The sequence below is a fragment of the Puntigrus tetrazona genome, chromosome 22 (assembly GCF_018831695.1).
Source record: "Puntigrus tetrazona isolate hp1 chromosome 22, ASM1883169v1, whole genome shotgun sequence".
NCBI lineage: Eukaryota > Metazoa > Chordata > Actinopteri > Cypriniformes > Cyprinidae > Puntigrus > Puntigrus tetrazona.
The window spans coordinates 3,870,494-3,934,559 of NC_056720.1; the positions used below are offsets into that span (position 1 = coordinate 3,870,494).

Below are 64,066 nucleotides of genomic sequence, written 5' to 3' on the forward strand. Positions count from 1 at the left end.
AACTGTGATAAATAAAACCTCACTCACGACCACACAGCAGAATAGCAGCAGAAACCAGACAGACAACGGACACCTCGTCCGTAAAGAATCGGCTATATCTAGAAAAAAATACAAAAATTAAGCTGATAATAACGTCACATCATGGCTTCAGTTTAAACTCCATGAAAGTCATCATGGAAGACCAGTCGCGCGATCCTATTCACTTTAACACACACATTCACACACACACACACCGCGCGCGTAGCGCAACATAAACCTATACGCTTATTCTTCTCGTCATCGCCGTCCTCCGGTGTTGTTGCGTCTAATCGATTAACGTTCACTCATCGTCAAAGTTCTGCTGGAGCAGGAAGTTTGGCGGTTTTTCGTTCTTCTACTTGAGCTGGTAGGCTTTGGATGACGAAGTCCTCTGGAAACCCCAGAGCTTTTAACTGAAAACAAAGAAACGCAATGTTAAAACACGCAGTGTTTCTATTTTACCCTTTAAGTCAAATAAAATTGATAGCAAATGTCATTCCATGCTGACTTTGAAACGTCTATTTTTGTAGTCGTGTAACCAGTTGGTATCAAAGTAAAACTAAATTTCACATTGAGACACTACGTCTTTAAGTCAAACTTTACGCAGTTGTTCGCGCACCCTCTCGATGGCCTCCTTCTCCTGCGGTACGTGACCTGGATGTAGTTGGTATGTGGTGCGCTGGGAGCTTCAGCGGCTCCGGCCACACCGCCTCGCATGCGGCTTCGTTCAACATCTGCACGAATCGCTCCTGATGCTGGCGTGATTTGCTGCACGGAAAAGAAAATAAAACAAGCGCGAGATTGAGCGTTGGCGCCCACCGCAGCGGCTCGGCGCTAAGCTCCACCCACCTGCAGGAGCTGGGGGTTGTCTCGGCCGAGCTGCTGCAGGAGCGCCGGGAGCAGAGCCGGGTTCTGCTGGATGATCTGACGCATCTGCTGGAACTGAGGCTGGTTCCTCAGGAACTCCAGCGGGTTCGCCGAGGCCTGCGCCGCTCCCGACTCCGCACCTGTTACCGCACGACAGAAAGAGCTGTATGAGTCTGGAAAAGTGAAAAGATTTTTCCATTTTCTTTTTTTCTTACTGCGCTGTATTATGCAACACTGTCCTTTCTGACTACTTCTGAAAGTAAACCAAGTCATCCAATTCAAAGTGTCTGTGGACCCTCACAATTAGGCCAAAAATCGACATTATAAATATATACATTTTGCCAAAGAATTGTATTTAAATTTTTTGTATGTTAAGTTAAATAATTGTATTAAAATAATTATGCGCATCACCGTTAACGTAGTTTGGGGGCAGGTTTTATCGAGATATTAAGCTTTATATGCTTCCTTGCCTAATGAGCGTCAGCGTGCCCACGGCGTAAATAAAGACTTCTTCATCAGCTGTGCTACCGAAATAACGCAAGGCGTCAGCTGCAGGGCAAGCAGGCGTCTATTTCCACACGTGCTGAACACATGTCCACTCACCGGCTGCGGCGGGGCGGCGGCTGAGGTCTCTGTGGTGCTGGAGGGGTGGGGTTGGACACCGGCGTGGGCACACTACTTCCCTCACGGCGGCTGCTCCGATTCTGTGGGAATACCTGAGGAGCGGACAGTAGCTTGGCTCAGTGGCTTTGTGTGAATCGGGCAGGGTTGACGCGCATTGTCTTTATTAATATTAATTACATGCACAATTTATTGGTGATATTCTAAGAGACATTAAAATAAAGAAATAAGCGTGGCTTAATAGATTGCTATACAAAGTTGGTTTGATGATCAAAATGGTTGCAGTCTTCCGGTTTTTGTTTTTCTTGTCTTAGCGATTTTAAAGCGATTTTAAAAAGTTGAGCAATAACCTAAACAACATATTAAGCACGCTGCAACACAAAAGGAAGTCGCAGCGCAACAGCTTTACTATAGTAAGTCACTTGTATCTCACACATAAGCAGGTACTCCACGGCTCTGTCGGATTGTTATAACTCGCAGTAGCGGCGATCACCTGCTCTCTCATAACCCATTGACATGATTTCCGTAAGCCAAATTCTCATACGCTTGACCTGTAACTAAAGAGACGAAAGGCGACAGGCGTTAAAGTCGAGTTCTTTTCTCGAAAACCGAAAAAACCAAACGCGTACCTAGTATGGGCGGCTGCTTCTAAAGACCCAAATCATCTGTAATGCTGAACAAACAGATGACGCAATTGAAAATCGTTATTCTTTGAACGTAGTTTGGTATTTTTGCGGGTGTGAGTCGTACCTGGCCTCTGATTGAGCGTGGCCTGCTCCTCTTGAGCTTCCTGGTTCTCCTCCTCTGAGATCGGAGCGGGAGTCGCGCTAACAGGCTCAGGTTTGTCCTCAGCGGGCTCCGACGCAGCAGGGGCGCTGTGGGGGTGGTGCGGGCTCGCTGATGCCGCCCGGTTCTGGGGAGCGGAGCGGGGCCGATACAGGCACTGTAGATGCAGCAGGAGGCGCAGCGGGAGTTGAGGGCGTGTGTTCAGGGTCTCGTCGACAGTTGTTAGCTAACTTGATGGCGGCAGCTGCCGGGCGCGAGGAAGGAGCTTGTGAAGGTGCTGCAGGTTTGGACTGTGGAGAAGAAACACAACTGCACAGAGAACTATAGAAACCTGCTAATGAACTTTAACAAAAAGCTTCTATCCAACGTTGCGATTAACTTATAATAAAATTTGGGAGAAATGTGGGAAGGCGTGCAAATAACAAATTGGTTTTTCTTCCAAAATAAACTTGTCCGCAAATGAAACGCATAATAAGAATCGCGATCACGTTATCTTACGTTTGTATGGCGTTTGTATGGCGTTTGAACGCAATCGTGACCATGTTCTGGGAAGTAATCATGCCAAATTTATTTAGTAAGGGTACAATTTTTACAAAAACATTCGCAGTAAAAATTTTTATGTTTTTTTACAAAATTTATTGTTGTAAAAATGATCCTCGTTAACACAGATCCACCAAAATGACTTAAGTGTGCATACCAGGCCACAAATTCAGATTATTTTGAAAATTTCATTATGAAGGATCTATCAAAGAAACCACATCTCGCTTATATGCAACATCCCAAATGTAAAAAATTTCAAAAACGTTTTTGAGGCTATGATTTAAATGAAACTTGAATATACATGTAAAAAAATGCAATGAGCTTATGAAGAACTGAGAAATAAAACAGGTTTACCTTTTTGTAACCATCACCACGACGTAGTTCTTCTCATCTATCTTATATTCTTTTAGAGGTATATCGTCATTCAAAATTTTGCCTGCGTTTTATAGAGAAAAACACAAAATACGACTTAAATATCGAAGAGGATCTTATTAAGATTGGAGAAGGATGAAGACAAATTTGGCAGTAATTATATAAGCTTTGCGATGGCAGAAATAACCAATGTAAAAAAAAAAAACAGACCTGCATAGATTAGTTTTTGACCGACAGCTGGAAAAAGCATCTTGCCCCTTTTCTTCCTCTATCTTCTCTTTAAGAGCTTTTTACCTGTATTTTCAAAATACAACAACAGAATTTAATCAGAAACCACTTCAAGAAAAAAAAGAGACTCAAGAACGGCATGATTACGAAACTATCCTCAGGAATCAAAGCAATGAATTCATATGAGCATATGCTGAATTATGAAGTCATTTGATCTTATTGCTTTATGCAAACACAGTCAAAATGATACTGCATTATCTAGGCGCATAAAGAATTTTCACACCTAAATTACTTTAAATACTCATTGCAAAAAGAACCCATTAAGAAAAACCAGCCATTTAAATGTTTAAGATACATTTATTAGACTTATTAAACATAAACCCATCATAACGTAAATACAATCCATACCAGTAATGCATTGTCATTCTAGGAAAACAAGAAGGATGGCAAGCTGTTTTAATATTCATTTATAAAAACTAACTAACGCGCACCACTGCGTATTCTGGTTATTAGTAGCATTTTTAGTAGCTTTTTAACCGTTCTAGTAACATTTGCCAAACTATACGGTACCCATTCATTACTAGACTTAGAAAAAATTTATTCTGCTAGCCACAGATAGCATACGTAACACATTTTTGATTTAGAAATATTACAATCTACTAAATGCAGATTAGTAAGCTGAGGCTGGCGAGGTATTGATAGAAATAAAGGTAACATACATATTTGCCTCTAATAAATAGTAAAACTACAAGAAGTACAGACCATGAGTTTGTAATTAACAAGAGTTTAGTGGCAAAAATTAGCATTTTTAACTCAATGCAATAGTCAGTAGATTAGTCCTAGTGTCTAATGAGTAAGCATTATTCACTATTGGAGTGACTAGCCTTCTAGAATAAGTCATGAATAGTTATCAGTGAAATAGACAGTATGTACTTATCACTATTAGACTCCTTGCTGACGTTTAAGATAAGTAGTAAGTAACATTAACAAGACTAGTTAGTTTGATCGAATAGGTGTTTAAACGGCTTGCCACAAGGCGAGAGTGTAAACAGACCGTTAAAGTGAACAAAGCGACCGTTATTTTCAAATTAGCAGCCGTTAGAACGTGCGGCTCCGTGACGTCACCTGCTATAATGTAATATTGTACAATGACAGCGAGCGCCGCGCGCGCGGCAGCCGCCGGAGGCCGCGGCGTTTCCCAGCGCGTCATGCCCGCTCGCTGGCATGTTTACGCGGGCGCAGACGCGCACACTCACCGTCAGCTCCTCGTCTATCTGCACTTTGAACGTCTGCTGCTGGAGGTCTTCAGGTGATCGTCAGCATTGTTGTTCGAGCGCGAGACCCCACGAAATACACGAAGTGCCTTCGATGAGCGCGCGTGGAGTGTGACTCAGCTATCTTCAGGAGGGATGAGGCGCCTGTGTTACAGGGAAGACGCCATCTACTTGCTGAATTGGACAAGACACATGGAGACGTGGACCTACGGACGTATAGTGACCCTAAGAGTCTTATGAACGTCTGACTGGTATTATTTGAGATAAAACACCGAAGCAGCACAGGTTTTCTAGAGCTTTCCTCAGAACTTCCTTCAAAGTCCGTCAGTGACAAACATGCGTTTTCAACAATAGGCTTTATTTAATTGACTAGAGCCACATTGTTGATTGTGAATCAAGATATAATGCATATTGGACATAACAATGGGCTTTTTTGGTTCTATCATTTACTTCCTTCAAATAACTTGGTATTGGCATGAAAAAGTAACATTTTCTGATAAGACCTAATTATATTTTAGCTAAAAGGGGCCTGTTTCTTGTCACTACCGCAACAAATTGAGCCCTAAAAATTCTTACATGACAATTAAATATAAACTATTAAAAAAATATACTATTAATATATTTGAAACTTATTTAACCATTTAATTAAATATATTATAGTTAACCAATACAAAAAACCATGACATTTTTAAACAAATTAAAACAAAACTTCTGAAACCAAATTCTGATTTATCTTATAGTATTAAAATAGCTATAACTGGAAAAAAAAAACACACACAAAAAAAAAAAAAAAACTAATGAACTTTAAATGACAAACACAAAAAAAAAAAAAAAAAAAATCACTAAAACTTTAAAACCAGAATATATTATAAAAACAAATTAGGACAATTTAATACCCACAAAATACGAGCCAGCATTTAAAAATAAATCATTTATTTTAAAAAGAAAGTGCAAATCCAACAAATGATACATTAGAATTTCACCTTCTTGCCTTTCGAGACAGAACAGAAACCAAACATTAATTAATCTAAAGTTATCAGGTCGTACTATAAATGTGTTGGGTGGGTGGGGGCTTCTAGCAGCAAAACCAAAAGAAATCAGAGTTACAAGATGCGACATGTTTCTAGAAAAGGGCAGGGCCAAAAATTCACACCACATATATAAAGAAAAAGACATCAGAAACACATCAGATCTGCTCATTCAGAAGGAAACTACTCTTCACAACTTCGTCTTTAGGGAGCGTATCGTCCTCATCCTCCTCTTCCTCCTCAGGAGGTTCTTCTGTGTGCTCATCCTCTTCTGGCTCATCCTCATCTTCACCGTCCTCGTCCTCATTATCGTCATCCTTCTTGCTCTTTTCCTCCTCTTCACGCTTCTTCCGTTCTTCCTCTTCCTGCAGGTCCTTCATTTTCTTTTCTGGTCCCTGATACATTAAAATAAATTCATGCCATCAGTATTTATGGAAAATTACTTCAAGTTTTTAAATTGTATGCGTTGTCAGAAGACATAATTACCTTTGTTGCACCCCGTTTCTGTACCAAATTTTTCAGCCTCCTCAACATCATCGGTGATCAGGAAGTTATCAAAGATCGTTCCAGTTTTTACCTGTAGAAAGGTGATAAGATCACCAAAGCAATGGATAAAATCATTTTGTAATCTTGCATTTAACCACAAAATGGTTGCAATAAAATAAGAAAATTATGGACTGGTCAATGTTACCAGAGATAACCAAACCAAAATGGTTTAAAACCTACAAGTGACCTTTAATTACAATGCTGGTTTAACGGTATGCCAATCTAAACCATACCTGCCAAAGATCCAGTCCTAGAATGCCGATGTTCTCAAATTTGTAAATGGAGTCGTCTGGAGTGTATTCAGGGTTGTCGATTTCGGGGTGAATCCAGGTGCCTTTGTAGTTGGGGTTATCGATCTGTTTTGGTTTCCACTCACCCTACATAAACATAGCTTTGTTAGCCGGTTGGTAAAACTGGTTCCTGCATAAATGCAGTATCACTCTGATTGAGAAGATCAATTGGGTCTTGAAAACACAGTAGAAATGTGAAACAACCTGAACGCTATAAAAGACACAATATTGTGAATAAATCGTGCTAAGAGACTTCTTGGAAAGTCTAAGCCAACCTAAAGTGCTTTTTACTAGTCTCCCAAGTGCTTAAACGATCAAATTGACCGCTTTATGTTTGGTTGATCATACAATATTCGGATCTTCTATGTGAAAACATCTCCGATTATGACATTTTAACGGTAATCACTCTCAAAAATTCTAGAAAACTCCAAACCTACTTGGTTTTAAACCTGTAAGCCTCTTCTGGCAGCTTAATCTGCAGAAAAGACTAATCTAAAGTGGTCTAAAGTCTAAAACCGTCAAACTAGACCAATCTGACCACTTTGAAGAGCTTTAGGTTTGGTAGATCTTGAAATATCAGGATCTTCTACATAAGAACATATCCTACAATGGGATGACAACATTAACCCAAACCAAAACCTTCTTCTTGAAGCCCACCCTGCAGAACAGACTACTCTTAAGTGGTCTTAAGTCTAAAACCTTCAAACCAGACCAATCCGACCACTTCAAAGCCCCTTATAGCTTCATGTTCGGTAGATTTTGAAATATCAAGCTCGTCTATGTGGGGACTGTCGTTGTGTACCTTGTACTCTGGGTTGGGATCATGGCGGGTTCCCATTCTCCATCCATGTCTTCATCCCAATCGCCTGGTTTCTTGGCATCAGGGTCGGGAATGTTCTCGGGGTTTGTCCCAATCCTAAATATAAAAAAAAAAGTTAAAAACATTGGATTAAAGTCTAAAAACAGCTTGTAAAAAATACTGACACTACAGCTTTGTCAGCTGATAATGCACCTCAGGTTTTGTGTCTTCGGGATCGTCGATTTTCGCCCGGTCGTCCCAATCCTCTGGCTTCTTGGCCTCGGGATCCTTGATCTTTTTGATGGAAGGAAATCCCAGTCTTCCTCCAGAGAACCGATTCTACCTTCTCGTTGTCGATTTTGACTTCGTGACGTCTGGTCTGGCCGCAGGATCAGCGTATACAGGTGCGTGAGTTCATCGTCCTGATGGGTGCGAGCGGAAGAATTAAATGTTATCAGCTGCGATTAAATCTTGAGGTATTTCAATTACAGTAATAACACGTACTTTGCATTTGATGTCCTTCTTGATTAAGTGGTTCTGGCCCTTGTAGTTGAAAATGACGTGAACTTTCTTGGTGCTGTAGCCACAGATGTCGGGTCCTAGAGGAAGATCAAAGTGAAAATGATAAGAACAGTGAAAGTGAAAGTAAACGCTAAGAGTTTGGATGTCAATGCTGTTGACGTTTTGCTGGCTCTCTTGGAAGAAAGCGACATTTTATTCCACCGATCACGACTTACCGAACATGACGTAGTACTGCGCGATTCGCCGTGCATATCATTCTGGTCCAGGTCGGCGGGAAAAATCTTCGCACTCCACCACCGCAGTCGATCTTCTGCTCATGTTTCACAGTGAACTGGGCGACAAGCGGTTTACCCTCATTACTGAACGAAATCAAGCGACTGGATAGAGCGTAAAACCGGGCGTCCTGACTCGCGTCTGCAGACCTTTAAATGGAAAAAAAACACAGCATTATTTTAAGCCGTCTCACACCGACTTCTCATTTGCATTTTCTTTTAAGATGAATACATTTGCATGAGCAATTGAGCGCTGGCGAAAGAAGCCGTGACCTCTGACCTTTATCGAGCTCAGCATCGCCGTAGAATTTCCCTGAGGTCAGTTTCCACTGGCCGTAGTCGGATTTGTGTTTGGATTCCACCCATCGACTTTTCCAACCATCTGGAGAGACGGCGAAGATATAAGATCAATGTTACTTTTTGCAGCTTATTTGAAAAAGTTCTTTCGCTGTCATCCAGCAATAATGTTAGGTTACAGTAACAAGAGCACTATTTTTTGAGATACTTCTACCTCTGTCGTAAGACTTTCCCACTCATTTTTGTCTAGAGAAGTCACAATATATATATATATATATATATATATATATATATATATATATATATATATATATATATATATATATATATATATATAGTATAAAACACGTAAATCATTTAAATTTTGCAAATAAATAAAGATATGGAACATATTTGTTTGCACAACAACACTTTAATAGTCTAATAATAGTGAACTGAAACCAAAACCTCACACTTTGATTTATAACAGATATTTCTCGTTTGTCATAATTCATAAGCAACCTTGAGCATTTAATCAAAATTTCACAAACCGTGGACTTTCAGCACGACCCGTTAAGTGTTAAAACACAAATACAGTAAGTGAAAGCGACACTGGCGGAACGACACAAACAGGCTTTTCTCGCAGAAATGCACGAAAGTAAAGTTGCTCGACACCTCACAAAAAGTCGATGAAAAAGCGTTTCCCAAATAAAAGAAGCTTACACTTCACTTTCATCTCAATAAAGCGGCGACAACGTAACTGATGTCATGCACGACCGAAGAAGCGACATTTACCTCCGTCCTGAAATTGCTCTTTGAAATACACGTCTGCATACGCGACAAACGCCAGCGCGGATAGAAAGCACACTGCAGCAGCGACCCGCATCTCGGCACCGTCCAACGACCCGAAGTAGAAGAAGATCCCGGTGTGATAATGAATGGCGCTCGGGCTAAAGATCAGTGAAATATGGCTCGGTTGTGTTCCTGCACAGATGGCTGAGAACCATTGGCCCGACGCGCAGCCAATCAGAGGAGACCACGAGTGAGGAGTCAGAGCCGAGGGCGGGGCCTCGGGGAAGTCAGTGACGTGAACGCCAAGGAAGTGTGTAGAAATAAAAACAAGTATAGTGAGATTCTTCTTGTGATCGTAAACTGATCGGCGTGCATGGCTATATTTTATGTAAGCAAACTGAATAATTGCAAACATGTTATTTAAAATCGTCGTCGTTTTTTTTTATTTTTAAAGAATCGCCGTAGTATAAAAATAACAATTTAATTGTTAATAAAAAAAAAATGAAATGAAAGATGGTCTTACGATAATGTTTTAATAGTGTAAGACTATAATTCACTACATAATAGCTCAAGCACTGCATAATAATGATAAAAAAAGTCAGACTCGAACCTCAGGGTAGGAAAGGATGGACAGATGCAATGTCGCCAAGTTAAGGAAATATCAGCAGTAAAAATGAAAATAAACGAAATATTATCAGTTTTTTTTTTAATTCGATTGTCAGTCTAATAAAGATCGACATATTATAAACTTCATACTTTAGCCGCAGATCACTATATAACGCCTTGGCAAATAAATACAGATTAATAGCCTATATGATAAATAAATAAAAATAAAAACTATAAGCGAAATGGCATTATCTTTCTTATTGTGCGTGTTCTGGATCTGATGTCATAACGCAGAATGACAGCAGCCACGCCCACCAGAGCAGAGTTTACCCTGGTCATTTAGTTTTGAGAAGATAAGGCGTGTTGTTTTCCGAAAATATCATGGGCTAAGACGATGCTAATTATAATATTTTACCTGTAGCCGTTAAACCGATTTAAAACCCGGATAAACCGTCGACTGGGATAACGCGCTAAACTAAACATCATCTACATGTGGCAAAAAAAATTGGAGCTACCTATAACTATAACTTAGTGCTACTACTGCTGTAAGCTAAATTATTTTACTAAAATTAGCGAAACCGCCGCGAAGGTGATTTTGCCGCCATAAAGTTTGAGAATTCTAATAACCGCATTAAGAAAAGGCGGTGAAAAGGCGGTTTAGGAGATTGAAATCTACCAAAAAGATCAACTAAAGTAGTTTGAAGTTTACATTTCAAATTAAAAATATCCTAAAAGAACAGAAATATATGGATTAATAACTGAATCTCTGTATATTCTGTAAAGATCAATCAGAAATGGTTTTCCTCACGAAGGTCATTGGTTTCAACTTGTTTCAATTAATCTGAGGCCATAATAAGACTAATGTTATTAATAATTATATTTTTGAGTCCCCTTTGGCCATTTTGGCCACTAGATGTGAATAAAAATAGGCTTTTATTTCAGTTTTTAATGTTAAACTTAGAAAAGCTTTTCAGTTAGTTTATCAAAAGCGTCTGGCTTCTCTACTGAGACCACAAGAGGGCGCACCGAGCGAAATATTCTTCAAAGCCTAATAAAATAGGACTATATCTTTGAAAGAAAGTGCAAAATTTTAACTAGATCATATCTCGCCATTCGTTTCGCGCCAAAACTAGCAGGAGGCTAAATAAACCGGGAAAAAGTCACGTGACATTCGATCAAGACAAACTTACTACAACGAAAGTAAAATACAACAGACCTATCAAAGTTATGAAATTGACACACATTTCTGCAGTTTTCACATTTGCCTTTGCGTTTCAATATCGTCAGTCTTTCCTCAAAATAAGGAAATCTTTTTTTCATTTAAAATGGGTATAAAACACTTTCCATACCAATAAACTCAAAAGTTGGCAGCCTTGACATGTGTCCAAAAAGGCATATTCTGTGTTCGCAATATAAAATCAATACATGTAAAATAAAGACCTTTTTTTTTGGAACACCGAGAACGAAGAGCGCGGGAAATCAGACAGGACTAATCTCTCCTGATAACAGGCTGATTCAGACTGAACCAGTAGATGATGTTGTTGATCCGCGGACAAACTCAGAGATTTAAAGAGTCATGTGAACGGACTGCTTTGCATTGAAAACACCAATAGTACCCATAACAGCTGAAATAAATAGTTAAAATATCCATATACTTTATAGAGGAGGCTCTCCCCTGTTGAAAAGAAGAAGAAATATAGCTAATAAAAGATGGAAAGGCTCTGATCTTGTGCACCAAAAAAAATGACATTTCATGACACAATAAAAGTAGTATTTTTTAAAATGTGCAAATAAGTGGTGTTTTCCACAGCAGCATGTTTTATTAATGAATTTATTTAGCCTCATAATAGGAAGGTATGTAGACAGCAAGTGAAGAGGGGCATGGGATCAGTAATTAGTAGCCTAGAAAGAGAGAAAGTCACACTTGCATACAATCACTAAAAAGCTGTCACTCACTTACGCTCATGGCAATCCCACAATGTCCAGAATGTCACAGAATACCAACGCGCTGGTCGTTTATGATTGCCTGCGCTTAATCTGTGTGACAAAAACACATTGTAAATAGAAACTTTCAAAAGCGCAAAAACAGATGTACCAAATGCATTTCGCCAGTATGCTATTATTAAAGTTGTAAGAAAATGGAGGCAGTGTCAATCGGCCGTTCGCAGAGAGCTCGATTGATGGATCAGAACGCAAATATTATGCACTGCTGTTTCTATCCGCCATCTTGCCCGAAAAATACTTAGAAATCCATGTTAAAATGGGACTGTATGATGCTTGAGGTAAAACACTGAACGTTAAATATTAAAATAATATGTTAAAATGTGTGTTCTCATCACTCTGTGGACAAAATCCTGTGAACTTCAGCCCGATCGGCGTCTGTTTATGCAGATCTGTTTTCTTTAAAAATGAATTTAAAAGCTGAGAGTCCCGAGACCTTGTTTAACATCAGAAATAACCAGTTCGGTTTCCTCTTTGCGATGTATTTTTCACTGTGTGAGAACGCGTGTTGTGTGAGATGCAGAGATGTTTGAAAGCGACCCTTCTTCAGAAAGCCACATTTTGTACGTTCGTAAAACCACATATTTCCATCTCGAAAACATCTCTAAATTACGACAGACGCTTTCTTCGTCAAAAAGTTCATAATGAGATCTCTGGCTTCTGATCGACTTTGTTACATACTTTCGTTTTCCGTAACTTTATCTAACTTCAAACCTGCAGAGCGGAGTTTATCGAAAATGTAATCTTTAAATCACGTTAAAAAATCGTTTAATGATTTAAACGTTAAGATAATATTCTGGAGATATATATATATTCTATATATATATATATATATAAAAAAATATTTAATATACAACACAAAAACTTTATTGTAGTGGTCCAAAGACGTATATAAAGTATATATAAAAGTTTTCATCTCCAACTTTTATTCAAAACATTTTTCAAATGATATAATTCCTGATGTTTGTCACATATTAAGCTTTACACTTTACACTTTATCTCTCACACGTCTGTCTCTTTATCATCACGAAAATCTGCGCGCTTTTTGCGATCAGACATTTTCAAATGTATTCTGGGCCTGTATGAAAGCTAATATCAGAAGAGTAAAACATTAAAATAGATATCAGTATTTGCTGATGTTATTTATATTTACATGTATTAGCAGAAGAGAAAACAAGAAACAGTTCACACACAAACGTCCAGCAGAAGCTGTTTAACAGATCAGACCACGATGTTGAAACCATGAAACAATAACATTAACTGAAAAAGAAAAAATTATATATTTGATATTTATACCACACCCTGCGCTAAACCTACCCACCCCTGAACAATATAACACACACACACACTGGTAAATATGCGTGAAGTCACAGGTATTTATTGCAAAAACTGACCATAAGCAGTATAAAAGCATTACAAACAAGTCGTGTTGCAAATGTTGAAAACGATCCGCTCTTTTAACGCCCTCACGTCTCATTCAAAAAGATCATATTCATCATATTTGCATATAAATTATGCAAAAAGTGACCGATCAAGCAGCTATATGTGAGATGTTGTGTGCTATATCGTAATTCCACAATAAAAAAATTACGGTAACAAAATACGATAAAATTTAAATTTACAGTTAAATACCGTAATTTCATTAACTAATGTAATGTTAATATACCGACCTATTGAAGGATTGAAATCTGTTTTGTACCATTTTTGATGAGAAAGTCACACGATGAACCAAAACCCATCACAAGCAGCTTTTAAACATGAGCGTATATAGAAGCTCATGTCATTCACGCAAACACTAAACACCATCACGGTGAGCAACTGAAATATGCAATAAATATTCATTTAAAAACATTAGATGTAACATACAACCTTAATAAACATAACTGATAAGAAAAACATAGACAGAAACATAGATTTTAAAGAAAAAACTTGCAATGCAGGGAATCCTGGGAACTTCAGTTTAAGTTTTCCCCTTTTAAATTTTACATTACCATTAAATTTTACATTTACCATTAATCATTTAACAGGTTTTTCCTGTTGCATTTTCACAGTTTTTCTCTGATAAAACCAGTTATTAATACAACTGTAATAATAAATTATTACACAAATGAACAGAGGTCTTCAACCCTGTTCCTGGGGACAAATCCCATACAGTTTAGCTTCAACCTAATCAAATACACCTGATGCAGCTTGATGTTGAAAGAAAGAGTACAAACTCAGTCATTATGACAGAAACACTACAAGAATAAAAAAACACACATGAAGAACCAATAAAGAACGACGTTCTGCTTTAGATTTCAATACTTTCTGAAAAAGACAAACATATAAATTAAATGTCACAATTTATAATGCAAAACAATTGAGAAATGCGATCATCGGTCACGTACATTACCTGTTGTGTGAATATGTGTTTGATGTTGTTTATCTCTTCTGGATCTTATGTCATAAACTAGAAGAAGGACGGTAGCCACGCCCACCAGTGCAGAGAGGGCCAATCGGATCACAGCTTCAGTAGAACCACAGCAGTGTTCAGAAACTGAGGAAAAAATACATCAATCTGAGATTAGCTCAGACAGTAAACACTAATATCAAGAATATTTAAAAAACAGGATAAACCGGGACACAGATTACACAGGGGACGGTATATATCATATAATTTAATACCATGTAAATTCGTCCTCTGCACTTGTTTTTTTAAGAGGACAGTGGCTTTTTGCGCTAAGCGTAAGTAGCATTTAGATGTGTGTAAGGCTAGCCAAGGGCACTTGGGACAAAAATTCCACTTAATTGGACCAAAATGCCCCTTCTCAACATTTTAGGGGAAATTTTAGTGAGGATGGGTAACTATTAATAACACTACTTTGTTTACATTTGCCATATGGTTGATCCTCAAGATAGCACCCACTAGCTTCATATCCTCATTTACTACATCCATATACCTCCTCTTTGCCTCCTGCCTGGCAGCTCCATGAAACGTCCAACATATCACTCTGATGTACTCCTTCCTAATCCTGTCCAACTTTGTCACTCCCAAAGGAAAACCTCAACAATCTTCGGCTCTGCTACCTCCAGCTCTGACTCCTGTCTCTTCCTCAGCGACACTGTCTCTAAACCATACAGCATATGTCCAGTCTTAGCACTTTCCTTTGGTTCTTGCTGATGTTTTCCTATCACACAGAACTCCAGAAACCTTACTCCACCTGCCTCAACTTGCTTCTGTACCTCTATCCCACAGTCTCCATTACTCTGGACTGTTGACCCTAAGTACTTAAACCCCGTACCTTCTTCACCAGTCCATCACCAAAGCAAACAGGAAGGGGCTCAGAGCCGATCCCTTTTGTCTGACCTACAGCAAACCTCCCCACTGTCCTGCTCGTCTCATACATGTCCTGAATCACTCTGACATACTTCTGCTACTCCTGACTTCCTCGAACAGTACCACAGCTCTTGTCTTGGCACCCTGTCACGCGTTTTGTCCAAACACACAGTGCAGCTCTCTCTCACCATCCCTATACTTCTTGATCAAAATTCTCAGAATTGCATCAGTTGTGTTCTTTCTGGGCACGAAGCCATACTGCTGCTCACAAATTTTCACTACCTTCCTTAATCTAGCCTCCACTGCTCTTTCCCATAGCTTCACTGTATGGCTCATCAACTTTATCCCCCTATAGTTGCTGCAACTCTGCCCGTATTCTTTAAGATCGGCACTAATACACTTCTTCTCCATTCCTCAGGCATCTTTTCACTGTCTATAACCCTGTTGAACAAACTAGTTAAAAATTCAGACACTTCCAGACCTCCACCAGAATGTCATCAGGATCTACTGCCTTTATACTTTTCATCCTCTTCAAAGCCTTCTTGACTCATTCTTTCTAATCCATTTTCTGTTCCACAAAGTTCACTCCTTCTACTCCTTTTCTCCCTTTTTTCTTCATTAATCAGCTCTTTAAACTACTTCTTCCAGCTCCTCTGTACACTCTCCTCACTATCCCTATCTTTCTTCACATCCTTCCCATCTTGATCCTTTGCGTGAAAACCTGTATGGATTAGTCTGTCTTTCCCTAGTGTCTAACCTAGTGTACAACTCATTGTATGTCTTCTGCTTGATCTTAGACACCTCCCTCTTTACTTTGCGCTGTAACTCTTTGTAATCCTATCTATTCTACTCAGTCCTGTCCATGTCCCACTTCTTCTTGGCTAACCTCTTCCTCTGGATACTACCCTGAACTTCTTAATTGCATCACCAAGTCTCCTTATCTACTTTCCTCCTTCCAGATGACACACCCGTAGCTTTCTTCCTTTCACCTTGATATCTTCCGCTGTAATTTATCTATAATTTCTATACTGACTGTAAACTTTTTAATTTTATAGTGTATAAAATTACCAAAGCCTTTTATTCCAGATAAATGCTGATCTTTGGATATTTCTATTAATCAAAGAATTCAGAAAAATGTTCTCAACCGTTTTTACCATTAATAACAATTAAAATATATATTTCTTGTGCGACAAATCAGCATTTCAGAAATGTTTCTGAAGGATAATGTGACAAGACTGGAGTATGATCTCTACTCACCATAAACAGAAACTCTGAAATCTTTTAATGACTGTTCTGGTTTAAATATCTGCAGTTTATAATCTCCAGCGTGTTGAGTTGTGGTGTCTGTGATGGTCAGAGATCCAGTTTGATCGTCCAGCTTCAGTCTGTCTCTGAATCTCCCGTCAAGAACTTCATCATATACAGTCAGGATGTCGGTCTGTTTGTTGATTTCAGCGATTATAGTATTTTCATTCCCAAACCTCCACTGAATCTCATCACCATCCTTTATTTCTGTACGACCAGAGTTGAGAGTGACTGAATCTCCCTCCATCACTGATTTTATTTCTGTGTCACCAAACAGAGAGAGAGTCTGTTACAAATTCAGACATTCTTGGAAATAGATAAGGAAATTTCAAATGAATAATTCTATAATAAAAACAGAACAGTCTCGAAAAGCAAAATTATGTATTAATATTGCATCTGGTGATAAAAAAAATAAAACAGGTGGGACAAATATTTAACTCACCATAGACAGTGAGAGAGAAGAACACTTTTATGTAGTCGATCTCTTGTTCATAAGTTCCAGTATGTTTTATTGTGATGTTAGTGATGGTCAGAGATCCAGTTTGATCGTTCATCTTCAGTCTGTCTCTGAATCTCCCGTCAAGAACATCATCATAATATACAGTCATGATGTCAGTCTGTTTACGGATTTCAGCGATTAAAGTGTTTTTATTTCCAAACCTCCACAGAATACGTTGATTATTATAAATTTCAGTTTGCCGAGATTTGAGAATGACTGAATCTCCCTCCATCACTGATATTTTTTCTGTTTAATCAAACACAAAAAACAAACAGTCTGTTTATAAATTCCGACTCTTAAAACTCTTTCATTCTTCTTAAGTACATAGTTCGAAAAAGTAATTTTCAAAAAAATAATAAAACAATAGGACTGTCACAAAAAAGCAAAATATTTGATTAACATTGCATTTTGTGATGAAAAATTAAAACAGGTGGGATGAATATTTAACTGACCATAGACATTGAGATTGAAGAACACATTTATATGGTTGATCCAAAGATTGTAACCTCCAGCTTGTTGAGTTGTGGTGTTCATAATGGTCAGAGATCCAGTTTGATTGTCCATCTTCAGTCTGTCTCTGAATATCCCATCAAGAACATCATCATATATAGTCATGATGTCGGTCTGTTTATTGATTTCAGCGATTAAAGTGGTCTCATATGACTTCCACTGAATCACATCATTATCCGTTACCTTAGTAAGACCAGAGTTGAGAGTGACTGAATCTCCCTCCATCACTGATATTTCATCTGTATTAACAAACACACACACATACGAAGAGAAACAGACAACAGACTGATGTTATTTACCAAAGTACGTAGTTCAAACTTTAATTTTGAAATGAATGATATCATAAAATAACAGAAGTGGTGTCTGGATTTATAACTGTAACTGACCAGCCGTTGACCAAACAACAGAAACCAATGGTCTTTTATACTTTAAATTTGACTACGCCTCACAATTAATGTGAGGCGTATTTCAAATTATTGTAAAATTCAGACTGATATTATTAATTTTAGTTTCGTTTAGTCTCTGTTCATTCATAAAGGATTCGGTCATGAGCAGTTAAATCTGTTTCTGTCACTGCTTCATGATCTCTTCTCCAGATTTGTAGATTTACTGAGTCATCACACATGGTTTCTGCTTTTGTGAACGTTCAGGGATTTCTTAATATTAAAATATAAAACAATTTAAAAAATATTTAACTTACCGTAGACAGCTAAACTAAAAGCCTTGTCCACACGGTTACCCCGCAGTTTATATTTTCCGGTATGTTGAATTGTGATGTTAGTGATGGTCAGAGATCCAGTTTGATCGTCCATCTTCAGTCTGTCTCTAAATCTTCCATCAAGAACTTCATCATATACAGTCAGGATGTCAGCTGTGACATTGATTTCAGCGATTAAAGTGTTTTCAATCCCAAACATCCAACGAATCTCTTCACCATCCTTTATTTCAGTAAGATCAGAGTTCAGAGTGGCTGAAGTTCCTATTTTCCTCAACAAGCTGTTAACATTATTGACATTCTCGTAGTTATAACCTGCAGAAAAGATTTTATATTAAATCTTTAACATCATTTGATGTTGATTTAATGAAACTTCACTGATATACTTTTAATGATTTAAATATGAAATTAATAATCTGGAGATGCACAAAGAGAAAACATGATGTATGAAAAGAAAAATATATCAATATTAGTCATATCATATTATTATATTATTCATGTGTTAAGCTTTAAAATCACTTGATGTTTGTTTAATGAAGCTTTAATCCATTTTGTCATGGATCTGCCAGGTTCTGCCACCACCCAATCTGCTTCCTGCATCTCCCTCGACTCCTCGGATCATTCTATCCCGGAAAAGATAAGAACTGATCACCACCTTGTTGAATCGGTTGAACTGTTATCTTCTATATACTGACCTGTTCATCTGCAAATTTCCCTTTTGCTCTGGTGCAAATAAACATTGTAAACATTTTTACATACCTGCTGTGTGAGTCTGCATCCATTACAGAAGCTCGGACCACACCATTAGCCCAGAATGAGCACCGACGATCCATTTCAGGAACTGGTAGATCACCTCCCATTAACACTCAGACAACCACCACCACCCACAACACCTGTGGTGCTGTTCCATCCAGTCTCATGGCCCGTCCAGTGCCCTACTCTGGCTTGGCAGAGGAGTGCAGTGGATTCCTTTTCCAGTGCTCCCTCGTGTTTGAAATGCAACCTCAGTTATACTGAACAATCAAAAATAGCATTCATTATTTCTCTACTTTCAGGATCTGCTCTTTGATGAGCAGAAATGCTGTGGGGACAAGGAGGTCCCATCATCAGTTCAACTGATTTATTTACAACTCATTTCAGAGAGGTATTTGACCGTACTGATGGAGAAGTGTCTCAGGCGAACAGTTGTATCATCTCACACAAGGTACCAATAGATTCAAGAATACACTTTACAATTTAGCACTCTCGCAGCAGCCAGCAGATGGAACAAGAGGGCATTAACTGGAGCATAAACTATGCCTCCAACTAGCTGCTCAAGATAAATTTTGCAGATTGGAACATTTCATTCAACCTACAATCAGGTGTGCTTCTAGAATGCAATCCGCTTACAGCGTTATGCACAGTACTTCCTCCCTCCGTCAGCCAGAGCTAGGTAACCCTCCAGAAATTCAGGCCGAACCCTGGAAAGATGACACCCACTGAGCGGCAGAGGTAAATCACTTGCGGGCTGTGTCTGTACTATGGTACTTCAGGGCATTATATTCCAGCCGTCCCCCACATCCCATGGTGAGTGTGATAGACAGTTCCTGTCAAAAGATGCAACCACTTACTACATGTGTTATGCTTACTGCCTCCAATATTTCCATTTCAGTCACAGCTCTCCTTGATTCCGGGTCAGCAAGAAATTTAATTGCCGGAACCCTGTGCCGCCAGCTTCAACTACAAACCTTGATCATCGATACGATCTAAGTCTGATCGGTAACTGGGAAACTACTTAATAGGCTTAATAAGTTGGACACATGTCATTGACCATAGGACAACCACACCTGGAGCAAATCAACATGCTGGTTCTGGGGAGTTCCACCGCCGACATCATGTTAAGAAGACCGTGGTTGGTACAGCATAATCCAATCCTTTCTTGGAAAACGGGAGAAGTCCTAAAGTGGCGTAATAATTGCCAATTTTGAATGTTTTCCCAACTTACCTTTAATGATTCCCTGAAGACTACAGTTAAATATTACTTAAATTGAGAGTCTGTTGATATTCCCGCTTTAAGGACATTTTTTGCCCCAAGAGAGCGGCTTAACTACCGCCACACTGGCCATGGGACTGTGCAATCAATCCCATTCCAGGTGAGCCAGTGCCCTGTGGAAGAATTTACCCTCTATCGCTTCCTGAGTGTGCGGCCATGGTGGAGTATGTTAAAGAGGCCTTGGAACTTTCCCTGCTGCTTCAAGCTTCTTTTTTTGTGTCGTCAAGAAAGATGGAGGATTAAGACCCTGTATTGACTACCGTGCACTTGACAAAATCACTGTGAAATTCAGGTACCTGTTACCCTTTAGTTCCTGCAGCTCTTGAACACCTAAAAGCCGCGCCATCTCTACCAAGTTGGATCTCCACAGGTCATATAATCTGATAAGAATCGGAAAAGGAGATGAGTGGAAGATGGCTTCTGTGACCCCTACTATTGGCGTCTTTTGATCTCAGCCGTGTATCCACCACTGCCACGCACAAATCAGGTAATCAGTTGGACCTCATCTACACTCGAAACTGCTCTACTCATCATGCCCAGGTAACACCACTGCACACATCTGACCACTTCCTGATTACATTCAACACCACCCTAACCTCTTCCAACATAACACCAAACCCTCCTCTGGTCACTTTTCGCCGTCACTTACGCACACTCTCGTCAACCTGTCTTTCCTCTGCAGTGTCACTGTCACTCCCTCCTCCTAACCGGTTCTCTTTACTAGATGTTAACACTGCTACCAATACCCTCTGCTCCACGCTAACATCCTGCCTGGACTCTTTCTGTCCTCTAACAACCAAACCTGCCCGGCCAACTCCCTCTGCCCCCTGGTTATCTGAAGTTCTCCGCGAACATCGCTCCAAACTCAGAGCTGCGGAAAGAAAATGGCGCAAAACCAAGGATCCATCGGATCTCTGTTTTATCAGTCTCTTCTCTCCTCATTTTCTAATAATGTCTCCACTGCTAAACGTAACTATTACCAAACAAAGATTAACAACTCCTCTGACTCACGAAGCCTCTTTAAAACATTCTCTGCTCTTCTCTGCCCACCTGTCCCCACCATCGTCATCCTTAACCTCTGATGATTTTGCTTGTTTTTCATTAACAAAACCACTAAGATCAGCAATCAATTTCCTGCTGCTCCTCGCCTTACGCACATCAACCCACAGCACCCCAACACATTCTCCACTTTTTCCTCCTCTCTGAAAGCGGAGGTATCAAAAATCGTCCTTGCCACGAATGCCACAACCTGCCCTTTAGATCCCATCCCTACTAACATCTTTCAGGCTATCGCTCCCTCCGTCCTCCCTGCACTCACCCACATTATCAACAACTCTATCTCCACTGGTACATTTCCCTCAGCTTTTAAGGAGGCTCGTGTTGCCCCTCTCCTTAAAAAAACAACACTTGACCCTGAGCTCATTGAAAATTACAGACCTGTATCTCTCCTCCCATTCATGGCTAAGACACTAGAGCGTGTTGTCTTTAACCAAATCTCCTCCCATCTCTCACAAAACAATCTCCTGGACAGCAACCAATCAGGTTTCAAAACCGCTTTTGAAAGCTTCCTATAGATGCCCGCATCAAATTCAAATCCCTGATGCTGGCCTACAGGACAATCACAGGCTCCGCTCCCTCATACTTACACTCATTAATTGAATCATCCACTCCACAGAAACTGCACTTCTATCGGTCATTGAGGCACTGAGACGGTCAAGAGCACAATCAAAATCTTCAGTGCTCATCCTGTTGGACCTGTCTGCTGCTTTTGACACTGTAAACCATAACATTCTCCTATCAACCCTCAGACAGATGGGTGTCTCTGGAACAGCCCTTGGGTGGTTTGAGTCCTACCTCTCTGGTAGGTCTTTCAGGGTATCATGGAGGGGTGATGTCTCAGAGTCTCATCACCTCAATACTGGAGTGCCTCAGGGCTCAGTACTTGGGCCACTGCTTTTTTCCATCTACATGACATCACTGGGTTCTGTCATTCTGAAGCCTGGCTTCTCTTATCACTGCTATGCTGACGACACTCAACTCCATCTCTCCTTTCAACCAGACGATCCCACTGTTTCTGCACGTATTTCTGCATGCCTAAACGACATCTCAGTCTGGATGAAGGATCATCACCTGCAGTTAAACCTCACAAAAACAGAGCTCCTCGTTTTCCGCCAATCCCAACATACAGCACAAACTATCTTTTCAGCTAGGCTCGGCTACTGTATCCTCGTCTAGGTCAGCTAGGAACCTTGGAGTGATCATTGACGACCAGCTAACTTTCACTGAGCACATTTCAAAAACTGCTCGATCTTGTAGGTTTGTGCTGTACAACATCAGGAAAATCAGACCATACTTATCAGAACACGCTACACAGATCCTCGTCCAGGCACTAGTCCTGAGCAGACTGGATTACTGCAACGCCCTCCTTGCTGGCCTCCCAGCCTCTACAACCAGACCTCTTCAGATGGTCCAGAATGCAGCGGCTAGGGTGGTCTTCAACGAACCAAGGAGGGCCCACGTCACACCCCTCTTCATTAGTTTACACTGGCTTCCTATAGATGCCCGCATCAAATTCAAATCCCTGATGCTGGCCTACAGGACAATCACAGGCTCCGCTCCCTCATACTTACACTCATTAATTGAATCATATGTTCCCTCCAGGTTCCTCGCTCTGCAAGCAGAAAGGCGTCTTGCAGTGCCTTCACAAAAAGGTGCAAAATCACTCTTGCGCACCTTCACCTGGTCTGTTCCTCGCTGGTGGAACGATCTGCCCATTACCACTAGGGCAGCAGAGTCACTAGCAGTCTTCAAAAACCAACTCAAAACTCATCTTTTTCGTTTGCACTTGACCCAACATTGATAGCACTCTCTTCTTCTTCTTCTTCTTCTCCTGCTCCTTCCTATCCTTTTATTGTTTAAAAAAAAAAAAAAAAAAAAAAAAAAAAAAAAAAAAAAGCCTTGTGTCTGCGTTAGGTAAGACAAGACCCCACTCAAGAGCACTTATGCACTACTGCCCTTTTGCTGATATTAATTTGCTTCTATATGCCTACCTCATTTGTACGTCACTTTGGATAAAGGCGTCTGCTAAATGACTAAATGTAAATGTAAATGTAAATGTAGTCACTATGAGTATCTTGTTATGCCGTATGGTCTTGTCAACGCACCATTAATTTTTCAAGATTTCATGCACAAGGTATTCTGGGACTTCCTACACAAGTTTGTTTTAGGATACATTGAGGACGTTCTCATTAATTCCAGTGACTCTAACTGTTTACTATATACTGACTTGATCCCTTTTGCTCTTCCGGTGAAATAAACATTGTAAACCTTTTTACATACCTTCTGTGTGAGTCTGCATCCGTCACAGTTCCATGAACATAATTCCATCTTGTTGACTATTTCTGTTGCTGTACAGACTGGTGTCTTTGTACAGAATTTTGTTGAGTTTTCTGCATTTTTATGAAGATGGAAAGGCCTGGTAGAGTTTAATCCTTTAATATTTAAAGTTATTTTGAACATTTAAAAGTGTATTCAATATAAAATAACATTTGTTAGGTGATTAGGTTGTCAGTAGCTGTCTCGCGCGCACACACACGATTGTTTGTTATAAAGGGTAGAAATGCTGACCATGTAGACTGTCACAAGTCACATACTCAACTGGTTTATTTGGGGTTTTTTTATCTTATGGGAAAATATCAGACATTCTAACACTTGATGACATGCTAAACAATACATCTGCAGTACACATAACAATTAAGTTAAAATGTTCTCAACCCTGGCGTTAGCACATTCACAGCCTAAAGACAAGGTCAACTAATCAACTCTATAACTGAACATCAAACTTTGAAAGGTCTTTCCCTTTACTAAAAACACATTAAATAGCATTTAATTTCAACATTGATTCTACTGAAGTATGCTGGGAACTAGAAATACACTCAATCAGTGCAACGTAAATGATTTATGTAGACCCAACACAAATGAAGTTATCTTAATATTTTACAAATGTGATTGCACTTGTGAGTGCAAGTGAGTAAACAAATGAAAGATTTTTCATTTGTTTTACCTTATTTTATTCAAGTAAACTGAGCAAAATCAATGGTACCAGAACAGGAACAACTGAAAGAATAAAAAAACGCATGTCAAACTCACCGGCCTCCAGACGCCACAAACACAAACAGAAGAACACTAAGTTCAGAAACGTTTTCATTATTTCGCTAAAAAGCTTGAAATGTCTGAAAACACTCAGGACCGAAGTGAGATATTTATCTGCTGAATCCTCCCTCAAGATCAGTTGGTTTCCTCTCACACGTCTGTCTCGTTTATCATCACAAAAATCTGCTAGCTTTTGCTGATCTTACATTTTCAAATGAATTCTGGGCCTGTATGAAAACTAAAATCAGAAGAGTGGGTAACACTTTATTTTAAAGTGTCATAATACAGATTATTTAGGTACTTAGTAGTAGCTATCGGTTAGTAGCTATATATTTGTTGCAATTCGGCAACAAGCTGCGGTTTGCTTTTAATTCATTAGAGTTTTCCCTCTTTTTCTTCGCTTTCCTTTGCTTTTAAATGCGTAGTTTAAAAAAGAACTATGCGTATTTTACTTTTACTTTAGCAGAAATGTGACATCAAATGCTTGAATTCAATTCAAGATACAAAATACAGTGTAGAACACAGAACTTTTATCAACAAAACTAATAATACCCACTGGCAGATCAAACCAGACACACTTATGTTTGCAAGGCAAAAAACCCCCAAAAAACATCACAGGATATATCTTAATTCATAAACCGGTTTTGCCTCTGTGTCGCCATCCATGTTTGAAAACCTGAAACTACAGTCCCTTGTGGAATTATATCCCATATGCCGGGTTGTGCTGAATCTATCAAACATCTTCAATGGTTTCAATCCACAAAGAAGTCAGGACAATCTCTTCAGAACTGGTTCAGTAATAAAATAACAGATCAATAATCTGTAGTGAAGTCAGTCAATCATCTTTAATAGGTTTGATGTGTTTTACATCAGCTCCAGTCAGCCACAACATCCTGATCTGTTCGATAGTGTTATTTTCACAAGGGCCCGTAAATTTCTCACAGACTGGAGATCTTAAATATATCTTAAAGAAGCCATTTCATGTGGCCATGAGATCCGGAGAGTGCTTGTCTGGAATCTCCTGTAACTGTCTGACACTTATGGAGGTTCTTAATTAAAACATCAACAACAGCAAAAAAATTGGAAAACTCCAACCAGTAACATCCAGATGAAGCTGCTTCTGTCTACTGATCCAGCTAGATACATCTACAGATAAAGTGACAAACCATAACAGGTTTTAGTTTCACTCTCAAACCAACCCTAAAACTGAAGATTCAAATTTGTGTCTCGTCGCTGAATGTCATTGAATGTCATCGATGTATACGAGTAACCCTTCTGTCTGGAATTGCCTTCTCCTAAAGGAGAAGTTCAGGTGCAGGGCTGATGACTGTGAAGATGGCAAGCTGAAAACAGGCAATTAAATCATTACTGCTTAGTTTTTTATTCTACCACTGACTGACACTCTACCTCTCAGCAAAACCAGTTTGCTTTTTATTTATTACTAAAATCTTACTATAAGTACTTCTAGCTTAGCTACTGAAGTCAGTTTTACAACAACAACTATTACTGCGCATGCAACAAAGATTACAAGCACAGAAGAACAGTCTACAACATATAATTATAGGCTATATAAAAACGGTAAAAACTCTTCTAGTTAAAACATGACTTTACTTTTCTTCTGGAGAAACCAGATAATTCACCACAAAATGCACATTTGGTGTTATTGTTCTCAGCATAATAAACATAGCAAAACATGCAAAAATTCTTGAAGCTCTTTATTGATAAAGACAAAATACAGAAGACAAATGAACACCAGTATTAAAGAGAGATCTGTGTCTCTTTAGTCATCTGTTTTATGAATCTGAAGGAAATACAAACAATAAGGCCCTGTGATGAAGAGAGAGTGCAATACTCAAGCAGTTATTATGACAAAAACACTACAAGAACAAATAACATCTGAACAACCTATAAAGCTTTAGAGTCCAATACTGTCTGAAAAAGACAAACACATAAAGCCAAAAATTAGATGTCACAATTTAAAAAACAGTTGAGAAATGTCATCTTTCACGTACCCGTTGTGTGAACGTGTGTTTGATCTCGTTGAGCTCTTCTGGATCTGATGTCATAAACCAGAGAGAGAGGACAGTAGCCACGCCCACCAGAGCAGAGAGAACCAATCGGATCACAGCTTCAGTAAAACCACAGCAGTGTTCAGAGTCTGAGAACAAACACATAAATCACACTGAGATCAGATCAGACAATAAACACTAATATCAAGAATACATGAAGAACACAAATGATCTCTACTCACTAGAGACAGAAACTCTGAAAGCTTTTAATGATCCATGTATCAGTAAAGATAACGTCCTTCATGTTTCATTGTGATGTTAGTGATGGTCAGAATCTGGTTTGATTGTCCAGCTTCAGTCTGTCTCTGAATCTCCGTCAAGAACATCATCATATACAGTCATGATGTTGAGCCGTTTATTGATATGAGAAAGTATGGCGGTGTTTTCATTTATATACATCCACACAATCACATCATCATCCATTATTTGAGTAAGATCAGAGTTGAGAGTGACTGAATCTCCCTCCTTCACTGATATATCATCTGTGTCACCAAACACACACAGAACAAACAGAAAAGTGTCTGTCACTCAATAATACTGTTCAAATGCTTCATGTTTTTTATGTAATTACTTTAAAATCTCATTTTAAAATAACAATATAAAACAACAGAAGAAGTGAAAGCAGCAAAACAGTGTGTGTATTAATATTGAATGTGGAGATAAAAAACTATTATTTAACTCACCATAGACAGTGAGGAAGAAAAGCATGCTCATAAGGTTGAACTGCAGTTGATAAGCTCCAGTATGTTTCATTGTGGTGTTCATGATGGTCAGAGATCCAGTTTGATTGTCCATCTTCAGTCTGTCTCTGAATCTCCCGTCAAGAACATCATCATTTTCAGTGAATCTGTCAGCTCTTACATTGATTTCAGCGATTAAAGAGTTTCCAAGTCTCCACTGAATCTGATCATCATCCATTATTTGAGTAAGATGAGTGTTTAGAGTGACTGATTCTCCCTCCTTCAGTGGGATTTCATCTGTATCATCAAACACATGAAAGATGATTCTTCACAGATTGAGTGTTATTTGATGGTTTACAAGTAAATATTTAATAATAACTGCGTCTGATTCTGTAAGAGTCAACCACTCACCCAACAACAGAAACATTTCTAATAACTCTTCAACTGAGACTGATATTATTATTCTTTGCTTTGTTCTGTTCATTAATGGTTCTTCAGTTTGAAGGATTCAGTCGAGAGCAGGTTCATCAAATGACTTTGTGTCGCTGCTTCATGATCTCTTTGTAACTTTATAGTTTGATTGCATGGAATCTGTTTTTGTTGGGTTTGGGTTCGCTCTTGTGTTCAGTTTTATCAGGAACGTCAGTCCCACGATTAAAATATAAAACAGGTGAAAGATATATTTAACTCACCATAGACAGAGAGAAGGAAACTCTTGCTCATATTGTTGGTCTTAATTCCGTAAAATCCATCATGTTTCATTGTGGTGTTCATGATGGTCAGAGATCCGGTTTGATCGTCCATCTTCAGTCTGTCTCTGAATCTCCCGTCAAGAACATCATCAAATACAGTCATGATTGCAGCTGTTGCATTGATTTCAGCGACTGCAATTATTTTAAATTCAAAAATCCACTGAATCTTATCATCATCCATCATTTCAGTAAGATCAGAGTTGAGAGTCACTGATTCTCCAATTTTCACAAACCTTATTTCTTCATCAAACCCACCTGAAGAAGAGTTTTTCACAGATTAATGTTTTAAAATCATGATGTTGAATTTCACCAAAATACTTAAGATAGTGTTCTTCAGCAATAGTGGCCAAAAGCGATGTCAGGTATAAGTATTCAGAATATTTAATAAATGGTTTGTTACCGATTTTGCATATTTTTGTTACAGAAATGCATATGCATATACACGAACAAAACCCCAAGATGTTTGTATGCATATTAAAAATAAATTTGAATATGCACACGAAAAGCCTTTTTAGTAACAGAACAGAATAATTATAGATGATGGTTAAACATGCAAACGTGAAAGAAAACCAAATCAGACACAAGAGCAGCTGTTCTCACACCTCAAGCTGCTTTTGCAGTACACTTCCTGTAGATCAGTGGTGTAGGAATAAATAAACGCATAACATGATCATTGACTGAAGTTAAAAGTGTCTGTGTCTTAAAAGTGAGCAGCGTTTGATCTGCTCATGAGATGCTGAGAATGTTTGAAAAAATACAAAAATATCGTATGTTGGAGAGTTTGTGTATGTGTGAAACACTCAGACATATAGCGGAAATACTGGTGCTGACTCACAAACAGGACATAAATACAGTAGATAACGAGATAACAAGGGGGAGGAGTTAATCGGTTGTCAAGGGAACTAACAAGGGCAAGGAACATGAGGAACAAACACTTTGTCTTAAATTTTTATATAAGTGGTTTTAAAAAGGTCTGCAAAAGGTCTTAAATATATCTTGTACATATCTGTAAGCACCATGATGAAGTCCTTGAATTTGAGGGTACAGGACCTGGAAAGTCCCTGAAAGGCCCTTGAATTTGAAGTTAACTAAAGTGTGTGAACCCTGGTTCAGGCTTGTCAAAGAAACAAGGAACTAAAATCTGCATTCTGAGTCGGTTCTAGATCGTACCGTTTACTTAGGTACCGGTGCCATATTGGTACCGGGTTTCGGTAACCAACTCTACCTGGGACTGATTCTGGGTAACAATCATTAGCCAACAAAATATTAAAATGTTAGTTATTTTGTATTCATATGTCAATATGACGTGAGGTTCAGCTACCAGCGAGACACTAAAACAGGCAGTGATGGGTCTTCTTCTTCTTTTCTACTGCTAATGAGCGTATTGGCTGACTAGAGCTTTCCTTTGAGCGTGATCCAAGGCGAGGACTTCGGATTCATCCCAGACAATTTCAAGAGCTTTCAGGGCCCCTGGGTGGGATCCATCCAAATGCTTTCTTTGGTATATGGGTGTCGTCCTCTGCAGCTATTCAAAGCGACACTTGATGTTGATTTCTGCATCACCAAGAAAACGAAGGGTGAGAGAACACACCCCTGCCTCAATGGTGAAAAAGTCTGAAGGATGCCATACAAATGGAGAACAATCCATAAGGAGTCTTGATGTTTTCTGTCGAAGGCCTTCTTGAAATTGATGAAACTGATAGACCGAGGTCGCTGGTATTCATCTAATTTCTTAATGATATTCTGAAGCACAAAAATTTGATCCACGCACAACCGTCCTCATTGTTTCTCCGACTGATGCTGATCGACAGCTGCTTGTTTAGTAATGGGTACTTTTTAGTTAAGAACATGTCAGAGCTTATCCGTCTTTAACTTAAGTGTAGTCAGTACTTCTGCTTTCACTGCAGCATTTTTAAACACGAGCATCTGTGAATTTAAGATGTGTGTACTTCTTGCCATGTCTGTTACTGTTATAGTCACACGTTAAAGAGATCACTATACATTTAAAAGTTTATTTTAAAATGCAAAGTAGCAGATGATTCAAGGGCCGGTTTGTACAGCTGAACACATATAATGCTTTCTCTTTTGTGCCCTTTCCTCCTTTTTCTTTCTTACAGTTTTTAAAACTAACTGACTTGAAAAATATTCATAAACATTTTCCACTTTTGTCTGGACATTCAACTTTTCTGGGTGTCCTATGCGCCAAATGAAGAGTATATGCAATTTTCTTAAAAATTATTTAAAGTGTATTAATTTAAGGGACATGTTTTTACATTGATCAAGCTAGTTCTCTTACATCGTCAGGTCCGGCAGCTAGTGTTCTGCTGGCTCCAAGCCAGGAAGAGCAGATGTCTTAAGGACGAGGAAGTTGAGACATGTTCCTGCATGGGTTGGCTGACCGGATCCAGAGAGAGATTTTTAACTTGGAGTTACCCAACAGCTTGGATGGACTGATTGATCTTGATCTCCGTGCGGATTCGCGATTACAGCAACGTGACCAGCGAGCATGTCGTCAGCGATCACCACCAGTTACGGAATGTTCTCCTGTTGACTCTGGATGCATGATCAGTCACTCACCTGACACCGAACCCATGCAGGTTGGTAGAGCTCGGCTTTCCCGGGAGGAGAGAGATCGTCGGAGAGCCAAAGGACTTTGCATGTACTGTGGGGCATCAGGCCATTTTTTGGTGGATTGCCTGGTAAAAGCACAAGCCCGGCGGTAGAATTGAGGTTACTGTCGGGTGGAGTATCTGGTCATGCCGTTTGGGCTGTCTAATTGCCCCGCAGTTTTCCAAGCACTCGTCAATGATGTGCTGAGAGACATGGTAGATCAGTTCATATATGTCTACCTGGATGACATATTGATTTTTTTCTTCATCTCTCTAGGAACATGTGCAGCACGTCAGACGAGTGCTCCAGAGGCTGTTGGAGAATGGGCTTTTTGTCAAGGCGGAGAAGTGCGCGTTCCATGCACAGTCAGTTCCCTTTTTGGGGTACATCGTCTCGGCCGAGGGAATTCGCATGGACCCCGACAAGATCAAGGCTGTGGTGAATCGGCCAACCCCTGATTCCCGTAAGGCCCTACAGAAGTTTCTGGGGTTTGCCAATTTCTACCGACGTTTTATTCGTAATTTCGGCCAACTAGCCGCTCCTCTGACGGCCTTGACCTCCACCAAGACGGCGTTCAGGTGGTCCAATGCAGCTGAGGCTGCATTTACCAAATTAAAGCGCCGCTTTGTTTCGGCTCCCATCCTTACGGCCCCACACGTCAGTTTGTGGTGGAGGTCGACGCCTCAGAGGTGGGGGTAGGTGCGGTGCTGTCCCAACGGGCTTCCTCGGATGATGAGATGCACCCTTGCACGTGTTTCTCCCATCGATTATCCCCTGCTGAACACAATTATGACATTGGTAACAGAGAGTTGTTGGCGGTTAAGCTTGCTTTGGAGGAAGGGCGTCATTGGTTAGAAGGGTCGGGGGTACCTTTCATCGTCTGGACCGATCATAAGAACTTAGAGTACATCAGATCGGCTAAACGCCTCAACTCCAGGCAGGCTCGATGGGCACTGTTTTTCGGTCGTTTTGATTTCTCGTTGTCATACCGCCCGGGGTCCAAAAACATCAAACCCGATGCGCTGTCCCGTATCTTTGATTCTTCAGAACGCCTGTCGTCTCCTGAGTGCATACTACCTGAGAAACTCATTGTTTCTACACTCACGTGGGAGATCGAATCGAAGGTTCGCACAGCCTTAGAAGGGGTAACGCCTCCGTCCGGGTGCCCACCGAACCGGTTATTCGTGCCTGAGGGGTTAAGGTCCGACGTTATCCGGTGGGGTCATTGTACCAATGTGGCTTGCCATCCAGGAATTGGACGCACTAGGTTTCTAGTTAACCAACGATTCTGGTGGCCCGCCATGGCTTGGGACATTCGGGATTTAGTTTTGGCCTGTTCAGTCTGCGCTCGTGGTAAGACTTCCAATCGACCCCAGAGGATTACTTCAACCGCTGTCTGTCCCGCCGAGACCCTGGTCCCACATCGCACTAGATTTCGTCACGGCCCTCCCGCCCTCCCTGGGCAATACGGTTGTTTTGACCGTAGTGGACCGGTTCTCGAAAGGCGGCTCATTTCATCCCCTTACCTAAATTACCATCTGCTAAGGAGACAGCGGTCACTGTCGTTGATCACGTCTTTCGCATTCATGGCCTCCCGATGGGCGTGGTTTCCGACAGGGGACCCCAGTTTGTATCCAAATTTTGGAAAGAGTTTTGTCGTTTGCTAGGGCGGCGTTAGTCTGTCTTCTGGTTTCCATCCTCAGAGCAACGGACAGACTGAGCGGGCCAACCAGGATCTGGAAAGGGTGTTGCGATGTTTGGTGGCGCAGAATCCGCTTCCTGGTGTCAACAACTCTCGTGGGTTGAGTCGCACGCACATAACTTCGTTACCAGTGTCATCCACGGGCCTCTCACCATTTGAATGTAGTCTAGGGTACCAGCCACCTATCTTTCCTAGTCTGGAATCCAGTTGCGGTTCCCTCTGCCCACACATTCGTCCAGAGGTGCCGTCGCACTTGGAGAAGGGCCGAGAGACCCTCCTCCGGGTGGTGGGGTGCACTAAGGCTCAGGCCGATCGCCACCGGTCAAAGCCTTCCATTATCGTCGTTGGTCAAAAAAGTGTGGCTTTCAACTAAGAATATTCCTCTCCGCCCGTCTGTAATAAACTTGCTCCCAAATTCATTGGCCCGTTTCCTGTCACCAAAGTTCTTAGTCCGGTGACAGTCCGCCTCAAACTTCCTCCAGCGTACAGGAGAATTCATCCCGTGTTTCATGTTTCTAAATTAAAACCTGTTTTCATTCACCCTTAATCTGCCGGCCCCGGTTCCTCCACCGCCGCATCTCGTAGACGGGGAACCAACATATTCTGTCAATCGCATTCTGGACTCAAGGCGGAGGGGACGTGGATTCCAGTACTTGGTGGACTGGGAAGGTTACGGTCCAGAGGAGAGAGTTGTTGGGTTCCTGCCAGGGACATTCTGGATCACTCTCTTATCGATGATTACAATCAACGGGTAAGGTTGGCTGGGAGCGCCAGGGGGCGCTCTTAGGGAAGGGGGTACTGTCACGGTTCATGGATTCATTGTCTCATCTTGTGTGTCTGTCTGTTATGTGCTGAGTGTGGGTGTGTCTAAGTTCGTGATTGCGATCTGATCAGCCCCAGCTGTGGCTCATTATTAGGGCTATTTAAGACCAGCTAACACCGCTCTCATTGTCAGATCCTCACCGTTGTCCTGAGTTCCTGTTCTGATGTTGCTCTGTCTATCGGTATTCCGGATTGTTCCTGCTTCAGAGGATTACGCTTGGATTGACGGCCCACTGCGTTCCTGCACCCGCTTTCCACCCTTGCGCTGCACGAGCTCCACCGCCATCAGTGACTCTCTCTTTTGTTTATCTTTTAATAAACTGTCATTCACCGCAATTGAATCCTTCTCTTGATTCCCGTGACAGAATGTATCTATAAACTAAATGTAAATCTGCATGAGTAAAAATTGCAAGTCATATTTTATTTAACGTTTTTTATTGGATGTTTATTCATGACACGCAATTTAAAAATGACACAGATTCATGTCATAATTACTTCATTAAATTAATTTCAGACATTTTAAAAGATGAAGCGCAAGAGAGTGATTCTGGTGAAGCAACCTATCATATAGTCTCAGAGAAATATAATGTCTTCATATGAGGTTAAACTTGATCACAATAATAACAATATTAGAAGACATTTACATTGTACTAAATAATAAAATTAAATAATACCGGTAATCTGCATTTAATATAACAAACCACACGTGAAGAAGCTTTAAAGTTCAGCATCTGTTTTATATTTCAATATTTCCTGAAAAGACAAAACATATAAAGTCATAAATTAATAAACTTTAAAATGTTTAGAAATGCAAACATATTTTGTCAGAAATTATATCATCGGTCAGGTACTTGTTGTGTGAACGTGTGTTTGATCTCGTTTAGCTCTTCTGGATCTGATGTCATAAACCAGAAGAAGGACAGTAGCCACGCCCACCAGAGCAGAGAGAACCAATCGGATCACAGCTTCAGTAAAACCACAGCAGTGTTCAGAGTCTGAGTCTGAGAATAAACACATCACACTGAGATCAGATCAGACAATAAACACTAATATCAAGAATATATGAAGAACACAAATGATCTCTACTCACTAGAGACAGAAACTCTGAAAGCTTTTAATGAATGTTTTGGTCCAAACACAATAAGATAATGTCCTTCATGTTTCATTGTGATGTCTGTGATGGTCAGAGATCCATTTTGATCATCCATCTTCAGTCTGTCTCTGAATCTCCCGTCAAGAACATCATCAAATACAGTCATGATGTCGGTCTGTTTACAGATTCCAGCGATTAAAGTGATTTCATTTCCAAACATCCACTGAATCACATCATTATCCATTATTTGAGTAAGATCAGAGTTGAGAGTGACTGAATCTCCCTCCTTCACTGATATATCATCTGTGTCACCAAACACACACAGAACAAACAGAAAGGGTCTGTCACTCAATAATACTGTTCAAATGCTTCATGTTTTTCATGTAATTACTTTAAAATCTCATTTTAAAATAACAATATAAAACAACAGAAGAAGTGAAAGCAGCAAAACAGCGTGTGTATTAATGTTGAATGTGGTGATAAAAAAATATTATTTAACTCACCATAGACAGTGAGGAAGAAAAACATGTGCATGTCGTTAAACCATAGATTATAGTGTCCAACATGTTTCATTGTGACGTTAGTGATGGTCAGAGATCCGGTTTGATTGTTCAGCTTCAGTCTGTCTCTGAATCTCCCGTCAAGAACATCATCATATACAGTCATGGTTCTAGAGCCCTGTCTATAAATGTAAGCTAGTACAGAGTCAAATCCAAAACTCCACTGAATCTCATCATAATCCATTATTTGAGTAAGATGAGTGTTTAGAGTGACTGATTCTCCCTCCTTCAGTGGGATTTCATCTGTATCATCAAACACATGAAAGATGATTCTTCACAGATTGAGTGTTATTTGATGGTTTACAAGTAAATATTTAATAATAACTGCGTCTGATTCTGTAAGAGTCAACCACTCACCCAACAACAGAAACATTTCTAATAACTCTTCAACTGAGACTGATATTATTATTCTTTGCTTTGTTCTGTTCATTAATGGTTCTTCAGTTTGAAGGATTCAGTCGAGAGCAGGTTCATCAAATGACTTTGTGTCGCTGCTTCATGATCTCTTTGTAACTTTATAGTTTGATTGCATGGAATCTGTTTTTGTTGGGTTTGGGTTTAGCTCTTGTGTTCAGTTTTATCAGGAACGTCAGTCCTACGATTAAAATATAAAACAAGTGAAAGATATATTTAACTCACCGTAGACAGAGAGAAAGAAATCCTTGCTCATATTGTTGGTCTTAATTCCGTAAAGTCCAGCATGTTTTATTGTGGTGTTCATGATGGTCAGAGATCCAGTTTGATCGTCCATCTTCAGTCTGTCTCTGAATCTCCCGTCAAGAACATCATCATATACAGTCATGATGTCAGCAGTTGCATTGATTTCAGCGATTATTGCAATTATTTTAAATTCAAAATCCACTGAATCTCATCCTCATCCATCATTTCAGTAAGATCAGAGTTTAGAGTCACTGATTCTCCAGTGTTCACAAACCTTATTTCTTCACCAAACACACCTGAAGAGAATTTTTCACAGAATAATGTTTTGAAATCGTGATGTTGCTTTGATGAAGTTTCATTAAAATACCTTTTGATCGTTTAAATCTGTTAATAATCTTCTTCAGCAGTCGTGGCCAAAAGTGATGTTAGATCTACAAAAATTGATTTAGATTTTAATCTTCAAATTTATTCAGAACATTGAAAAATGTTTATATGTTCCCGTTTATACAAAATAAGCCTGCTTTCGGACCTGTTGCTATGACAACAAGCCTAAGATGAGCTTCGAAGAACCAAATCATCAACAATCAGATTCAAAGTGACAGAGATGTATGAAGTATGGGCCCCAGCACAGAATCTCAGAACATGGCCTAGATACCATCAGACCCGGCTAAACAGCATCTAAACAAGATATATGTTTAATACATCTAAAAGTATTAATCTTAGTACTTATCAGACACGTTCAGAGACCCAAAAGGAGGACACACCTCCTTCTCAACAGAACACAGTTCTACCAAGTTCTTAATCTTCTCCATAATATAAGTGATTACTGTGAAATTGAGACCAATTTGCCAATCGCAGAGACCATTCAAATGAGACCAAACATGAAAGTGAAGAACAATAGGTTCATAAGACATATGACATATAATGCCTTGTTCCTAATGAACTTTAAGCCAAGTCTTTTGGGCAGAAGGAGGGGAAGCAGGAAGAGCAGAAGTGAAGAGGGGTCATAAACACAACAGGTGTTGTTTACTCTCTTTTTGAAGTCCTTTTGTTCCTTTGGATATCCCTTCTCAGATTAGTCCTATTCCATTTACAGGTTTTGATTCAGCTCCTTACAAATGCATTACTGCATTATTTATATTGAAAAGAGAAGTATCTTGTGTTTTGTGTTAATGCCAAATATTGGCGATCTTGTTACTGTGCTAATTAATAGTGCTTTCTCTATAGTTTGGGTTTAAAATATCCATGCAGAGTTGATGTTATACGGCTCGTTCAGTGATTCGCTGGCCGACTCAGTGATTAGCCGTAAAACAGTGATTCTGCTCAAATTCTCTGTAAAAACTGAAAGAATTCCCTTTTGAGGTAATTCGCTACGTATCTGAACAAAAGCAACTGAAGCCATAAAAACAGGTGTCAAACTTACCCTCCAGAAGCCAGAAACGCAAGCAGAACAGAATTAATTTGAGAAACATTTTCTTCACTGATTCACTGAAAAGCTCTCGATAGTGAAGCTTAAAATGTGAGACTGTTCTCACGACTGAACTGTGATATTTATCTGTGGAACCCTCAGTTAGTTTCCGTTCACATGTCTGTCTCTGTTAACATTACGCAATTCTATAAGCGTTTACTGATCTTACATTTTTCAAAGGAATGATGTCCCTATTCAAAAACCAATAGAATAAGAAATTATTTTTGGATATGATATCCATATCTACTGCTGTGTAATTTAAGGTTGTGTAAAAACACAGGAACTAAATGGAGATTCAAATAGTTGTATAGTTTAAGACATACAGCGTTTATAGTGTAGAATGTTTTATGTGTAAAATTGTGAAGTTCGGAGGAGAGAAAAAGAAGAAATGCTTCACACTCAAACTTCTGACACACACAGCGACCACAAACATGAGCTGTTTTATCCACGGACAGATCAAACCAGATATACTGATGTGTGTACAGATAAATCAAAATGAAAAAGTATCAAGGTGTCCATTTTGACTTTAAAAAGTGGGTGAGAATACAGAGTAACCTATCAATACATCGGCCCTCTCACTACAAATACAATACTCTCACTGCGTAAATTCCCATGTCATGTCAAAGTGGAGTAGGTTTCACGGAATTATCAATCTGTTGCAGAAAAGAGAAGAAATAGCAAAGTAAGAGTAAGTGATGGATTATAAAAAACATGATGTTGCTGCATTGTTTCCTTTTCGGGACCTCAAACTGCGTCCAAAACGCTATGGGAATGCCTCCAGCGTGACCATGCTCTGAACCTGCTGTAGAATCTGTCCAGTGGAAGAGCTTGACGTCATGGCGGGTGACGTCAGCGACCAGGAAAGCATAAAGGCATCTCTCTCTCTCTCTCTCTCTCTCTATCTCTCTCGAGCTCATTGCACTACGAGTGTCTCGCTATGCTCTGCTTCCAGAAGGCTTTCTTCTCGAGGAAAGGATCCTTCACCGACGTTCCTTCAACAGCTAGTTCAGCTGGACTCACGGGGATCACAGAGGTATCTGATAGATGAGATTGAGATAGCTGATAGTCCCTTTCTCTCTTTTTTTCTGCCCTCAATAGCACCAGTATAAGGAGAAAGGCAATGCCAAGGTTTAAAGAAACAATTGCGAGCTCACTGTCAGCCAGAGCGGCTCCACCTTTGCATCCCAAGAGGTTATGTGCTAGGCACAGGACTTCTAAGGGCAGGCCCCTCTGGGGTAGAGCGGCATCCACCACAGTCTTCAGTGCCTGTCTTTCCCCAGTGCTTTAAAAGTGTTAATTACGTTTGAAATATGGATATTAATCTTTCAGAATCACATGGGTTCACTACAGGAGACCTTTATTAACCCCCCCAGAGCCATGTGAGGTTTTACTATATTTGCCTGCACTTTATTTTTAAGGGACCCCCTTTCCTGAAGAACAGTATCCAGAGGCCCTTGTTGAAGATTTAATGCGCATTCAGTCTTTTTCTTGTGTGACATTGTGAAAAGAATGACATCTACGCTAATATTAGTCCTGTCTCTTTCTAAATCTGTTTCACAGTTTGTATCCAGACTAGATGGTGGATCAGCACCTAGAGATTATGTTCATCAGAGACCAGAACACCTAGATGCGCCCCGTGGACCGATCACCAGATCCTGATGCACACACACACACACAACTGAGTCTGGTTTCTCCCAAGGTTTTTTTTCTCCATTCTGTATGGATGGGGTTTTGTTTCCTTGCCGCTGTCGCCTCTGGCTTGCTTGGTTGGGGACACTTAACTTCTAGTGACTATCGTTGAATTGACTACAGAGACCGTCTCTGCATTTAATAAGAAATCGGTCACTCTCGTCACTATACATCCCTGTCATTATACTGTACAGTGCTCTGATGCAACCTGTGTTGTTAAAAGCGCTATATAAATAAAATGATTGATTGATTGATTGATTGATATTTAAACTCAGAGTTTAGTTTCAATTTTTACCTAGCTCTGTGCTTAATCTGACTCCAATTTCAAGTGATTTTAGTTATATTAAATTGAAATCTAACTGCTGATCCCTCTAGTTGTGATAAAATTAACTATAATACTTGCTAGTATCGACTTATCGTTCATTAGGAGTCTGGGTCGCTTCTACTAAGTTTTTTATCGTTTTTGGGATTTCTGTAAAAGTACATCATGTATCATATTCTAAAACTAAATTGTGAGATTTTTACAGAGATCTTGTGATAGTGGAAATGTTTCCAATACATAAGTTAAAGCTTAAAAATAATTTGATATTACTTATAATTTGATGATAAAATATAAAGAAAAAATATAAGGTGTAGTGCTAAAAAGTAGTCAGAAAAATAAACAGTAGTAATGTTGAATATTCGTACTTCGTTACTTTCCCAGCTCTGAACAGTAATTGTGGTGCTTCTGATGAAATTAATAAAATGTAGCTGCAAACGTTATACAGTTTAAACACATGCACCTTTAATATGTGCAATTCAGTGACAAATTTCTGAAGGATGCCATACAAATGAAAAATAATCCATAAAGAATTTTGATGTTTAAATGTAAACTACGATATTTTAATGCTTGATGTAAACATTTCAAAATTATTTTGTCATGCTGTATTGTTTTTTACTTCCTCCTTCCTTCCTTCTGCTTTAGATTTCAATGCTTCCTGAAAAAGATGAACATATAAAGCCATAAATTAGTAAACATCGCAAATATTTAGCAATGCAAACTTATTTTTTGAGAAATTGCATCATGAATCATGTGCCTGATTTGTGAATATGATGAGCTCTTCTGGATCTGATGTCATAAACAAGAATAGTGACTGTAGCCACGCCCACCAGAGCAGAGAGGACCAATCGGATCACAGCTTCAGTAAAACCACAGCAGTGTTCAGAGTCTGAGAATAAACACATCACACTGAGATCAGATCAGACAATAAACACTAATATCATCAGCTAATATCAGCTTTGCTGTACCTGAACACGTGTGACAGAGTCTGCTGAAGTCCAGATGTGTGGTCTGGTTTCTGATGGGGTTGTTGATCACACAGCTGTAGATGTTTTTATCCTGATATTCCACCTCCAGAGGTAGAGAGAGACTGATGCTGAGATCAGACACACTGATGCTGGACAATAAACTGTTTCCTTTGTACCAGGAGAGAGTCACGTGACCCACGTTCACCACCGAACACAACAACGAACAAGATGATGAAGATGATGAAGAACAGTTTCTGCTGATGACAGGAACAGACAGATGAGCTGAAAACACGAGAGAATAAAGATAAACGAGAAGGTATTCACGAAGAAACATCAAAAGGGACCAAGACTGATCATAATAATAAATAATCTATTCTACAGTAGAGTTAGACATAAGCATAGATGCTATAAATGTAAAAACAAATAGGCTAAATAGAGTAAAAGAGCACCTAATTTTGTGTATATCACCTTTAAAGCAGTAATAAATAAAACAGGAAGACAATTTACCGTATACAACGAGACACAGGGGAGGTCTGCTGTAAGTGTTTATCTCTAGTTCAAAACATCCAGTATGTTCAGGTGTGGTGTTCGTGATGGTCAGAGATCCTGTTGGATAATCCAGCTTCAGTCTGCCTCTGAATCTCCCATCAAGAACATCATCATATACATTGAATCTGCCCTCTGGTACATTGTGTTCAGCGATAAAAATGGTTTCATTTATAAACCACCAGTGAACCCGATCATCATTCAGTTCAGTCAGACCAGAGTTCAGAGTGACTGAATCTCCCTCCAGCACTGACACTGACCTCACTCCTGGAGAAGAGAGACTGTTGCGGATTAAAGCCTGAAAAAACTACTGATTTTTATTTGAGAATAACTGTTTATGTTATTTATTATATGGTACCTGAACAAAAGTAAATAAAGCCATAAAACAGATGTCAAACTCACCCTCCAGAAGCCAGAAACACAAGCAGAACAGAACTAACTTCAGAAACATTTTCTTCACTGATTCACTGAAAAGCTCTCGATAGTGAAGCTTAAAATGTGAGACTGTTCTCACGACAGAACTGTGATATTTATCTGTTGAATCCTCAGTTAGTTTCCGTTCACATGTCTGTCTCCTTTAGCAACAAGCGTTTACTGATCTTACATTTTTCCGACTTGAAAACTAATAGCACAAGAAATAATTTTTGTAGATATCCGTATCTACTGCTGTGTAATTTAAGGTTGTGAGCATCAGTCTTGTTTGACTTTTGACCTCCGGCTCTTAAGCCAAACTTATGTCGTGTAAAAACACAGGAACTAAATAGAAATTCAGGAAGTTGTGTAGTTCGTAGTGTATAATGTTTTATGTGTAAAATTGTGAGGTTTGCAGGAGAGAAAAGAAGAAATGCTTCAAAGTGAAACTTCTGACACACATGCGGCGCCACTTCAGGGCGAACAGTTTCCTCGTAGAGGGAGCTCTCGATTGGAGAATGGTCTCAACTACCTCAGTTGAGAGACCAGCAGCTATGAGTTGTGCCCCCTCTGGGACCACACCCACAGCTTCCATAAGGCCTGGCAAGAGTACATGATGGTGCGAAGAGGTCCACCTCTGCCAAATAAAACACCCAGTATCCATTTCCCGGGCCTTAGACCCTGTTTCAACAGGATGTTTGGAATGTAGATGTCTCTTAGCGAGAAGAGTCTTTCCTAGGCCCACACAAGGATCTGGTGCCAGATTGTATAAGGGGCACCTTCATTGGACGCAGCTTCCATCAGACCCAGCAGTCTCTGAAACTGCTTGACAATGAGTGACTGCCCTTCCTTCACTCTCGCAACTGTAGTGAGGATCGACTCTGCCACCACATCTAACTGTGCTATTATTAGCCTGTCGTCAATGTAATTGAGTATGCGGATGCCCTGGAGTGCAGCATCGTAAACATGTGTGGTGAGAGTGCAAGGCCGAAGGGAAGATCCCAATATTGTTAGGTTTTGCCCTCAAAAGCCTCCTTTCTCAAAACATTGTCTATTTCTGGGCAGAACAGATGTGAATAGAGGAGGAGGCTGCAAAGCGGTCTACTAAGGGTCTCTCAGGTCTGGCCTCTGGTGGTAAGAGAGGTGACAGCTCGCTGCTCGTTTTTTGCATCTTGAAAAAAATATGTCTGTGTTTTGTATCCATCTGTGTTGTGTTTAACTTTTCTGTTTGGAAGATAAATGAGGCTTTAAATGTCCTTTTGTAAAAGTTTGTCCTTTGAACAAAAACCACAGAACAAAAACCACATACATAAACTGAACTGAAACACACAGGGAATAAATACACAAAGTAATTGACTAAATTAACAAGACACACCTGAAGACAATGGTACAATTAACAGAGGAAAGGAAGGTAGGGCACACCACAGAGCACGTGGGACAATCAAACTAAAAGTCCAAAGATGTGACACTTTCTAAATGACCCTATGAAAAACTGAAATAAGTAACGGGTTTTTAAACAACATAATAATTTAGAAATGAAAAATTGATCATTAATAAGGTATGAAATTGCAGTTATTAAACTTTATAGATATAGTGAAGAACAAAACATTTATAGCTGCATTCATAAATGGCTTACCAATGCCTATAAATGTTGGAACACTGCTTTATAAGGAAAAAATTGACTATTTACTAATGCTTGACTAACGATTCTTTGTCATGAATCTGGTCCACAAACTCCTGTTCACTCATTACCAGATGCATCTCCTCTCCACATTGACTCTCGCACCACACGACTTTTGTGTTTCACTCCAGACTTCAATTCCTATCGCAATGACGATACAAACACACCTTCAAATTCAAATTCAAATTCAAATTTTATTTGTCACATACACATACATACATGGTACGACATGCAGTGAAATGTTTTTTATAACCGTCCAGCATCAAAATAGAAACAGAAAACAGAATTTAAATATATATAAATATAAAATATATGTATAAAAATGTATAAAAAGTGTGCAAAGTTTAAAAAAAAAAAAAAAAAAAAAAAAAAGTGTAAATAAGTGTAGAATATAAAAATATAAAGTGTAAATGTAAAGTGTCTGTGCGAATGTCCAGTGCAAAGTGGCTAGTGCAATTGTCCAAAGTAAGTGGTGAGTATCTGGGGAAGAGGGGTAAACATGGGAATCCCGGTGATTAGGTGCTGGGTGTTCTCTGGTTCAGACTCCGAATGGCCTGCGGGAAGAAGCTCCTCCTCATTCTCTCTGTGTTTGCCTTCAGGGAGCAGCGCTTTCCTGAACGCAGCAGAGAAAAGAGTCCATTGTTGGGATGGCTGAGGTCTTCCACGATCTTCCTGGCTCTGGTACAGCACCGCTTGTTGTAGATGTGCTGGGGAGCTCAGTGCGGATGGTGCGCTCAGCTGACCGCACCACCTTCTGAAGGGCTCGCCTGTCCTGCATGGTGCTGTTTCCAAACCAGGAGGTGATGTTTCCCGTCAGGACACTCTCGATGGTGCAGGTGTAAAAGTTCCTGAGCACCTGAGATGGGAGTCTGAGGAAGTCCCTTAAAGCGCCTCAGATGGTATAGGCGCTGCCGGGCCTTCTTCACCAGGGTGTTGATGTGACAGGACCAAGACAGGTCCTGCGTGATGTGAACACCCAGGTACCGGAAACTGTCCACTCTCTCCACTGGGGTCCCGTCAATCTTGATGGGATGGTAGGCGCACCTGCTTCGTGCTGAAGTCCACTATTAACTCCTTTGTTTTGCTGGCGTTCAGGAGCAGATTGTTCTCCTGACACCATCTCTCCAGGTTGTTGATCTCCTGAAGGTAGGCCATCTCATCGTTGTTGGAGATCAGGCCCACCACGACAGTGTCGTCAGCAAATTTAATGATGGTGGTGGAGTTTGTAGTGGCCACACAGTCATGTGTGTACAGCGAGTACAGCAGGGGGCTCAGAACACAACCCTGAGGGGCTCCAGTGCTGAGAGTGAGGGAGGATGAGGTGTGTTTTCCCATCCGTGCGGCTTGTGGTCTGTCAGTTAGGAAGTTGGTGATCCAGTGACGCGAGGATGGGCTGAGTCCCAGGACCTCCAACTTTGAGGTGAGCGTGGAGGAACTATGGTGTTGAGCAGCTGAACTATAGTCCACGAACAGCATTTTCACATAGTTCCCTTTCCTAAAATCCAGGTGGCTTGTGGTTGTGTGGAGGAGGTGTGTGATGGCATCCTCCGTGGGCCGGTTTTGGCGGTAGGCAAACTGAAGTGGGTCCAGTGTGTCCGGTAGTGATGCGGTGATGAAGTCTCTGACGAGTCTCTCGAAGCACTTCATCACTACAGACGTCAGAGCTACAGGGCGGTAATCATTTAGGCAAGATGGTTGAGGTTTCTTCGGCACAGGAACAATGATGGACTCTTTGAAACATGAGGGGACTATAGACTGCTTCAGGGGAGAGATTAAATATCTCAGTGAACACCGGTGCTAGCTGGTCAGCACATGCTCTCAGAACCCGACCTGTGATGCCGTCAGGTCCTGCTGCCTTCCTGGTGTTCACTTTCCTGAATGCCCTCCTTACGTCGTGCTCCGAAATGGTGAACGCGATTTCCTCTCCGGCTCTCTCGGCGTGCGTGCTGTTAATCATGCCGCTAAGCGGCGCTAAGCGTGATTAGCGTGATTAGCTGCAGCCTCGAAAACGAGCATAAAGGTGTTTAGCTCGTCTGCCAGAGAAGCATCCGCGCTCTCCACTCTGGAGGTTGGCGTTTTATAGTCCGTGATGTTTCTCAGTCCCTGCCAAAGGCTCCTAGAGTCACTGTGTTGAAACTGTGACTCAAGTTTCCTCCGTAGCGCCTCTTTGCCTCCTTTACGCTTTGCGCTGCCCGTTTATGGCGCGAGCCTTGTATTCAGACATATCCCCGGTGACTATCCCCGTTTATAGGCTGCGGAGCGGGATCTCAGAGAGTCGCGGATAGTTTTGTCTACCCACGGCTTCTGGTTGGGAAACGTCCTGATGACGGTTTTCTCTACCGTGTCATCCGCTAGTTTCGATGAATCCCACCACCGCTTCCGTAAACTCGTTGACGTCCTCGGAGCTACACCTGAACATGGCCCAGTCTGCGTCATCCAAAGCGTCCTGCAGAGCGGCCACCGAATGGTCAGTCCAGCGTGACACCTCCCTCTGTACCGGGGCTTCCTGTTTCAGCCTCTGTTTGTAAACAGGTACGAGGAAAATGGCGGCATGGTCCGATTTACCCAAGCGGTGGGCATGATTTTGCCTTGTAGCTGTCTCTGAAGGGTGTGTAACAGTGATCCAGTGTCCTTTCGCCCCTGGTGGGGCAGGTGATGTGCTGGTGAAAGTTCGGCAGTGCGCGTTTGAGGTTTGCACTGTTAAAATCCCCAGCACAATGAGTGCGCGGCCCGGTGCTGTGACTGGTGTGTTGTGAGGTGGTCGTGTAAATCCCATATTGCAGCGTCCGTGTCCGCTTGAGGTGGAATATAAGCGGCGCTGACTATGACCGAGCTGAATTCCGTGGAAAGGTAGAAAGGCGACATTTGATGGTCAGAAGTTCCAGGTTTGGTGTGCAGGAGCGTGAAGAGAGAGGAACAACGCTCGCGCTGTCGCACCAGCGGTTGTTCACCATCAGACACACTCCACCTCCCGTGTCTTCCCGACTCCATTGTTCTGTCCATGCGGTAAACAGAGAAAAACTCGGCGGTTGTATGGCGTGGTCCGGTACCGCTGGGTTCAGCCATGTCTCGGTGAAGCAGAGGAGGTTGCAGTCCCGAATGTCTCTCTGGAACTTGATCCTTGCCCTGAGGTCATCGAGCTTGTTATCCAGAGACTGGGCGTTGGCTAACAGGACACTAGGTAGGGAGCGCGTGTGAGCGTGCCTCAACCTGTTCCTGACGCCGGCTCGTTTCCCTCGTGGACGCCGGTGTGGGTCGCGCCTTTTGTCTTCGCCAGGATCTCGCTCGCCAACATGGGTCCGGTTTAAAAGCGGCGAAAGTTGGGTGCATTGTACACCAATAGATATAAGAGTGGCTCGATCATATTTAGTGATAGCCATCTTATATAAAGAAAACCGCGCAGACTATCCAAAAAACTAATAATTAACAGAAAAACAAAAAGTGTTGCCGGAGCGGTCGTGACGGCAGCCGAACTCAACGGCGCCATCTTGAAAAAAAAAAAAAAAAAATCCCACTATTTATCCCACTATTTACACACTCACCTGAAAATACAGCTGCTTCCAATCAAACACACGCTGGACTTTCTGTTGATCACTGCAGGCTGTTGTTAGCATTGTCTTTGTTTTGTTTAGCTACTCTACTTAGCCAAGTTCCACTTACCCAGGTACTTACCTTGTCTGGGTTTTTTTTTTGTGTCCTGACCCAGCCTTTGTTTTTGGGATTTACCCCATCATCTTGCCTTTCGGATACTGTTTGCTTCTGTTTGGACTATTGCTCGTTTGCCTGGATTATCCTTCTCTGTCTTGCCTCATTGGATTACATTTGCTGCAAACTGACCCTCACTTGATCCCTGGACCATTCTTGTGCTTTGCCCGTGCCATACCTGTTTACTGTTGCTCGGCCCTGTCTACACACGCCTCTTGTTTCGTCATTCATAGTCTGTAGTTATTATAACGAGTTACTGATATTTCAGTTAATCGGTATTGTAATGTAAATTACAATAAAGGGCTGTAAACTCTGCTGCCGGTACAATACTGTTATTTAACAGTCCTTTTTTTTACGGTGTATAGCTGCTGTAAGAAAAGCCTATATATGTTTACAGACGTGACATAATGACACAGTGCCACGCTCCAATTTATCCCGAAAACTCACCCGCACTAATCAAATTAGAAAACTATTATAAGAAAAAAAAATTGTGAATCGGGCTGAAGTAAGAATAGATTTAAACACTAGCTGATTATGTATGTGCTCAAATATCGATCTCAAGACCTGTAAATAAAACTGTAAATGGAGAAACTGAGACGTTTAGATTTGTTACTAAGTATAGTCATGCTATCAGAGATGCTCGTCGATAGCAATCTTTCTTCAGAAAGCCACATTCTGCGCAGTTGTAAAACTGCTTCCTCCATCTTAAAACATCTCTACATTATGACACATGTTCTCAACGACAAATACGCCAAAGTTCATTCCTGCTTTCATGAGCTAAAGATGAGATTATTATAACGTTTTACTGCAGATTTAATAATCAAACTCCAGCGGATTGAGTTTTTAAAAGCAAGAAGCGTGATCATATTAGCCTGCTTCTGTCAGTACTGCATCGGTCCTCTGTTAAACATAATATTTATCTTCTGAATCCTCCCTTAACCTCAGTCGGTTTCCTCTCGCACGTCTGTCTCGCTATCATCGAAAAATCATTTGCATTTTCAAATTCTAGTAAAACGTTAGATTAGACAAAAATTGGGTTTGTGCTGTTCAGACTATCATGATAACTGCTCATGGACGCATTTAAAAAAAAAAAAACACTGTACAGATAGTTGGTAAAGAGCAGAAGTCAGAATGCTTGGTTCATATAAGTAGGAGAGAAAATGAAGAAATATAAAAGAAAAAATTAAGAAATGAAGAAATGCTCAAGCTACAAACCACTGACCGCATTCATCTAATAACAGACGACAGATGATGCAGAAGAAAACCCACATGAGGAAAAATCCGACCACAGCATTTGACTCACAATCTGAGCGTCTCACACTACATCCGGTAAATGTAAACCTTTTTACTGCCATTTTTACCGTCTTGCTACAAAAGCGGTAAAAGTTCATTAGATCAGCAGCGTGTAAATCTGTTTTACAAACTAAGATGAAAAATAAGCATTTTGATGTGATATTTTGAGAGATTTTTGGATCGCACGTTTTGGTATTTTGGCAAATCTGTAAATAAAGATGCGAAGGTTTTAGAAAAAATACACTCTACATTTTTGAGTGAGTCGATATTGCACCTAACATCTCTGTTGCATTTTGATGTACTGCTTTAAATGATGACGCTGACACAAGCTTTACTGCTGGTTCACTGGTATACAGGAAAAGTAGAGCAAAAAGTAGAGCGTTATGAGGCAGCGTGACGCACCTATCACTGATCACAAGCCTATAAGAAAAATTGTCCCTCGAATCTGATTGGTTGATTGGAATCTGTTTCCTGGATCAACATGAGGTTTTTCATTTTTAAAGCAATTTTACTATAACAATATATATACAGTATATTGTGTTATATTTCCTTGTCAAAGGAAAAGCTATCTAGTTGCGAGTGTCAATCTAGACTTCATAAATGTGATAAAATGTGATAAAATCTCCACTGAATTCCATCGTCCTTCAGGATTTCAGTAAGATCAGAGTTTAGAGTGACACTTAATACCAGGTACCACCAACAGTTTTTCAACCTGACAGTAGTTATGTTTTAGCTGTTGTTATTCCATGGTCTGTCTGAATACTGGATTCTGATTGGCTGGCAGGTATGCAGTAAAACCGTATAAACGCACAGGCAGTTTCAAATCAGTTTATTCACCGTTTCATATTAATGCACTGCTTTAATTGAAGCACAGACAGAGAAAGAAGCCATCTTTGTTTACCTGCATGTATCTATCATTCAGGATGCAAAATGTACTAAAAATCACTTGAAAACATACAGATTAAAAATACTTGCTTACAGTAAGATGCAGTTATTACGATCAATATATGATTTGTGAGGAAACTGAATCACGGAGAGTTTGATCACTGTCCTGTGATGAAACGTGTGTACATCAGATTCCTGTAACACAAACACAACAAATGAATACAATTATTCACATTAAATAAATCAAATGGAGTATAATAGGCAGGCGCTTCCTGAGTTGTGTTCCTGGATAAACATATTTTGTATTCTTGACCATATTTCTACATCGAAACCTAGCCTTACCCACGAGTAATCAGATTTAATGATAGATGAATGACACTGATGTACAAGCACCAAACACTGACTGTAAACCTCACAAAAAATACTTCTAGTACAGTAGTATGCAGGAGATGCAACATTTAAACAGTAATATATTATCGCTACGTGCTGTGCAGTTATTGATGGAGATGTGATGGAGGATGTGGAGTAGTCTTGGGTCTAAATGAATAAATAAATACTGTCTTTTAGTTGTTTGTTCTGATCATGTCTGAGAGAGTTAAGCTAGACTAGATCCGAATCTCCACTCAATCTCATCTTCTGTCTGTATCTCAGTAGGCCCAGAGTTTAGCATGTTAACAGCATGCTCACCTGATTTTGGCCTTGAGGCGGAGTTAAAGGCAACCATTTGTACCGCCTGCTGGACGGGCCGATACAGAGTTGAACACACTTCTCGTTTAGCTCTTCTGGATCTGATGTCATAAACCAGAACAGTGACAGTAGCCACGCCCACCAGAGCAGAGAGGACCAATCGGATCACAGCTTCAGTAGAACCAGAGCAGTGTTCAGAGTCTGAGAATAAACACATCACACTGAGATCAGATCAGACAATAAACACTAATATCATCAGCTAATATCAGCTCTGCTGTACCTGAACACGTGTGACAGAGCTGACTGATGTCCAGATGGGTTCTGATGGGGTTGAGATGAGATCCTGATGGAGATGAACAGTCTGTGCCAATGACAGAAACAGGCCGACGAGCTGAAAACACAACAGAATTAAGTGAACAGAGCATTTAAAAACAATCAGATATACAAAAAAAAAAAAAAATAATAATAAAAAAGAAATATAAAATATAAAATATACACATATAAATCAGTGTTTTTATTTTTATTTTAATTTGTTTTATTGTTATTTAAATCTTATAATTATTTTATTTCCTCTTTGTAAAGCACTTTGAATTACCATTGTGTATGAAATGTGCTATATAAATAAACTTGCCTTGCCTTGCCTAAATATACACATATTATTACAGGTAAAACAGAAATGTAACTCACCGTTAACAGTGAAAATATAACTCTTTTTCACATTGTTGGTCCATACTTCAAAAACGCCAGTGTGGTCCGTTCTCATGTCTGTGATGGTCAGAGATCCAGTTTGTTTGTCCAGCTTCAGTCTGTCTCTGAATCTCCCGTCAAGAACATCATCATATACAATGGATCTGTAAGCTCTTATGTTGATTTCAGCGATTATAGCGTTTTCAGGTACAAACCTCCACTGAATCAAATTATTAACGTACGCCATATCAGCATGACTAGAGCTTAAATTAAATAACATCCCTCCGTCACTGATATTTCATCCACTTCACCAATTATGCATGAAGAGCAACCTGAAACAGGTCAGAAATTAAGGCTTTTAAATGGCTTCAAAATGGCTACTCAAGTAAACTGCTTGAAATTTATATTAGAAGAGAAACATCAAATGGAAACAGAAAGAGTTGTGTGTGGATGAAGTGCTCAATCTCTGTGGTGAATAAAATATGAATCAGGAGAAATATACAGTTAACTCACGGTTTACAGTGAGAATGAAAAGTCTTTCTCAGACAGTAGGTCTGTAGCTCATAAACTCCGTGTGTTCAGGTCCGGTGTTAGTGATGGTCAGAGACCCAGTTTGATCGTCCAGCTTCAGTCTGTCTCTGAATCTTCCATCAGGAACATAATTTACATCAATTCTTCCATCTGCTACGCATTTTAGCTATGCTTTGTATCCAAACATCCACTGAATCCATCGTCATCCATCATTTTATGAAGACCAGTGTGTAGAGTGACTGGATCTCCCTCGGTCACTGACACGGACTCACCAAACACACCTGAAGAGCGAACATATAACAGACTAAACTTAAACAACTCGATGCTTGTCTGAAGTTAATTTGAGCTCCACACAACATACAACTACAGATGAGAATCACTCACCGACAAGATAACACAAACAGAACCAAAATATATCAAACATCTTCAACGGTTTCAGTCCGTAAGTATGAAAAGACAAACTCTTCAGAGCTGGTTTGGTGACAGACAGATGCTCTGCTGTGAGGCAGATCTGTGGTAAAAGTAAGGTCGAATAACCGTCTATTTACGTGTGTCACCATCAGCTGCATTTTTAGCACTGTTTGTGCATTATTTCATAATGTTGGACCGCAACTTCCTATTTTCATTTTTAAAATTTAGTTTTGTGTGTCTGTTCAAATCTCACGGCAGATCGTTCCATTTTTAAACGTTAGATTCTATCCTTGTTTTTATTGCTTTATACGGCTCATTCCAGTGAAATCCGTGCTACGGCCATAACTTCTACCATGTACCTTTTCCATCTCTTTGGAGTGTTAAATATACTACAGTACCAATATGACTTATCGACAGTGCCTGTAGATGAACAATGATGTGCAATCCAGTTGGTTCAAATATATTTTCGAGGGCCTTGTGGTGAGACAAGTTATTGTACAAGCAATAAAAGCGATTCACGATCTCCATGAGGACTAATAAACATGTTCTCATGTCTTCAAAAAATCCCATGCTTTCTTTGTTCATTAGGGACCAGGTATTGCTTAGGAATTAGACTTCTGAAAACTCATTGAGAGGGTGGTTATAATACTGCGTGACCACATGCTTATAACAAAAGTATTTTACTTTTCGATAAACATTTCTTCTTCTTTGCTGAACTGACTTTTATTCTTCTATGTTTTATTGTACAGACATGAATTTAGTTTCTCTTCAAACTGAGGCTTTTCCAGAATGTGGCGGTTTTAACGAGCAAGTCACCCAATGGTCATTCCTTAACTTTGCTAATTATATACCATTGCATTCTTCTCGTGGGCATTTAATCACTTCTTACTTTTAGTTTGAGTTTTCTTGACTCATTTTATCTGGAAAAAGAAAACATGCATTCGGAACACCTGAGCATTATATTTTGACTTTCAGTCTTCCTAGGCAAATATATATCACTGTTATATGATTTAATAATAACATTTAAATAATAGTTATTCCGATTTACATGGTTTTGGATTGGTAAACATTATGAACAGAATTTCAGCTAGCATAATAATTCCAATTCCAATTCAATCCCAATGACATGACATGACCGGCTGCCGCGCCAAAAAAATCAAACAGAAACAACAGACAGTCCCAGTGCTCCGAATTGGTCAATCCGTTACTAGGCAACCAGTAGTGAGAACGCCTACCGGCGACCGAACACTAGACAATGACGACAAGCCTCGTCAAAAATCGGCACATCTTCAGACATTTACAGCATTCTTAAAGGACGACAAACGGACAGGAATATGGTTAACGTTTCTGTTATTTTCTGTTTGTGCTTGTCTCGTCTGCTTGGTAAGTTATGAATGTGTTTTTATATCTTTGCGTTGATGTTTTACTTCTGTTCCGAGATGTAACCATGGCTTATTATAATTAAACCATGATTTTGGCGTATAAACTGTATATATATATATATAAATTTCTTTCTATCGTTCTTTATTTCGTTTTAATTCTCCTAAGGGGTTCTCGAATGTTTCTTTTATATATATATATATATATATATATATATATATATATATATATATATATATATATATATATATATATATATATATATAGGAGTATATAAACTATATAAGTTTAGAGTGTGGTGACTAATTTTGCTGAAGAAATACAACTACAAAATATACCAAAACCAATTTTGTTGTAAACACTGAAAATTCACAACTTCGCAACAAATGGAGGTCAGATATTAACGTATTTTCAAAAGGCATCTAACTACTTTAAGGTGGTATCTAACATTTGATTTTCTCACTATATAAATACTGTAGTCTATCTAGTCAGCAACTGTAACCTGTCGACTGAATAACAATAAATCAGCTGATCCACGGATGCCGTTTCACTTCTGTTCGCTCGTAAAAATGTGACAAGAATTGTGCCTGTTAATGAGGAACAAATCATTGCAGAACCACAGAACCTTTTAAATGTCCGTGTATGAGAAATGCAGTATTGAAATGCTCTTTAATAGCACAGATCTTGTATAAATTATATTTATTCTACATAGGGTGTATTATAGATTGGAACCAAAGCCGGGGCCTTTGACTGTGGGCTGCGTTGTCCGGGAATTGATTTAATTGGCTATGTATGCCTCAGAGAATCAATATTTTCTTAAAAATGTTTTCCTAAAAGTTTTGTTTCAATTATACTGAACCGCTTTAGGGTTCGCGTGTAGCATCTTTTACGCGCTCCAAGTTCGTTATTTTCAAATGTAGCCGCGCTCTTAAACGGTCGTTACGCGAGTCATGTGACAAGAATCAACCAATCAGCGTCATCCTTTTCCGTGAACGACATTGAAAGCTCAGCCAAAATAAAGCAATAGTTGGTTAAAGCTGTACAGGGATGGCCGCCGGTAGTAAATTTTGTAGCAGATGTCTTGCAAGCGATTTTTATCGGTGGAAATGCATGTATCCTTTGCTGAAACTTTTGCGTTTTCACGGAAAGCTCGGATCGTGGTTTGCTTAGCGGCGGCAGACGCTAAGCGTTGTTGCGTAATAGCAATATAGTTATCAGTATTTAACCTTTAGGCCGTGACAAAATACATTTCTGTTTTGTTTTCCAGATGTGACAGATGCAGTGAAGACGATATCAGTGATGAATGGGCATTTCGTCACTTTAAAACCTGGTGTTACTGAAGTACAGAAATATTTCTTTATACAGTGGATGTTCGAAAGTACAGAATAGCGGAATTCAACAAGATGAGGCAAACCAGCTCGATCTATGATAGTCCTGATGGGAGATTCAGAGACAGGCTGAAGCTGGATCACACCAGATCTCTGACCATCACTGACACCAGAACCACAGACTCTGGACTTTATCAACTTACACTTGGCGGCACAGAGACCAGATACCAGATATTTAACCTTACGGTCCATAGTGAGTAGGACATTGCGGCACAATTTGCACTACTTGTTTTTTTATTTCTCCTTACATCCACATTTTATGATATTGTCCGCTTTAATTACCTTTAAATGCATTTCTGCAAATAAAGACCTGTGTGTTATGAGACTTCAAGGTGTCATCTGTCGTTACCAGATTCTCCACACACTACACCATCAACGGAAAGATGGGCACATTTTGGGACGCTTGCGGTGGACAATTCAACCATCAATCAAACTGAGAAAAACAACAATACTGAGGTTCATCATCAAAGTTCGGGTACGTCAATATTAGGGTTGACTTACTGAGCAGAACTCTTCTCAGATAAGTGCGATATAGTAAAAAGGTAATTGAGAGTATCACATACTTGAGCTAATAATAACTGGCACGTATATTCGTAAGAGACTTAAATGCACAATTTTTCTGTATTTCAGACAAAACCCACTGTTGTGGTCACACCGAAGCTGTGATCCGATTGGCTCTCTCTGCTTTGGTGGGCGTGGCCACTGTTGCTGTGCTGGTTTATGATGTCAGATCCACAAAAAGTGAGCTCAATAGAACAGAAGACACTAGACGTCACCGCCAGACTCTTGTGAAATCAGAGCAGCAGTGTGAATTGAGCGGAACGATAAATCGCGATTATGTTGATATGTTGCCCTGCGGCTGAACGCCGAGGGTCTGTATTTAGATCTGCTGACTCAGAGTCTCGTTCTCTTCTCAGCGAACACGTGTTTTGCGTAATCCTAAGACTTTTTGTGACAAGCCTGCAGCAATTCTTTGCGCTTTATTTAGTTGACCTCAATTGTTGACCGGTCTATACTATACCATTCGCTATTGACATCGGAGAGGTATTATTGCTAAACTATTGTCAGATCTAAATGAGATCATTTTTAATAAACCTTGTTTCACTCTCACAGTTGCCAAAAATTGTTCTCTATATGTTCTCACTACTGTGCCGTTTTAATCTCTGTAAGCATCCCCACGTTACATAATGTGCATTAAAATCCTTCTACAATAATCAATGTTTTTTAACAAAAAATCTTTATAAGATGATTTAAAAGTTCTCTTTCAGAGTTTGCAATTGAAATTGTTCAATTGTGGCATATTAGGGACATTTATTATATAAAAATACATGCAATGCAAAATGACTCGCTAACAAAAAAACCTAGAAGGCAACGCAGAGCACACTACAAACAAAGCAGTAGCAATATGTGTAATAAACTAAATAATGCTCTATATATAATGCCCCCTATATCATATATTAATCGATTTGATTTAATTTACAGAACAAATGCATTAATTGATACAATACTTGAGTCATTGCTTGCCTGCCTCAGTACATTTCTCACTTGCATCAATGCCATTTAACACACCATATTTTTATTACACATAAGATTTATGTCTTTCTAGAAATTTAATTCCAAACCGTCTTCATATTCATCAGTTACACTCATGTTTATTCGCACACATTCGTCATCTTTACAAGTTCAACTCCAAGGCCTCTAGAGAATCTCCAAGATGTTCTGCATTTTGAGTATCTTCTCCACGATTCAGATCTTTGGGATTGTTTGGAAGAAAGTTTCTCCATTTCCGTCTCCCTTCCATGCAATAAAATGTGATTTCACTTAATTTCAAAAGCCGATGAATCGTTCGGGTCGTTCTCCTGTGAAACCTGAAAGAAACCGGCAGAAACAGTACGCACGCGCACAAATTGGTCAAATCAACTAATATTAACGGCGTTACTCTTAATGAATATTGAACTTTTAAGAAACCCGGGTTACTTTCCTTGGGTTGAATCAACAATATGCTTCTTCAGAGAAAGCCTCAATGCCAAGAAAGACCTTATCTGAAGTTTTTCTTTAAAATGAACATTTTATCAGGCTCCATGTATAGGTTTCTACCCAAGTACTACTTCTGAATGGGCCAGGGCTGGTTTGAAGTGAAAGTGTTTGAGCGTGGAGCGTTCAATCAGTATCGTCAACTTATTTTTGACCGGTAGAGTCTTTTGCACTGGAAGTCTTCAACTACAGTTAGTGCAAGCGTTGTTCTACTCACCCGTGACGGTCACGCAGAATCTTCTGAACATGGTATGTTCGCTGTTGATGATTTGTAGTTTAAAATGTCCAGAGTCTGCGGCTGTGATGTTGTTTACAGTGAGAGATCCATTCGACGTGTCCAGCTTCACCCTGTCCGTGAATTTCTGACCGATATTAGTCGTTTCCTGAATGATTTCTAACGACGAGAACGCCGGGTCCGAATGTCCACAGTATCTCATCGTCTTTCTGTATTGTACCATCAATCTCTAGAGGGACAGTTTCTCCCCTCCTTCACTGGCACTGTCTTCACTTCAAGTCGCAGCGACACAGAAATAAAGTGAATTAAGCATTTTCAACATCACAGATAACGTTTTAACCTAGTTAGCTTCACATGGTGCTGCATCATTGATCTACTCACTTCTGACGGTAAGAATAAACTTCTTCTTGATTCTCTTGGTGGTGCTGCGGTTGCTGATTTGTAGTATATAGAGACCGGAGTGAACAGTCATCGTGTTACTGATGGTGAGAGATCCAGTCTTATTATCCAGCGTCAGTTTGCTTCTAAATCTTTCATCAAAACCATCATGTATAGTTGTGTTCCCTCCACTGTATTCAGCAATGAGATCGTGCTCATCATGATACCACCATCGTACTTCATCGCCTGCCTGTAGGTCAGTTTCGATACCCAGAAGGGCCGTCTCCATCTGACACCGACACTTTCTTCTCTTCAAAGAGAAATTAACGAGATCAAGCTAAATTATGTAATTATACATCATTTTCACTTTATGCGACAAAGCGTGAGATGTATACTCTGCAACTGACGTCCTTAAAACGTGTGTACGCATACGATAAAGCGAGCTTGCATGCGTTTATACAAAAGCAAAACGCTGAAGAAATATGAATATATTTAAGTAGAACGTATACCCTAAAATGTTACATTTTTTAATTAGATTTTACTATATATTTTTATATTAATTGCTTTTCCAAGATTTATTACGGTACTTTTTGGGACTTGATATTAAGAAGCTCAAAAAGTGCATCCTAAAAGCAGTCCGCGCCGCTCTAAAGGGTTAATAAAGGCCTTCTGAAGTGAAACAATGCGGATTGAGAAACAAATTACTCGTTTAATTTAAAACATATTAGTTTGCGCCAAAAAGGCAATATACTAGATTAGTTCCAACAGAAGACTGACCTCAAGCCTGTCCTCCAACAAAAACTACCCCATAAGTTGTTTCTGCAAGAACCTTAATAGCAACTATTTTTACATTTTAAAGCAAAGCGCCCTCTAATGGGCGTTAAAAAAGTTTCTTTTCTTGTAATTTCTTGTACCTGTCACTTTTCCCATCTACTTATTTAATATGAACAGAACTGTCTTAGCCAAGTAACTAGCAACGATAATTACAAGTAACTTGATCATTACATCATGACAGTATCTTATTAAAGAACAATCCTAATAATGTGCATGTTATTGATTCCTCATAATTCATATTTTCTCTTACCAAAAACAACCATGATTTATTACAGTATTTTTTTACATGATTAGTCTAGGGTTGCTGTAGCAAAACCAAGGTTAATTTGTTGTTACCATGGTTTAAATTTTTGTTATGTTATTTAATTATTGTCATTTAATATTGAATCATTCATGAATATCTTGAATGGTGTGAGGGTGAGTAAACCATGGGGTAATATTACATTTTGAGTTACTATCCCTTAAATATGAGTCAATGTGGGAAATCTACCATTATTTGTGGTTATTATGGCAAATTCACAGAATCAGGATGGTACAACAAAAGAAATGAAAAAAAAGAAGCACATACACCAAAATCATCAGCTCATATTTTCGGTCCTGTTCTATCGGCTGTAATACTCACCCTTTCTTTTTTAGTTCAGAGATCTTGCAGCGATAGTAAAGCACAACAGAAGATACAACTGCAGCCAAAAGCAGCACAGCAACAACAATCACTGCTGTAAGACCCGAGATGGGCCTGAATGTGGAGCGGCTAAAGACATAGTTGACAATACAAAAACAGGATTGTCAATGAGGCTGTTTCTAAAAAAGGCGGTGTATATGATAATCTTAAATATATATATATATATGTCGTCCTTTATGTAATATAGAAAGACTTGCTTTATAAAGACTCACCACTGACAGAAACCAGGAATCGCTCTGCAGAGCTCTCGCGGCCTCTGATCTGTACTTCATAAAGTCAGAGTCTGTAGTTCTGGTCTTCTTGATGGACAGAGATCCGGTATGATCCAGCGCCAGTCTGTCTTTAAATCTCTCATCAGCGTCGTTTAATGACGTGCGTTAGCTTCCACATCGACTGTAGCCAGGAGGACACCTTTATCTCCCAAACCTCCACACTATTAGATCATCTCTCTGTATTTCAGAAACATCGATGTGTAGAATAACAGACTCTCCCTCCGTCACTGACAATGACTTCACTCCATCCGTCTCACCAACCACACCTGAACAAAAATAACATCAAAGCTGGAGTATTTTAATACCGTTTTTTACGGTATGCACTGTTGCGGGATACTCACCAACAACAGCGACTTCAAAAGATCTTGATGGTAGTCTTTTGTCTAGAAATGAGTGAGTTTATATTTTCCCAAGTGCCTGATTCTGGTGTTTCTGATGGTGAGAGATCCAGTCTTTTGATCCACCTGCAATCTTCCTCTGAATCTCTCGTCATCGCTGAAAAAAACTGAAGTCAAGTCATGCTTTCTCGTTATATGAGATATGATGGAGTCTTTAGGTCCAAACATCCACAGTATGGTATCATCGTTCTGTATTTCAGTGAGGTTTGTGTATAGAGTCACAGAATCTCCCTCCATCACTGCCATTGTCTCAACTGTTTCTGCACCGAACACACCTGCAGAGCATCAATTCGAATGTAAAGCTATTCCTCAATACAATAAAACACCTTACTTTCAAAAGAAAACCCTGGGTTAAGGACATACTTATATAACTAAAGAAATTAGGCTATTATTTGAGTTAGAAGCGATAATGCCAACGATGCAGCACAGATGTGTTAGCCTTAATTTGGAAATTATCTGAAAATACTGCTAAATAGAAAAATATAGCTTAACTTGTTCACCTTATTCATAAAAGGAAAGTAAGCGTATGGGTGAGGCTTCGGTTTGTTAATAACAACGTCATGTAAGCGATGAAGCGCTTTGCACTACAAACCAGTGTGTTATAATTAGGATAACAAATTACAATAGATGCTGAGAAATTACTTTTTTTCTCAAATTCGATAAATGTAGCGCCCTAAATTTCAGTATGTGCTTGACTGTGAGACACAGGACCTGAATGTCAGGATGGGCGGCTAATTGTGGCCCTTGAATGTCAGCATTAAGCCACAAATAAAACAGTGCATGGAAAAGCGTGTTAGTTGCAGTGCACTTTGCAACAAGCTAACGTTTTAAATCGCTAACGTAGCAGATTAAGTGACCAAACAAAACAGTCTTTATGCGTTCGTGTTTTATCATCACTTGAATGCAGATAGGTTTAATCAAAAATACAACATGCATTGTATTGTGGATTGTGATGCATAACGATGTGTGCATTTGTGGCGCAGCTGACATCTAAATGAAACCTAACATTCAAGAAATGGACTTACCGTCCAAATGGAATAAGGTAAAACAGCAGTAACATCCTGGCGCTCTAGAGCTGACTCTGAGATATAATGCAGACAATGAAAGATCAATGGGAGATCAATGGAGATCTCACAAAAACACGCTAAACTTTAAAAGAGTTTGTTACAGCAAATAAGAATCACGCTTTATCCGTATTGCCCTGCCCTTTAGTAGAAAGTGAAAATGTGTGTAGATTTAGGAACAGAAAACGGAAGTGTTTTTAACTAAATGCACAATCATTTTTGTAGTTTTATGTTTTAACCCACCACTTTTACTGGTCAAATAAAGCTGTAACTTCTGTGACCTCTGCCAAGTAAGGCATTCCACAGATCTGCATTTTCCTGATTCCGATGGAGATCTACATCAACCAGGACTTTACTGTTCAATCCTGTATGGACCACCAGTACTCTTACAGCTTTATATTAGAGAAGAATCAGAATTAGAAGAGGACTGCAGCTTCTGCAGAAGTCCTGGTTGGTCAACTATTTCAGGTACATTTGTGTATTAGTGTGCATCCGTGCACACTATAAACTAATATCACACAATACATTGGATGCTTTGGATGAGGATTTGGTTCAGAGCAGCAAGCTCAAGCAAAAATTGTTTAAACACTACAAAACATGGCAGATGTGTGCATATGACAGATGTTTAGATTGTTGAGTGATTAATAATCTGTGTTGAACCTGATTAAAAATGTTTGTTTAATGTTATCCATCTTAATTTTGATCTGCAACATCAAAGGAACTTTTATAGAAATTCATTTTGCCATAAACTGCCTACTATTCTGTTAATGTAAATTCTATTAATAATTTTAATGTAATAATTTAATCATAATAACCAACCTTTTACCCACATTTTTTGATGAACTGAAAGAAAAGATTTGCCTTAAGGAAGTACATTTTATATTCGGATTATTGTTTCAGCTGGACTTAATTCATCAGGAATCTTCAGCAGGTGATGGGTTCTTTTATCCTCCAGCATCTTCTCAATGCTCTTCAAGTTTCTGCACCTCTGATTGGTTTCCATTCCTCTGTAGACAATGGTTTGGACATCTATTGTAACATTATTGGTTGATAATGTTACAGTAGGGTTAATAGTTGCACACAAAAATTACATTTTTAGTACTGTATGTAACTTTTTCCCTTTCTTCCTTGCTGCTGAGAAGAATGGTCAAATTGTTGATGTTCTTCAAAGGTTCTCTCAAAGTTAGCATTCTTGCATAACATTAGTAGAACGTTTCCTTCTGAAATTGCAATTCATCTGCAATTGCTAAACTTTTTAAAAATGTTATCAGTAGAAACGTTGTGTGGAGTTGTTGGTGGAACAAAGTGCTTAGCCCCAACAGGGAATTGTGTATCTAAAGTTAAATAAAAAAATGGAGCTTGTTTTGCCCCAAACAGCAGAGTTTCAGCCTAGAGCTGCATAGAGCTCTAGGACCAGCTCATTTATTGATAAAGAAAGAACATGCAAATGGCAAATGCAAAATGGCAAATGGCAGATGGCAAATGGCAAATAGCCAAATGGCAAATGGCAAATGGCCCACAACACAGCATGGTAAGGCCTCTAGCGCTGGGAGAGTGCTAAATGCAGATTGAGCAGGAAGTGAATGGATTTTATATAGACACGATAACGAGGTAACAAGGGGAGGAGTTAATCGTTAATAAAGAAATCTAACTTAGGTGAGCAAAGGAAGAAGGGAACACAGAAACAATGGGGACAGACACTTCAAAATAAGAGTCCTCAAAAACCAAGAAGGGAAACATAGACTGAAGACACTGATAATCTACAATAAGCAATGAAATGTTTGCTAATCATAAGCATGTATTATGTCAAACTCTCATTTTTTTAAATGGTAAATGAGAGAAACGCATTGCCGTTTGTTCTCAAATCATCTTCAAGAGTGCAAAAAGAATCACCTAAAATAAACAAATGTACCAGTATGTGAATATACAAAACCATTATAAAATAAATTAAAATGCTAATAAATACTGAACTAAACAGTTTAATGAGAAAATATATAAATGGTGAAGTACCTGGTGTGTGAATATGTGTTTGATCTCGTCAAGCTCTTCTGGATCTGATGTCATAAACCAGAAGAAGGACAGTAGCCACGCCCACCAGAGCGGAGAGAGGACCAATCGGATCACAGCTTCAGTAAAACCACAGCAGTGTTCAGAGTCTGAGAACAAACACATCACACTGAGATCAGATCAGACAATAAACACTAATATTATCAACTAATATCAGCTCTGCTGTACCTGAACACGATGTGCTCCAGATGTTGAGTCTGGTTTCTGATGGGATTTAGATGAGATCCTGATGATGATGAGGTGATGAGGATGATGAGGACAGTCTGTGCTGATGACAGGAACAGGCAGGGAAGCTGAAAACATGTGAGGAAAAAGAGAAATGAGGATTGATGAAACATTCAAACAGACGAGAATGAAACATTAAGAGGAACAAAAACTGACTATAACCTATAATACACTCCACCACTGACAATGAGTCTATAACTCTCAGTCAGTTTGTTGATCTATCGTTTATAATATCCGGCATGTTTGCATTGTGATGTTCATGATGGTCAGAGATCCGGTTCGTTTCTTCAGCTTCAGTCTGTCTCTGAATCTCCCGTCAGAACATCATCATACACAGTGAATCTGCGGCCAATTTATTGTTTTCAGCACATAAAATGCTTCATTTACAAACCACTGAATCTCATCATCACCCACTTTGTTAGTCAGTTTAGAGTTGAGAGTGACTGAATCTCCCTCCATCACTGATATCTCATCTGTGTCACACAGAACATACAGGGTTTGCAGAAATGAATACTGTTGAATCACTTTAGGATGGTTTATACATATAAAAATGTGAAATGTATATAATACAGCAAAAGACACAAAAAGTAAAAGAGAGTGTCTGTTAAAGGTGCTGTATATGTAGTGGACATGTACAACATAACCGGAATGTTTTGCCAATCGTGTTTGGAACCTCGGATTGCCAGTTGATGGAAAACACAGCTTATTTTATTCCGGTCCTTGGAAGTTGGCAAACGAAAGGGGTGTGAATGGGGATCTGGCAACCTGCGTGTGTGTCAATCTGAGTAAGTGAAAAAAACACTCAAGATTTTGAATTTGGACTGCAATACCCTACAAGCTCAACCACTCGGTGTCAATCCTACATACAGCACTTTATTATTTCATCAAAAAAATGTATAAATCAAGTAAAAGGTAGAGTTTTTAACTCACTATGGACACTGAGAAAACAAAGTCACATATCAGCTGTAAAGTTCATAAAGTCCCGAGTCTGTGTTTCTGGTGCTCTGTGATGGTCAGAGATCGGTTTGATCGTCCAGCTTCAGTCTGTCTCTGAATCTCCCGTCAAGAACATCATCATATACAGTCATGCTGTTGGCTTTGACGTCTACTTCAGCGTTAGCGTGAAATCATTAAAAAAAACCTCCACTGAATCACACACATTGTCCGTCATTTCAGTACAAGACCAAGAGTTTATGGTGACTGAATCTCCCTCCTTCACTAACAGTGACTTCAGTACTGCAAAACAGAACAGAAAGAATATTCAGAAACAAGGTTCATCACGGATAAATGAATAATAATGGTTTCCTAAGTGAATAACTTAAGGTTTTTAAATTGAAAATGGGTATCGTGTATGACCAAGCATGAACCAAAGTTAAAAGTATATACGCGCATTTTTTTAGCAACTCAACAATTACAGACGGTAAGAATAATATACTTGATGACACTGTTGATCTTAGCGGTTTATAATGTCCAGTATCTCTAGTTGTGGTGTCTCATGATGGTCAGAGATCCGGTTTTGATTGTCCAGCTTCAGTCTGTCCTCCGAATCTCCCGTCAAGAACACTCATCATAGTACAACGAATCTGCCTCTCTGTTTACTGATTTCAGTCAATAAAGTATCATAAAATCTCCACTGAATCAGACTGAACATCACTTCTTTCAGTAAGATCAGAGTTCAGAGTGACTGACTTATCCACCTCTTCTGATGACACTGACCTCACTTCATCATCACCAAACACCTCTGAAGAGACATTTTGTTCACAGAAAAGCTTTAAAAAGTCTTGTTTTTTTCACTAAAATGCTTACAATTATTTAAAAGTGCAGTGAATAATATCTCTACAGCCATTATTAAAGACAAAGATGCAAACAAAGATTTAAGTTTTACATTGAACTAACAGCTAACATTAACGCTTGTTCGCGATTGAATCGACATCCCTAATAACGCCAATTCAAAGTTGTTCTCAGATTAATGTTATGGCGATGTGAGTACAACAGTGCAATCGTTAATCTCATAAAAACAAGTTTCAGACTCCACCGTCCAGATGCTACAAACCCAACAAAACTAATTTGGAGAAACACGGTTTCACTCAAACCCTACAACAGTGATCTTTGAAAGGTCTGAAACACTCTGAACTGAACTGTGATGTTTATCTAATTCGTCACCAGTTTCGTCTTCCATTATCATCATGATAATCTTGGTCGATCTTGCGCTAATGCATAAATAATGCTTTGAGATTGATGTTTTGTACACGACAGGAGAATATTGAAAAAATTGAAATAATGATACTTTACAAAACTAATTATCCAGTGTTATTTGGAGAGCAGGTCGTCACTGAATAATTAGCTTCAAACGATTTGTTCAAAGGTTTACTGATTCATGTGTTTAATGATTGGTCATTAAATCATTGACCATGACTTTTTCAAAAATGCAGATCAATTCAGTACACATCACATCTGTCTGATTTATATAATATCACTGCAAAATAGCAACATTGTGCTAAAACATAACTTTT

At 39.6% G+C, this 64,066-nt stretch overlaps 4 protein-coding genes and 3 pseudogenes across 4 annotated transcripts; all 7 read right to left on the reverse strand.

The window, feature by feature from the left end:
* Positions 1–299: 299 nt before the first annotated feature.
* LOC122328143 lies at positions 300–3,200 on the reverse strand (annotated as a pseudogene).
* Positions 3,201–5,709: 2,509 nt separating this feature from the next.
* LOC122327577 lies at positions 5,710–9,451 on the reverse strand (annotated as a pseudogene).
* Positions 9,452–14,019: 4,568 nt separating this feature from the next.
* Positions 14,020–17,087, reverse strand: LOC122327546. The gene is made up of 4 exons (XM_043222991.1): positions 16,902–17,087; positions 16,412–16,720; positions 14,231–14,374; positions 14,020–14,145 (listed from the first exon to the last, which is right to left on the reverse strand). The coding sequence occupies exons 1-4, from the start codon at positions 17,065–17,067 to the stop codon at positions 14,129–14,131; spliced, it is 636 nt and encodes a 211-aa protein (XP_043078926.1). The 5' UTR covers positions 17,068–17,087; the 3' UTR covers positions 14,020–14,128.
* Positions 17,088–26,489: 9,402 nt separating this feature from the next.
* Positions 26,490–27,971, reverse strand: LOC122328145. Its single transcript, XM_043223852.1, has 4 exons — positions 27,809–27,971; positions 27,120–27,413; positions 26,773–26,918; positions 26,490–26,525 (listed from the first exon to the last, which is right to left on the reverse strand). The coding sequence occupies exons 1-4, from the start codon at positions 27,969–27,971 to the stop codon at positions 26,490–26,492; spliced, it is 639 nt and encodes a 212-aa protein (XP_043079787.1).
* Positions 27,972–33,437: 5,466 nt separating this feature from the next.
* On the reverse strand, positions 33,438–35,504 carry LOC122327439. The gene is made up of 5 exons (XM_043222805.1): positions 35,295–35,504; positions 34,599–34,898; positions 34,093–34,398; positions 33,854–33,997; positions 33,438–33,755 (listed from the first exon to the last, which is right to left on the reverse strand). Exons 1-5 carry the CDS (start codon positions 35,455–35,457, stop codon positions 33,739–33,741), a joined length of 930 nt encoding a protein of 309 aa, XP_043078740.1. The 5' UTR covers positions 35,458–35,504; the 3' UTR covers positions 33,438–33,738.
* A 4,036-nt stretch (positions 35,505–39,540) lies between these two features.
* LOC122328146 lies at positions 39,541–46,011 on the reverse strand. Its single transcript, XM_043223853.1, has 7 exons — positions 45,940–46,011; positions 41,496–41,661; positions 41,174–41,316; positions 40,708–40,795; positions 40,267–40,572; positions 39,826–40,041; positions 39,541–39,680 (listed from the first exon to the last, which is right to left on the reverse strand). Exons 1-7 carry the CDS (start codon positions 46,009–46,011, stop codon positions 39,541–39,543), a joined length of 1,131 nt encoding a protein of 376 aa, XP_043079788.1.
* An 11,452-nt stretch (positions 46,012–57,463) lies between these two features.
* LOC122328147 lies at positions 57,464–59,239 on the reverse strand (annotated as a pseudogene).
* Positions 59,240–64,066: the final 4,827 nt, after the last annotated feature.

Excerpts from the sequence above, each read along its gene's own strand:
- LOC122327546 (XM_043222991.1), bottom strand. The coding sequence starts at position 17,067 with ATGACTGTATATTATGATGATGTTCTTGACGGGAGATTCAGAGACAGA. Across the intron at positions 16,721-16,901 it reads CTTCTCTCTCACTGTCTATG|AAATAAAATCAGTGATGGAG; the intron begins GTGAGTTAAATA and ends TTGGTGACACAG. Across the intron at positions 14,375-16,411 it reads TTTCAGAGTTTCTGTTTATG|TTTCTGAACACTGCTGTGGT; the intron begins GTGAGTAGAGAT and ends TTTTTTCCTCAG.
- LOC122328145 (XM_043223852.1), bottom strand. The coding sequence starts at position 27,971 with ATGACTGTATTTGATGATGTTCTTGACGGGAGATTCAGAGACAGACTG. Across the intron at positions 27,414-27,808 it reads TTTCCTTCTCTCTGTCTATG|ATGAAATCCCACTGAAGGAG; the intron begins GTGAGTTAAATA and ends TTGATGATACAG. Across the intron at positions 26,919-27,119 it reads TTTCTTCCTCACTGTCTATG|ATGATATATCAGTGAAGGAG; the intron begins GTGAGTTAAATA and ends TTGGTGACACAG.
- LOC122327439 (XM_043222805.1), bottom strand. The coding sequence starts at position 35,457 with ATGACTGTATATGATGATGTTCTTGACGGGAGATTCAGAGACAGACTG. Across the intron at positions 34,899-35,294 it reads TTTCTTTCTCTCTGTCTACG|ATGAAATCCCACTGAAGGAG; the intron begins GTGAGTTAAATA and ends TTGATGATACAG. Across the intron at positions 34,399-34,598 it reads TTTCTTCCTCACTGTCTATG|ATGATATATCAGTGAAGGAG; the intron begins GTGAGTTAAATA and ends TTGGTGACACAG.
- LOC122328146 (XM_043223853.1), bottom strand. The coding sequence starts at position 46,011 with ATGCTAACAACAGCCTGCAGTGATCAACAGAAAGTCCAGCGTGTGTTT. Across the intron at positions 40,573-40,707 it reads GTGTTTCTGGCTTCTGGAGG|GAGTGAGGTCAGTGTCAGTG; the intron begins GTGAGTTTGACA and ends TCTCTTCTCCAG. Across the intron at positions 39,681-39,825 it reads AAACATCTACAGCTGTGTGA|ACTCTGAACACTGCTGTGGT; the intron begins TCAACAACCCCA and ends GTTTATTCTCAG.